The sequence below is a fragment of the Sturnus vulgaris genome, chromosome 17, assembly GCF_052056855.1.
Source record: "Sturnus vulgaris isolate bStuVul1 chromosome 17, bStuVul1.hap1, whole genome shotgun sequence".
Taxonomy (NCBI): Eukaryota; Metazoa; Chordata; class Aves; order Passeriformes; family Sturnidae; genus Sturnus; species Sturnus vulgaris.
The window spans coordinates 2,143,810-2,215,898 of record NC_142259.1 but is presented as its reverse complement, the minus strand read 5'-3'; the positions used below and the strand labels follow the sequence as shown (position 1 = coordinate 2,215,898).

The 72,089-nt window shown below is 48.9% G+C and overlaps 1 protein-coding gene across 1 annotated transcript; it reads left to right on the top strand.

Annotated features, from left to right (window-relative positions):
- The first annotated feature begins 43,221 nt into the window (after window positions 1–43,221).
- Window positions 43,222–45,866, top strand: LOC148221783 (uncharacterized). Its single transcript, XM_088174815.1, has 4 exons — window positions 43,222–43,368; window positions 43,856–44,056; window positions 44,387–44,476; window positions 44,760–45,866. The coding sequence occupies exons 1-4, from the start codon at window positions 43,222–43,224 to the stop codon at window positions 45,864–45,866; spliced, it is 1,545 nt and encodes a 514-aa protein (XP_088030941.1).
- Window positions 45,867–72,089: the final 26,223 nt, after the last annotated feature.

Below are 72,089 nucleotides of genomic sequence, written 5' to 3'. Positions count from 1 at the left end.
ATTTGGAGACAGCATGTGCGAAAAGCTGAGGCTGAGGACAGCTCCCAGGAAGTTGCTCTGCATTTTGTTGCCAGACCATCAAGGCAGAGCTGCAAGCTGAGCTGCAGGAAGCTCAGAGCGAAATCCAGGCAGCACAAAGGAGGCACCAGGAAGAGCTACAAGGCATCAAGGAGGAAATGAATCTCCTCCTTGAGCAGAGGGAGGCTCTACAAAAGCAGGTGAGCAAAACAGCAGTGGCACCACAGTCATCCAGGGAGGGATCTGTGGCCTTCTTGCTTTTCCATGGCAGAGCAGCAGCTGATGGGATGATCCCTGGGGCTGCCTGCTCCTGTGCTCTCCATGGCAGCTGCTCTGAAGGACACTCAGTGCTCTGCTGAATCTCAGCTGCTGCCCTGGACAGCTGGGCTAGTGCTCTGAGCTGTTGGCCAGCAACCATCAGCATGGATTCCTGCTGGCCTCTTCTTGCTAGCCTTGGTTTGGGAGGTGCATTTTCAGGTGCCCTTGGTGGGCCACATGGAAACTGAAACAAGTTGTCCATGTCCATTATGAATCTGGTGCTGTCAGGAAGGGGAGAAAAGGAAAGTTGTCCTTTACCTTTCCTCGCAGCCTCTGCTGGGGCTGACAGTGACAAGCTGTGGCTGTGGCCTCTGACTGCTTTGTTCTGTTTGACTGGAGGTGGGAGAGTTGACATCTCAGCTGGCAGCCTCCCGAGAGTCGCAGGAAGCGATTGTCCAGAGAGCACAGGATCAGTCAAAGCAGAGACTGTTGGAGGTTGAACACGTCCAGAAGAAGCTGGAGGAGGCAGAAAATAAGAATAAGTACCTGCAGAACCTGGGGATTGTATGGAGTCAATGGGAAGAAGTGGTACAGTAAAATTCAGAATTGCAGGCTTCTGTGAATGTCCTAGAGAGGGCAAAAGCCAGGTAAATGAAAGCCTGTGGGACTCGGCATTGTGGTGAATGGATTCCCTCTTTACCATCTTTGGTGCTGCATGTTCTAAGAGTTTATAAAATGTGATAGCATGTAGTAATGAGTTGCATGCTTTCCTTCCAGGCTGATTGTATCTCGGGACGAAAAGAACCTGTGCCTCAGAACACTGGAAGAAACGAATCTGGAAGTGAACAATCACGTGTCTCAGTTTCATTCTGCTCTTCAGCAGACTGAGCAGCTCCGTTGTGAGCATAGAAGAGAACTGCAGGAGCTCAACACCCAGGTAAGCTGTGCACTCGCATCCTCTTCTCCATGGACACACAACACCATCTTTAGCTTGGAGGTCCCAACCTCTTGTCCCTCCCAGTAGCATCCACTGCTGCCTTGTTCTGCCCAGGGCTGCTGCTGCACCCTGAGGTTAAGGCTGGATCTGGTGTGTGCTGCTTTTGTTTTCTCCCATTCTCTCCCGGGTCCCAGCAGGAAATCTGAGAGGAGAAGCTGCAGCAGACTCCTTTGGAGCTTCTCTGTCCCTGTGTTAGCAGAGTTGTCCCAGATGGAGCTGGTGCCTGTGCTGGGCACTGAGCAGTGTGGGGACACAGCCGTGGCTATGGCAGGCTGGGCAGGACACTTCCACTGCAGCCACTTCAGGCAGTGTTCAGAGCTGCAGCCTCAAGGGTGTCCATTGTCTCCCTTTCCCTGTTTTCTCCACGTTTGTCTCCACTGAAATCCTTGGTTCTGCACCTTCTATTTCCTGCATGTTTTTTGCCTGAAGTCCTTTCTCCTTCATTGCTCTCCCTCCTGCCCACTCTGCTGCCTCAGGAGCAGCCCTGGCCCTGAGGCTCTGTGCATCCATCTTCCAGACCTGGGCCCTGCTGGAGGCAGTGATGGAGAAGGCAGCTCGCCAGGACACTCAGGAGAAGCAGCTGGAAAGTGAGATGTCTGAACTGTGTGTGAAGGCTCCAGGGCTCTGAGGAAAGAGCAGAGGCCATGGTCACACAGTGTAAGGCCATGGAGCTGGAGCTGAGGAAGACACAGGCTCAGAGAGACCAACTAAATGCCCGCCATCAGGAGCTGCTGAAACTATTGGATGAAAAGGAGGAAGGTAAAGCTTCTCTTCCAACCATGCACTTCCCCACCCTGTCCCCCCGGTGCAGATTTCTGATCCCGTGCACATGAAAAGGGCAGTGCCCACACAGGGCAGAGGGGAAAAAACAGCCAGCGGGAGATTTATCCATTGTAGTGCCAGTGAAAGATTTTCTCCAGAAAGATGCCGTGGCTGGCAGTGCCATCTGGCTGTGCTATGGCTGATCCCGTGCACACCTGGTGCCTTTCAGGTTGTGTCTGTGCTAAGGAGCTGTAGCTGGATGTCTCAGCTGCATTCCCCCAAACTCCAGGCCCTGCCAGAGCCTCCAGGCTATGGATCCCTCTGGAGCAGGGCTGCACAGGCATCCCTGCTCCTTTGTCTCTCTTGGATTGCTCACTCTGCACAAGCCCAAGAGCAAACACACTTTCCTATTTCTCTGAACCTTGCCCCATTCGTCCCTGCTTTTTTTCTTTGCCTGGAGGTTTCCTTCATTTCTGACAGCTTTTTATCCTTGAAGGCTTAGGGCCTGGCCAACACAGGTAAACAGAGAAGACAGTGCTGTTGTCTCTGCAGGATGCACTTCAGTCTGCCTTTGCTTTGCTCTTCCCCTTCTCCTTTCCCTTCTGTGCTGCAGCAATATGGAGGGAAGAACAGCAGGAGACTTCTCTAGAAGTTGCCCTGAAGGAAGAGGCTGAGACTCTTCGTCAGGTGGTGGCATCTCTGCAGAGGAAATTGAAAAGACTGAAGGAAAGGAAGGATGTTCTGGTGAGTTTGGCAGACGCCACAAAGGGCCATTTCCTAGCTATGATTGGACCTTGTGTTAATAGTTCAAAGAGGCACCTTTTTCCAGTTTAACTTTTCGAATTCCAATCTTCCGAATAAGGAGGAAAATGTGTTGTAGTCATGTCAAAGCCACACAGTGCTGAGGCTGCTGATTGTCCTCCATCATGGAGTTCTGTGCTCTAGAAGCTTTAGTTCTCCATATCCACACTGTCTCCATTGACATTGCATGGGTTGGGCAAATCCTCGTGTGCTGAGCCATGTTCAGATTTCTAAATATCTGGAGCTGGAAGGAGGGCTGAGAAGACCAAGTTTGCTGTTAATAGCAAGGTGTTTGGCCTTGGCCATCTGAGACCAGCCAGTGGGGCGAGAAGAGAGGAAAGCCAAGTGCTGATGCAGAGAAGGACGTGTGCCTGCAAGGGGACAACTCGTCCTGAGTGTCAGCAGAGAATGACAGCCTGATCTGGCCATTGCTGCTCCAAGAGAGGGCAGTGGGGCTCTCGGGATGGTGCCACGGAAACTCTACACAGGAGAGGTGGAACACCAGTGCTGTTAGCCCAACCCCAGGGAATGAAATGCTGGGGGTGTTTGCTCTTCCCTTCCTCCCTGATGGAGAGCACACCCTCGTGGCACTGCCTAAATCCTGGTCTGTGTTGCATTGAAATCCTGGCTGCAGTTCTGGCAGCTCCTCCCCAAAGGAACACTGGAATGGAGCTGCAAGATGTCGGGGAAAGGCAGGAAGGAAGCTGGGACGGGCTGAGTGAGCTGGGAAAGATGCAGCATCAAGAGGTGCCCAGCAAAAGTCTGCAGCATCCTGAGAGGCAGAGAGAGAGGGGCAGCCTGTGCCTGCCCCTGTGGCAGGCGACCTGATCTGGTATGAGAAGCAAACGAAGAGAGGGAATGAGTGACCATTTTTCTCCCTGTTTGGGCAGCATGAACAGGAATTGTACCAGGAGTAGATGAGAGATCCGGAAAGAAAAATGAAGTGCATGCAGCTGAGATGAGAAATAATAAGGAAAAATATCAACAATTGGAGTTAGAGAACAAATGAATGCAGGAGGAGTTGGAGCATGGAGCTGCTGCTTTGAAGAAAAGGATGGAGAATGTTCAAGTCCTGAGGACTGCACTTATCAAGAGTGAAATTGCCAAAGGGACTCTGAAGAAACATTTTGACATCCTAAGGCTAAAGTCTTGTATCCAGGTACACAGTGGCATTGATCTTCAGCCCACTGCAACATCCCTGAATTATTCCAGTGATGTTTCCCATAAAGAATTGGGACTCTCTTTCCCTGTCAGTCCAGGCCTGCTTGGGCAAAGCAGCCCGGGCTGCAGCAGGCAGCCTTGTCTGTGTGCCTGGCTCCAGCCAGAGAGCATTGAGTGCCAGATTGTTTCCTGGCACTCCCAGAATGACTGAAACAGCTCTGGAGCTTGCTGTTCAAATCAGCTCCAGACCATAGGTTGGGTATGGGGAGCCACTTCTCCCATGGCCAGACAAGGGCAGGCAAGACGTGGGGATTTGGATTTGGTGTGGGAAGGAATGGAGCAGGAGAGCAGAGTGATGAACTAAACTGAGCAGAGTTTTGTACCAAGGGCTGAACAGCAGCTGCACTGCTGATGCTTTGAGGATGCTTCCCAATCCCGAGATTTGTGAAGGACAGCTTTTGTGGTGTTTGAAATAAGGGAATCATCTCCTCTCTGAATACCCAGCAGGCTGCTGGAGCAGAAGGGAAGCAGCTGTCAGAGGACTCCAGGAAGGACATGAAATGTGTGCAGGATGTGGCTGCAACATCAGCAGAAGACAAGCCTGAGAAGTGTGAAGCAACCACTGACCCCAGAAGGAGTTATGAGGTAAAATGGGCTTTCAGTGCCTGTGCAGAGCCTCAGGCTCCCCTGGAACAGGACACGTTTGCCCAGGCAGCACTTTGGAGTTCTCTGCTTGTTTGCTTGCCTGTCCCTGTCCCTGCTGTGGCCACAGTATTTTGTTTGTTCTCTCTCTTGTGGCAGCCCATGACTTTCACAAGGCACCTTCACTGCCTCCCTCCATGGCCCCGTGTCCCTGGACACACACTGGCCTCTCTTGCACAGCTGCCAGTGAGAGCTTTTTGCCCCCAGTGTTGTCTGGTGCAATTCAGGGTGTCTGAGCAGAGATCTCCTTGCCTTGATGTCCAGAGGTCCTTTTGCTCCATGTTTGCTGACAGGTTTCTCTGACCCTGTCTCCATTCAAATGTGCAGGTGGCACCTGAAGGGAGAAGAATCAGAACTTTGAGGAGAGTGTTCCCCCCAGACTCCTTTACGTTGCCTGTCTGCGAGTCTGCCCAGGAAAATATGTCAGCTTCTGGAGGAGAAGAGTCCTCCAGTAGCTCAGAGTAGCAGCAGCCCTCTGCTGATGCAGAGCCTGTGGAGAAAGTGGTCAGTGGCCCAAATGTGTGCTTTGGAGATCAGAGTTGGGTTCCTAAATGCTGTCAGAGCTCTCTCTAATAGAGCTGTGGTGGCTGAGGGATGTACGTGGGAAGGGTTTGCCTGCCATGAACTGGACTTGTTGATCATCTGAGCTGTGTTCAGGGCCAGTCTGGGAGCCTGTTCCTTTCCCCTTGCCCAAGGGCAGAGTGTTGGTGAGGGCTGGAGTTGGAGGCTGTGTCTGCCCCGACAGCCGGTACCGTGGGGCTGTGGATGCTCCTGCCAGCGTGGGCTTGTCTGAGCCGGGCCTTGTGCCTCTTCCAGGTGTCCCTGCTGCAGTCACAGCTGGCCAGACACTGACAGGACGACCTGGAGACCTGTGCAGGGAGCAGGCAGGAGACACTCCCACTGAGTCACAGAAAGTGACGTCTGAGTGCAGAAAGGACCTCCTGACTTCCTACAGTTCTCAGAGAAGCGCCGTGGATCATCTGGATGAAGTCTTAGGCTTAGTCAGTAGTTTATGTTTAATGGATAGTATAGGTGTAATTGAACCTTTATACAACTATGTTCCATAGGATGAAGGACATATTTACAGAAAAATAAAGAGTTTATTATGACCATGATTAAACTCAAAGATCTTGATCAGAATTACTACCATTACAGAGAACTATAAGTTCTGGGATGCTGCATTATATTTGAAGCAGCATTGAAGTCATTCTATCCAAGCCAGCAAAAAGAATTCTGAATGAAAGATTGATGCTACTCACCCAAACCAATGACCATGGGCAAACATTTCTCTCAGCTTCAAGGAGTGACCTTGAGGGGCATCATCACTCCAGGGAGGAACCTGCAGAAAGGAAACTCATGTCATGAACCACTTTGGTGAGGGCAGGAGAAGCCTACCATGTCTGGAGCTTTTTCATTTGTCCTTAGGAAACTGCAATCTGATTTTTCTCAGAGGCACAGAATCTCAGGCTGGGGGAGGCTGGAGGCACCTCTGGAGGTCACCTGGCCCACCCCCTGCTCCACCAGCGCCAGCCAGAGCCAGCTGCCCAGGATGTGTCTGTAGAGAGCCTGGTGCAGGAATGGCTGGAAGAAAAAGGCCATAGTCAGATCAACTTAGTGAAACTAGCAAAGTGGGCCTCAGTCTCACGGATACAGTGTCCTTGAGATAAGGAAGGCACGCAGAATTGAGAAAAACATGAATGCCGAAGTGCTTAGCTAAGCCACACAGCTAGACCAATGATGAGCTCAGATTTTGCACTATGCATGAGCTAATTAAGCACTGTACTTAAGCACCACTCTGCGTATCAATAAACGAGACTTTGCTGATGACCATATGGTGTCCGCGTCTCCCTTCTCCGACAAATGGTGAACCCCGACGTCCCTCCGTCGCTGAAAAGAAAACGGGGGAGAACGCGCCACGGTCGGTGAAGTAGAGTTGGGGCCTGCTGCAACCGGGTCGGTGTCAAACGACGTAGGGAAGACACCCCCAGGAGCTACAAAGGTGGTCCTGGGCCATACGTGCTGCCGAAGCCGGAGAGTTGCAACAGCGCTGACGACAAAAAATGGACAGGCAAGCAGCATATGATTTATTTATAGTACATATACATATACTACATATATACATATATATATACTATATAGTACATGTAGATAAGTTAGGGTTAAAAGAGATTAATCCCAGGAAGGACATACCGGGGTTGTTAGCCTGGGGTTATACTAAAGGTTTATTCTCTAATCCTCACACCGTGCATGATTTGAATGAGTGGCGTAAGTTAGGGGATGCACTGTGGGAGGCGGTATTAGAGGATGATAAAACAGCAAAAAAGCTGGGAAAGATCTGGCGGGTAGTTCATAACTCGCTACTGAAGCAGCCGGCGGAGAGAAGGGCGGCTTGGGAGGCAGTAGAGGCATATAAAAGAAATGCTCAGTATGGCGATAATGAGCCCCGAGCACCCAGCACGACCAGAGTAGAAATACCTATCTCTGGGGAGGCGGCAGGAATGACGGACATGGCCAGCTGCGCTTGGCCCTCGGCACCCCCCTTAGACGAGCTTGAGGAGGATTCCGCCGCGGCGGCGGAGACAATTGCAGAAGGCGGAGTAACCCCGTCTTCCGAGGGCGAAGGGCCCCAGACCAGCAGCGAAAAATCCCCTTGCCGGTCTGAGCCTAGCGTCCCTAAGCCCGCCGTGGAGCCAGCTCCGGTCCCTAGGGCGGAAAGCGACCTGTGGGAGGAGATGGCAAGACGGCGGGGGGAGGCGTGGAGTATACTAGCCAGACACGGCTTGGAGACTGGGGACGAGGGCGCTGTTGACGCAGCGAAAACCTGGGCTTTTCCCGTCACGTATACACAGGGAATAAATCAACAGGGACAAGCCGTCCAAGTGGGAGCGTATTCGCCTCCCGACTGGAAGCTGCTAGCCCAGCTGAGACAGACAGTGAGTCAGTTTGGTTTCCGGAGTGAGCCAGCTAAGCAAATGCTAGATTTCTTGTTTGATACATACCTGCTGTTGCCAAATGATATGAGAAGTATAGTGAAACTGATTTTCACGCAACATCAGCAGTTGCTATTTAACGCCCACTGGCAAGCTCTTGTTCAGGAGTCAGTTGCAGCACAGAGGGGCCCGGGAGATCCGTTAGCTGGAATTACCATAGACGAACTAATGGGATTGGGTCAATACCGCAGGACAGAGGCTCAAATGATTTCGGGACCCGACAAGGTTAGGGAAGCCATGCGTCTAGTAAGGAGTGCCATCAATCAGGTCAAGGATAGCTCAGGCATACCCATGTATATGGGGATAAAACAGGGAAGAAATGAATCCTTTGGGGACTTTGTAGATAAGGCTGCTGCTGCTATTGAAAAGGCAGGAGTCCCAAAGTATATGAGAGGGGCGATGCTAAAGCAATGTGCGTTGCAGAATAGCAATGAAGCAACAAAAAGGGTATTATCAACTTTAGGAGCCAATTGGTCGATAGAAGAGGCATTGGAAAGAATGGCTTTACAGCCGACAGGGGCGCAGGTTTTCTTAGTTAATGCACTAAAGGAAATAGGCTTAGGGCTGCAGAAACAAGCCGAGTCCACACAGTCACAGGTGCTAGCCGCTCTTGCTCCGCTCCGTGCTTCTACAGCAGCCCCGGCCACATCGAGTGACCACCGGCCTTCTTCGGCGCGATGCTATAGATGCGGAAGCGGAGGCCACTTCCGACGTGAGTGCCGTGCCCCAGGAGTATGGTGCCAAAACTGCCAGAACAACACGCACAACACGTCAGCTTGTCGCCGCAAGTCGGGAAACTCCCGGCGAAGCGCGCCCGGCAGCCGCGCCCGAACACAAGTAGCCGCCGTGACATCAGCGCCATCTCCTGTCTACAACCAGCCACAACAGGGAGCCTGGGACTCGACCTGGCAGCCGCAGTAAAAACATCTTTGATGACAGCTCGCCCCGTCAAAGTCCCAACTAGAGTTTATGGCCCGATAAATATCAAAGGACAAGCTCATGGAGGACTAATAGTGGGACGCTCGTCGAGCTCCATTGTAGGACTGTTTGTACTACCAGGTGTCATCGATGCAGACTACACGGGAGAAATACAAATAATGGTTTATACTCCTTTTCCTCCTCTGACAATTGAGGCAGGTCAGCGTGTTGCTCAGTTTATTCCACTTCCACAGTTGAGCCGGGGTGTTCAACCACAAAGACAAACCCCACGTGGAGACCAAGGATTCGGATCATCAGGTATTACTATGCTTACAATGGACCTCCATACTAGACCCAAAAAGAAGGTGAAACTAACCTATGCAGGACAGACAATAGAAATGATGGGACTCCTAGACACTGGGGCAGATACCAGCATTGTCTCTCCAGAAAAATGGCCCCACAACTGGCCATCAGTGCAAACTACGGATACCGTCACGGGCGTCGGAGGATTCACCCTTGCCAGAAAAACTCCTCCAGTAAAGGTCACTATAGATGGGCAAGATTTGGTGACTGTGTTGTCCGTAGTTGCGTTACCGCCATCAGTACATTGCCTAATTGGAAGGGACATTCTAGCTCAGCTTGGGGTCGTTTTATCCAACGAGCACCCTTTGGGGTAATTGCCATTGCTTGGACTTTCCCGATCCCAATCACCTGGACTACCAATGAACCGGTAATGGTTAAGCAATGGCCTCTAAAAAGGGAAAGTCTAATACAAGCACATCAACTCGTAAAGGAACAATTCCAACAAGGACATTTGAAACTCTCGACAAGCCCATGGAACACGCCAATTTTTGTGATCAAAAAGAAGTCAGGAAAATATCGTCTTCTGCACGATTTAAGAGCAGTAAATGATCAGATGGAGGCGATGGGGGCATTACAGCCAAGCCTCCCCAACCCAGCAATGCTCCCACAGCATTGGCCTCTTCTGATCATTGATCTAAAGGACTGCTTCTTCACTATAGCCTTACACCCTCAAGATACTAAAAGATTTGCGTTCACCCTACCAGCAATAAACAGAGAAGAACCTGATAAACGGTATGAATGGACTGTTCTTCCACAAGGAATGAAAAACTCACCTACCCTGTGCCAACTGTATGTTGATGCCGCATTACAACCATTGAGAATACAGTGGCCCAACACAATTATTTATCATTATATGGATGATATCCTCTTTGCTCAAGAATCAGCATTTACAGACACTCAGATGCAGGAGATCCAAAGCGCCCTAGCAAAGGCATCCCTCATAATAGCTCAAGAAAAAATACAGCGATCCACACCATGGAGGTACCTGGGGTGGTCTATCACAAGCCAGATCGTACGACCACAGAAGCTCCAGCTTGCAACAAAGATCACCACTCTAAATGAGGCACAGCGACTGCTAGGAGATCTACAATGGCTCAAGCCGATTGTTGGGATACCCAACTCCTTGCTAGACTCCCTCAGGCCACTACTTAAAGAAACTGACCCAACCGCACCCGTAACCGTGACCCCGCAACAACATGAAGCCCTCAAGGGTATTATACGCTACATCGATGAGGGGTTTGTCTCCCGCCGAAATATCTCCTCGCCCATCGATCTTACCATCTGGAGTACTGCCAACCACCTACTCGGTGCACTCACACAGCTACAAAAGAAAACGCGGGAGACACGGGTACTAGAATGGATAACCCCACCTTTTTGGGACGCTATAACAGCGCTGCCCATGAGGCGCTAAGGCAGCCACCACCGAATTGGGCTGATTGGATTGAGAGCCACGCCCACCAAAAGGAACAGCCTCTCAGCAACCGTCCTTGTTGTGCGTGTGGGGGGTCATGGTGTGAAGCCTGGGTAGCCCTAAAGTGCGGGGGCTGTGGGGACTGCTCGTGGGTGGAACAGAGAGCAGTGTTTAGTTTGTGGTGCTGGAGGTGTCAAAGTGACGACCTAAGAGATTCAAATTGGGGTCGGGCCCTAGAAAAAGAAGCAGGAGTGCCATATGCCCAGGTACGAAACCTATACGAGACACCAGAACAGCTCCTGTTAGCTTGGGCCCGGTGGGAACTTACCAACTGGATTAAGAGGCAGCACATCTATGCAAATTCGCACATTATCGCTGCAAGATGCAGACATAAAGTCCCACACCTACCTTGGCCTCGGGTAGGACCAATTAAGCCCGGTACAGACCCAGAGGAGGTATTAAATCAAAGTATAGAAGAGGTGAAACAACTGCAAATAACAGGGAGCAATACAGGGCGTAAAAAGAATAGGCCGCCAAAGAAATCAAAATGATGATCATTACACTACTTATGCTTGCTAACTTTGCTCGCACAAAATCTTTTCCAATGCAGCATGCGCCTCAGGAGAACGTATGGGTAACATTCGCTAACATAACAAAACAAGAATCAATCTACTTAAGTCTAGGGGGAGTACAAAATCCTTTTAGAACCTACCTAGTAGGGTTGCCAGTATGGTTGCAAGGAGTTCAAAGGAATGTGCTACATAAATTTATCTGACCACTCTGAGTCCATCCACAAAAAGATACAAAACATGCAGCAAAAATTACACAACCTAAAAGAAGAAGATGGTTGGGGCATTGACGAGTGGTTAAAAAGCCTAGGTCTTGGGGGATGGATTCGAACCGTTATTAAGTATGCTATTATGGTGTTAGGTATATTCTTCTGCTTAGCTTTATTGCTACCTTGCTTGATAACTTGCTTACAAAATTTTATTCAAAAGACTGTTAGCAAAACTTAGCATGCCACTCTTTTAGCTCAAAAAGAAAACGGGGGAAGTGTAGAGAGCCTGGTGCAGGAATGGCTGGAAGAAAAAGGCCATAGTCAGATCAACTTAGTGAAACTAGCAAAGTGGGCCTCAGTCTCACGGATACAGTGTCCTTGAGATAAGGAAGGCACGCAGAATTGAGAAAAACATGAATGCCGAAGTGCTTAGCTAAGCCGCACATCTAGACCAATAATGAGCTCAGATTTTGCACTATGCATGAGCTAATTAAGCACTGTACTTAAGCACCACTCTGCGTATCAATAAACGAGACTTTGCTGATGACCATATGGTGTCCGCGTCTCCCTTCTCCGACATGTGTCCATGTGGCATTTGAGTCTCTCCAGCCATGGAGACTCCACCACCTCCCTGGGCACCTGCCCCAGTGCTCAGCCACCCTCCCAGTGCAGAAGTGTCTCCTGAGCTTAGAGGGCCCCTCCTGTGTCACTTTGTGCCCGTGGCCCCTGGGGCTGTCCCTGGCCCCGTCCCCTCTGCAGCCTCCCCCTGGGTATTTATCCCCAGGGATGAGATGCCCTGAGCCTGCTCTGCTCCAGGCTGGGCAGTCCCAGCTCTCTCAGCCTCTCCTCATGGCAGAGATGCTCCAGTCCCTCCATCACCTTCCTGGCCCTGTGCTGCACTCTGTCCACTCTGTCCCTGTCTCCTGTACTGGGCAGCCCAGCTCTGGGCCCACCACTCCAGGGCTGGCCTCACTGGTGTGGGGCAGAGGGGAAGGATCCCCTCCCTCTCCCGGCTGTGACACAGCTCCCAGTGCAGCCCAGGACTGTTCTGCATTGCTGCAGGAGCACATTGCTGGCCCGTGGGCATCCTGGAGTCCAGCAGGACCCTGCCAAATTCTGGTTTCCCAGCTGGGCAGCCCCAGCAGATACTGGTGCCTGTAGTTGCTCCTTCCCAAAGGCAGGATTCAGCACTTGTCATTGAACTGTCGCCCTTGTTGAACTGGCAGCCCTGTGGATGGCAGCACTACTCCCTGGCAGATCAGCCACTCCTCCTGGTTTTGTGGGAGGGTGCACTCTGCCCCATCACCCAGTTTACTAACAAAGGTGTCAGAAAGGACTGGACTTAACATTGTCCTCCAGGGCACACTGCTGGACTTTGTGCCACTGAGCACCAGGGATCCAAGAAGGCAGATTTTGTGCAAGGTGTCTTTGCTTGTATGTACATATTCAGAAAGAACTGGCAGGATTTACAATAGGAATTACTCTTCCATATCTTATGGGGGGAAAATGTAATGATCCATGCTCCCTCTCACTAGCAGTGGGGAAAGGAAAAGTGGTCCTGTTGTTGGTGACAATGGATGTCAGCTGCATAGGAACCGTGCCAGTCTGGTGTGACCTACTGTGGGAAGGAGCACTCTGAGGGAGGTAAAAGCTGGGGTGTAGAGATCCCTCAAAGACTATTCTTCAAACCATATGTCTTGGTTTGAAAGACAGGTATGGTCTAAGGAAAGGCAGGAGCCCCTTTTCTGCGATGCAGAGTGCAACCCCCCTCCCTTTTAATTATTTTAGGTCCAATTCAGACACCTTCAGGCAGGAGATATGGGGATAAGAATAACAGTTCTTTACTGGTATCTAACAAAGCAGAAAAACAACAACAGCTATAAAAATTGGCAACAGAAACAGTCTAGCTCCGCTCCAGTCCCTTCTGGCCGCAGGCCGTCTCCCTGTGCTGTTACCGGTGCTGGGGGGTCAGGGCAGGTCCCGCGCAGTTGAAGAGGGCTGGGTGATGGCGGCCGCGGCCCAGGGGTGAGAGGGGATGGGGAAAGTGACTCCCCCCTCACAGTGTCAGTCGTGGTGCTCAGCAGAGTGTCCGGAGGTAGTAGGGTGAGCTAGGAGAGCAGCAGAGCGATGTCCAAAGGCAGGGAGCGTGGATCTCAGTGCTGGGATGGCAGGGGAAGATGCCAGAGCAGAGCCCAGGTTGTCTTCCCACTCCACGAGCCAAGCAAGAGCGAGAGCCCAGCTCCAGACCCCCCCGTCCCACCTTTCCTTTTCCAGTTCCCCCCCCCTCCCCCTCCAGAGAGGCTGTTGAAGGGTGAGTGGGTTTTGCTGACCACCCCTTGGCTCCCCAGCTCACGGATCATCTTGTGGATGGGGATCACGACATCTCGATTCGTCCGGTACTGCCGGCGGTGCACTGTTGAGGTAGCAATTGGCACCTGTTGCTCTTTCACTCTGAGGAGTCCCACTGCAGATGGGTTTTCTGATAGCCCAGGCAGGGTGTTCAACTGCTTAATGCCCTCTGCTGCCACAGCAGCTATTCCAAAAGCCCACCTGAGTCCCTTTGGGTCTTTGTAATAGCCGTTCCTGAGGAAGTCTATGCCTAGGATACATGGTGCCTCTGGGCCAGTCACAATTGGATGTTTCTGCCACTCTTTCCCAGTCAGGCTCACCTCAGCCTCCAGCAGAGTCAATTCCTGAGATCCCCCTGTAACCCCAGCAATTGAAACAGGTTCCTTTCCGACATGTCCTGATGGTATTAATGTACATTGTGAACCAGTGTCAACCAATGCTCTGTGTTCCTGTGGCTCTGATGTGCCAGGCCATCGGATCCACACCGTCCAAAAGATCCGGTTTTCCCGTGCCTCTCCCTGGCTAGAGGCAGGGCCCCTCTAGCCCTGGTTATTATTTCTCTCCTGGGCATACATACTGGAGGTTCCTTCAAGGGGATCTGACAGATCATCCTCCCTTCTGTAATACCCTGCACCTCCATGGGAGGCTGAGGCTACCCTCACTTTAGTGGAGTTCCCTCTGTTGGTGTTCCCCTCCCTGATTTGGCGCACCCGTGCTGCCAGGACAGAAGTGGGTTTCCCATCCCACCTTCTCATGTCTTCCCCGTGGTCACGTAGAAAAAACCACAGGTCAGCACGAGGGGTGTACCCTCTCTCCCTAGCTGGGGGGCGTTGGGCTCTACTTTTGGGGTCCATGACTCTCACTGGTGCTGCACTGATCTTCCTCACCTCTTCCCTTATCTCCTTCATCTCCTCCTTAAACTCCTCTCTGAGGTCCTTAGCCACAGCAGAGACATGAGCCTGCACTGGGCCAGCCATCATACTCTGATAATTCCTGAGCCTGTTGGCAACAGAACCCACTGTCACTTGGTTGGTATCAGCATCAATCATTGCAATAAAGGGGGTATATTGAGATGGGCCCAGGTTTGCCAGATTCCACAACATCTGCCCTGTGCACCTGACCTTGTCAGGGTCATTGTCATGCTGTCCATCCCTCCCAAAGAGCACCTCCAGTACTGCCACTTCTCTCAGCTTTTGGATCCCTTCCTCAAGGGTATTCCAACATGTTCTCTGGTGGTACTCCTGCATTCTTTCCCTGTGGACAAATCTCTCTCTCACACTCATTAAAAGTCGCTCCCAGAGGGAAAGGAGACCTGTCTCCCTTACAAATACCTGGTCCACACCTGAGTCCTGGGTCAAGGCTCCCAAATTCCTTGCCTCAGTACCATCCAGTTGCACACCTGTACCCATAAGGTCCCAGACCCGCAGTAACCAGGTTGTAAAAGGCTCACGGCCCCGTCGTACAATGTCTTTTTGCAGGTTACGGAGACTCTCATATGACAGGGACTCGGTGATGATCTCAACTTCTGGCTCCCCTGCTGGTTGTGAGGGGCCCCCTTCCTGACCCTTCTTATCTAGGTGCCTTGTTTTCATCTTAGACTTCCTAGTTTCCACAGGGGCAACTGCTACTGGCTGTGAGTGCCCTTGCAGTTCAGCTGGAACCTGGACAGATGTAACATCTGTGGGTCCCACTGCTGCACCATCAGAGTCTCCCTCTTTAAGGCAGGGGGAGGGTTTCTCACCAGCTGGGGAGAGGTACTCCTTCAGCATCTGGCCCATCTCACGTATCTCCTTTGCTAGCACCCCCACCCATTTTGGGTGGTTCCTTTCCAAGGTGGGCTGTGGGGCAGGGTCAAACTCTGGGGTAATATCCCTAGTCTCTGGGATAGGATCAGGCTCTGGGGTAACCTCCCTAGTCTCTGGGACAGGATCAGGCTCTGGGGTAACCTTCCAAGTCTCTGGGACAGGATCAGGCTCTGGGGTAACATCACTAATCCCTGGGGTAGGTATCAGTGCTGTTATCCAAGTCAATCTCCCCTTATCTCTGAATGTTAGATAGAACAGGTTTAACAGGGATATAAGCAACACTAGCCACAATATAATGTCATTAGCATTTAAAGCGGATTGGAACCCCTTGAAGACTGGTGGGGTGAACTTCAAAAACCCTGTGATGGGTTGAGAAAAAATTTCACCTGCTGCCACTTCCTCACAGTAAGTACCATTATTGAAGTAGCCCCAGAAACACACACTTAGAGTGCGATAGCTCTGAATCCATGTGGCCATCTTCCAGAGAAAATTAAAAATCCATGAATTCCTCAACTGATCAACCCACATAATAAACTGGATAATAGCCACAGTAACCTTGGTTATGAAAACTCATGTTTAAAAAAGGGCTTGCAAATGGGAGAGATATAGCAGTGACCACATGGAGGCCAATCCAGGGTAAGCTGGACAGCATGGTGTCATCTACCACAAGCTTGGGTAATTTAAGAACTGTTATCCCCTTTTCTACCCCTCTCTCAATGCCCTCAGGCAATGCCCCACGTTGGGCGCCAAAATATGTCTTGGTTTGAAAGACAGGTATGGTCTAAGGAAAGGCAGGAGCCCCTTTTCTGCGATGCAGAGTGCAACCCCCCTCCCTTTTAATTATTTTAGGTCCAATTCAGACACCTTCAGGCAGGAGATATGGGGATAAGAATAACAGTTCTTTACTGGTATCTAACAAGGCAGAAAACAACAACAGCTATAAAAATTGGCGACAGAAACAGTCTAGCTCCGCTCCAGTCCCTTCTGGCCGCAGGCCGTCTCCCTGTGCTGTTACCGGTGCTGTGGGGGCAGGGCAGGTCCCGCGCAGTTGAAGAGGGCTGGGTGATGGCGGCCGTGGCCCAGGGGAGAGAGGGGATGGGGAAAGTTACTCCCCCCTCACGGTGTCGGTCGTGGTGCTCAGCAGAGTGTCCGGAGGTAGTAGGGTGAGCTAGGAGAGCAGCAGAGCGATGTCCAAAGGCAGGGAGCGTGGATCTCAGTGCTGGGATGGCAGGGGAAGATGCCAGAGCAGAGCCCAGGTTGTCTTCCCACTCCACGAGCCAAGCGAGAGAGAGAGCCCAGCTCCAGACCCCCCGTCCCACCTTTCCTTTTCCGGTTCCCCCCCCTCCCCCTCCAGCCAACCCCCTACGAGAGAACATTATCTGTCGTTTTAAGGTGTAGCCACAATTACTTAGCATAACAATGGGAGAAAATTCCACTGAAAGAAAAGGGAATAATTCAACCTCCAACACCATAGAAGCCCCTGCTTTGTGAGGATCAGGAACAATTCCTAGGCAAGGGCTGAAACTGTGCTTCTGGGAGTTCCTTTACCTCCCAGATCAATTTTTCCATTCATGATGATAGATGAAAGTGGAAACTTGCCCAGCTGATAATTCGTTCATCTTCCTATGACCTTTGAAAGGAGGGAAGAATTCCTGATCCTGAAAATATTCAGAAAGTGCCTGAGAAGGTAAGGGGTGGAGGGCATAATTACAAATAAGGTAACTTAGGAAGGTGAAAAGCAAAATCACAATCCTGGGTGACAGGAGACAAATTCAATCAAGAACTTCTGATCAATCTCATCTCAGAAAGGAGCAATGTGGAAGGAAATATTGTGGAAGAGGAATCAAGCTATCCCAGAGGAGTGTAGAGGCATTCTGGTGGAAGCAGTATGGAAGGGGGAGAATTATTAGGGAGCTCTTGAGCCAGGCTTACACCAGGTCTGAGGACCAGAGGAAGCTACAGCAGCTGTCTATTGTCTTCAAAAAAGCCTGGCCACTGAAGGTGGCTCCTGAGAACTTGAAAGAGCATTACACCAGTCTTAAAGATGGGCACAAAGGAGGGTCTGCAGAAGAGCTACAGGCTACTCAGCTCAGTTGAAATCCCTGGGAAGGTGATGGAGAAAATCCTCCTGTGTGGGACACATATTGAGAAAGGAAGAAAATTACAGCCTGGAAAATATTCCAGGCTGGAGCTTTTCAGCTCTGTTCCCAGCTGAAAAGCTGGTCCAGCTCAAGGCTAGGGAGAATTTCTCCCAGGGTGATAATTTGGTCAAAATAAGAAGGAATTAATAACAAAGATAGAACACCTGTTGTGGTGAGTGACCAGGCCCTGGGAATGGGGTGTCTTCTCTCTGAACCAGTCACCTTTTCTCTGCTCTTGGAATTGCGAGTCATGCTATAAAACCAAGTGTATTTCTGAATAAACTTGTCTCTTTCTTCCTGTCATGAAAGATGACCATGTAGCTGTGCATCTTATTTCCGCCGCACTTAAAGGGTTAAAAGTCCTTTCCGGGGCTACACTCCTGGACACCCTTTCAAGCAACTGAGGGGGAAGGGCACTGGCAACAGCCAGCACAGATTTCCCTCGGGGAAATGGTGTCTGGCCAACCTGATTGAATAAGGGGAATAAGGGGAGGTCAGGGATGGTGTTGCCTGACATTGCAAAACATTCAACAGCCACGCAGTCTCCTCACAGCCTGACTGCTGAGATATGGACCGAGTGAATGGTGAAGTGAATGGAGAACTGCCCAAACCAGCGGGCTCAGTGCTGCTGCATCAGGTGTATGAAGTGGCCACGTTGTGGTGACACCACTCACAGATCATCCCTGGAGCCACTATTGCTGTTGATTAATGACTAATATTTCTATGCAGAGCATATAAAAGCTCTGCATATAATTTGCTCTAAGCAAATTTGTGCCATGAAACTTTACAAGGGGGTGTTCATTCCACCATGCTCATACATACTCATCACAAGGCACTTCCTAGCTCCTAAATGAACATTCCTTTTCCTAGAACTACTTTACCCACCTCTGCCTGTTACTGCAAGTCCTTTTATGGTCTTAGAGAGTCATCTGAAGGGGTCTCTGGTGGTCATATTCACTGAGAGCCCCCAAAATTGTAAGTGCCCTTGCCTTGAACTTCTCTTAGGGCATGCACTCCTGTTTCTTGTTACATAACTTTGCCACCAAACCCGCCTTGTTTCCTTGTTATCTGTTTATCCACTATTTCCAGCTCTGGTTAGCATCCATCCTGTGTGACTACTTCGACATTCTTTTATTTAATTTGGTACATAGTCTTTAAAATCTATTTTACAAATCAAAATTTCTATTTTCCGTGGGTCATGATCCGGTATTAATGCAGAGCGGGGGTCGTGATGGTTCTTGTGATCTTAAAGGTGCAAACAGGCAAAATGCAGGGGACAAAATCAGTTTATTCAATAGCAGAAAATCAGTTTATTCAACAACAGCAATGCATTTCATCAAATGCCAACAATTCAGTTACAGTAAAGGGGAGAGGTATAGGAAACAAAGTATAGGGAAAGGGGAAGGAAAGGAAGGGATGGGAAAATAGCTACCAACAGACGAGACGGGCGTCCTCACGGGTCATCCTATAGACGAGTCTTCGTCCGTGGGGAGATCTCAGGGGTCTTCTCCAGGGGGTAGACGGGTCTTCATCAGTGGAGAGATCACAAAGGGTCTTTTCCAGAGGGTTGCTCTTTTATAGTTCTTCTCCAAAGCGAGTGGCCTCTGGCCAAGAGGTGGGAAGATTTATGGACCATTGTGTGGTGCTGCAGGAGACAGGTACGGACAAGCAGTCCTCAGTTGGTACAACACAACCTCTGGTTGGTGCCATGACAGCACAGTCCAGTGAACACAATACACCAACACACAGTCACAAGCATCCACCTTGGCCAGGCCAGTAAACCATTGCTCAGAGTCAGCCTGGGTGGGGTCCTCGAGGTCTCCTTGCGACGGTTGGGAGGCAAAATCGAGGGAAACGTCCGACCCACCCTTACACCACCCCATGACTCACCATCGTCGTCAAGAGCACCCCTTTGTAGAGTTGTGGTGAAGTCTTCAGTTGCGGTGTCTTCACGACTCGTCCAAGTTGGTGGCATATCCCGGCAAGCAGAGACAGGAAATTAGGAAAAAGATAAGGGAAAGGATAAGGAAAAGGAGAAAAAAGGAAAACAAAGCAAATCAATTATATTCAATTTTTGATTGCTAACAATTTTAAACAATTTGTTTCATTATTTAATTTTTCAATTATTGATTAGAAATAAATTAATTTTCCATTACAAAGAAAGCAAATTTTTGATTAAACAATTTTAATTATCATTAAAAGATAAACAATTTTAGTTAAAAATCATATTTTATCCTATTTAAAACCTTGTGTCAATAGCCCTAGGGATGTCAACAGTAACCGATCTGGATACATCTATCACAGATGCCAATTGTGCTAACCGTTTCATTGTTCTCCAACTCATAATGTATAGGAATGCCGAAAAAACAAAACCAATTAAAACCAAAATCAAGAGAACTATGATGGGATGACACAATTTGTTCAGGACACCTGTAGCAGTAGGTGACCACCCAAATAGAGTATCCCACCACCTGTGTTCAGCATCTGTCTTTACCCTTTCCAAAACATGATGTATTTTTTCCACATTGTGATGAACAGCTATTAGAGTTTTCTGTCCGTTTTTCTTGATTCTCTCCAAAATTTCAATCAGATCTTGGTGGAGCAACAATTGCTTCACCAGAGAGAGGTTCATTCCAATTGGCGTGGGCAATAGATGATGGATCAGTGTGTAATTTGACTGCAAAAGATGGTGAGAACTATCTGGGGCTACATAGGAAAAAATCACATCCTGAAATCCTAGTAAAGTTACAGACAAAAAAGTTTGAATGATTTTTAGTATTCACTACCAAATTTTCTATGAAAACACTATCTCAAGCTCTTCTAAAGCATGCACATCCATTGTTTACATATACCAGTACTGTTTCAGGAATCTCTTTTGGATGAATTTCAAAATTGCAAACATTCTGTTCTGTATCCAAGCAAATATCTTGAGCTCTGATTGCATTACTTTCACAGATAAACCCTTGTTGTTCCCGGACAATGCAAGTTTCCAAATTGACAGTTTGCCACTTCCCACCAATTTGATGGGCCCATTCCCTGTGCTCGAAAGGATAGAGAATAGCTCTGTCATGATTCAACCCTAATGCAATGATGGGGAATATTGAATGCACTGAAGCAGTGGGAAAAGTGCCTTAAAGCAGCAACCGACTGCATCCACAACTGGGCCTGGATACAGCTGAGAGCCAGAGAGATGTTATTTTGTCTTTACCTTTTCCCAATTTGGCAATATGTTTGATATTGCAGGGGCTGTTGTAATTTGGTTACATCTCCAGCTGTGGTAGCCAATTTATTCATTAGTACTTCTGAATCGATGCTATTCAAAATTCCCAATCCTGTTCCCACAGCACCGGTTATGTCTCTTGCCATTCGTTTTTTAGAAGGATTCCGTTTTCGCAACCAGCTTGTCCGTCCCTCAAAAGAAGTCTGCAGAAAGGGTGAACAAGCTGGCTGAACTTCTGAGACATTATTTTGCATATGAAATAATATTTGTTGTTGGCCAGGTTTTCTAATTACATATGGTCCAAATTGAAAAATCGTAGGACTCAACATAACTGGTGGTTGGGTGGTAGGTGTTACAACATTAACATCAAGTTCCCCCCAGTATTTTGAATTGTTTTTACCACACATGATTTTAAAGGAAAATTGTACAGCAGTTAAGTTTAGCCAACAGTCCTGATTTTGGATTCTACAATGTAAGGTCTGGCCATGGGGTCCTATGCCATAACTGTATGCAGGTTCGGTGAGGGATCCAGCCACTAATTTACAAGTTATTGTGACATCATCACCTTGTGTCACCATGAAAGGAGGAAAAACCTTGTTTTTGTCATCCAATACTAAGGGGGTGCTTCTTCACGTCCCTCGGTGTTCTTCTGTGAAAAGTAAACACAACAGAGTCTGCCTCCAGGAGGCAGGAGATTAAAATGATGGAACTAACCAATATGTAGCGTGGACTGGAATTCTGTTCACTTCCCAGTCATTTTGCTGCTGAAAAGGAAGCCAGTCTGTACCTCCTTTAAACACAGCATAGGAGTCAGTGTAGATGTAAACAAGAGAGATATTCTGTACCTCAAGTTGGAAAACACTCCAAACAACTGTCAGCTCACCGGTCTGAGAGCTGCCTTCTCCCTCAGTAATAAATCGTTCAGCAGCAGAAGTGGGGAGGGCTACTGCCCTGTATTTCCCCACCTTTCCCTCTCGTTTGGCAGAAGCATCAGTGAACCAAGCATTTGCTGATTGTTCAGGGGAGAAAGGAGTGGCTACTTTAATTACCAAGGCAGGTTTGTCATGGCTATTTGCCAAGCTCTCAGTTTCTTGTATTGCCAGATTTTTTACAGCTCTTTCTGTCACTGAGAAAATGTTACAGTAATGTTCTATCTGAGCATACCACTTCCCAACTGAGGATCTCTGGGCCACCCCATGAGGTGGAGGGGTCTCAATAGTGACTGTGATGTATTTTCTCCAGAACACTAATAATTCTAGAGCCCGTTGGAGCTCTTTCCTGGATTCAGGCAATTTAATTTGATTCAGGGAGGTTAGAGTATCAGGTGGAATACATGTCATACTTCCTTTCCACCAAATTCCCAAAAACTTCACCTCCTGAGAAGGTTTTTGAATTTTCTCTGAGGAAATTTGTAAGTCAAGGCTTTCCAGATGAGAGATTATTTCTTGCTGGGTATCCCCCACTACTTTTATTTCATCTCCCCCCACCAGAATATCATCAATGTATTGATAGACAGCTGTATCGTCAGGTTTGGGTATCTTTTCTAATTCCTGGGCTAAAGTGTGGTGGGCCAAAGTGGGGGAATGTTCAGACCCTTGGGAAAGCCCAGTGCAGGTGTACTGCTTTGGCTCAACTCCCAGAGCCTGTGGAGGAGATTGATTTGGTACATTGTTCAGAACTTGTGGAGAAGTTTGCTCTGGTACACTGCCCAGAACCTGTGGAGAAGCTTGCTCGGGGGGGTACATCATTGATATAATCATATTCTATTTTAATCACGGGTTTCAAGTTGGGTCAGCAGTGTTGCCCACAATTTTTCATCAAAATTAGGTCTTTTTGAGAGTATATTGGATTAATGTGAACAGCTTCCTTCTCCTGTGTTTCTTTTGGTGTTATACCCTGCAATGAATTTTTGTCCCATTCTTCTCTTAAGGCAGCTTTTAACAAATTATTTTCATCTCGCAACAAATGGTTCTCATTCCTTTCTTGATCTAATTGTTTTTGCAGAATTTGAACAAGATTTTGTAGAGAGTCTATAATTGTTCTTTCCTCACTTCTTTGCTCAGAGCGAGGTTCTATAGCTGCCGTAAGACAAGCTCCCAAAACTGAGCAGAGCATGGTTTTATTTTTGCCCAGTTTGAACTTTGATTCATGTTGCAAAGAACATATTCTATCAATCACATTCTCCAGATTAAACCAGTTATTGTTTGCCCATTCCTCCACACCTTGGGGCAGTCTGGTGCTATACTTAGCTAATAGAGCATAAAATGCAGCTTTTCTGTTATAGTGGAATTCTCAGTCATTTTGTGAAGGGATAAGTAAAAACCACAACAGGGAGGTCTATTGCTTAAGTTACCACACACAACGAAACAGTTTTGCTGTGTGCCCCCCTTCGCTTCCCTGTGTGGGTGAAGAGACCAAACGACTTGGGAGGCACTCCTCAGTTACAAAACACCAGGTTGTCTCTTCACTACACCAAGTAGTCAAACATCATAAAAAACAACAACAACAACAACAACAACAACAACAACAACAACAACAACAACAACAACAACAACAACAACAACAACAACAACAACAGTGTCCCGCCTTTTGCATCAGTAGATCTTTTGTGAAATTCTGATGACAGAGCCCTCAAGCGAGTCTGGGGATGCTCCACACCAAAGTGTCTGCAGTCTGCGGGAAATCAGAAAAACCCTCCTTGCTTTCTACACAGGCTCACCCTTTCAAGGTGGCCAGCTAGGTGCGGCTGGAGTAAGACTTCCTTCCCCTGATACAGACTACACACAACCTTGCATCCCTTCTGTCTGCCAGAAAATCCTGTCCGTGACGCCAATTTAATGTAACGATCCGCTATTAATGCAGAGTGGGGGTTGTGATGGTTCTTGTGATCTTAAAGGTGCAAACAGGCAAAATGCAGGGGACAAAATCAGTTTATTCAATAGCAGAAAATCAGCTTATTCAACAACAGCAATGCATTTCATCAAATGCCAACAATTCAGTTACGGTAAAGGGGAGAGGTATAGGAAACAAAGTATAGGGAAAGGGGAAGGAAAGGAAGGGATGGGAAAATAGCTACCAACAGACGAGACGGGCGTCCTCACGGGTCATCCGATAGACGAGTCTTCATCTGTGGGGAGATCTCAGGGGTCTTCTCCAGGGGGTAGACGGGTCTTCATCAGTGGAGAGATCTCGAAGGGTCTTTTCCAGAGGGTTGCTCTTTTATAGTCCTTCTCCAAAGCGAGTGGCTTCTGGCCATCATAGACAGTATAGACATTAAAATGTCATCATAGACATCATAGACACTAAATCCACATCATAGACTTCATAAATATTATATCCACATCATAGACAATATAGACATTAAATCCACATCATAAACATCATAGACAGTATAGACATTAAATAAACGTCATAGTCATCATAGACATTAAATCCATTTCATAGACATCATAGACATTATAGACATTAAATCCACATCATAGGCATCATAGACATCGTAGACATTTGTGATAGGTTGACTTAGGAAGAAGAAACTCAGAAGAGATTCTTCCTAAGGGAATTTCCTCTGTGGGGGTTGGGATACATGCAACAGCCAATTAGAGAAAGTTAGTTCGCTCCGTGAACACACATTTTGAAGGAGGTAATCCGGAACTGACTCTTTTTGTCTTTCCGGCGGCTGAGCAGGTAACATCAGCCCGAGCTTCCCTCTCCCCCATGCGGGGGGGGGGGGGGGGGGAGGCTCGGGAGGCGGCTTGGGCCCCGTTTGCCAACGAGGGGGACTCAATGGCCAGGGGGAGAAAAAGTTGTGTCATAAGACCTTCACGGCTTCCTCCTCCACGGGCCTGCGGCTCTGGCGTGGGGGGAGGCCGACTCTTGCTGCTGCCAGCCGGGCCGGGCCTGCCCGGGTGCCCATGAGCAGTGTGGGGCTGCAGCCCAGCCCCAGAAAGGCTGATTAACACCTCGGCTGCCCCCCCCAGCACGGCCTGAGCCTGGCCCAACTCTTGTAGTTGTGTTAAACTTTAACTCTTTAGTGCTCAGATAAGATTTGCAAAGCCTCCAGCCTTTCCTTTGAATATGAAAGGGAATAAGAAGATTTCTGAAGTCAGTGATGTAAGAGCTAAGTTTTTAAGAAGGAAGGAGAATGAGAAGACGCTGAAATGGCTGAAAATCTTTTTGTAAAATTGTAGGGATGAACTGATGTACTGAATATTCCTATAAACCATGGAAAGAGACATGGGGGGATGGAAATGTTCCATTTAATGGGTGATTTGACTAAAAAGCACCTGTGTTGAAAATTTCTGTCCTGAGAAGAGAAGGGGATATTAGTTTTCTGAAGATGAAGCCTGAGCAGAGAAAAAGGAGACAGAGAGAATCTTTACAGTTGAACATTTCATTCTTAAAAGTAATACCCCATGAGACAGACATGGCCCACATCAACAACTTTGGAACGGTTGTAGAGTTGGGAGGAGCGTCACGGTTGCAGGTTCCCGGGCGGATGCAAATCGTGAAAGATAAAACCACAAGAGAACTGTTTTTTTCCTTCTTGTGAGAAAAATCCCTACAACTTCAACAAGAAGAGGCTTCTCTCTCCAGAAGTGAACTGAGAAAGACTAAATTGGGCACTGACCGAAGTATTTGTTATATGTTTGTTTTATTGTTATGAAGATTGGGAGAGGGAGGGAAGGAGTGATCTAAAAAATCTTATTCTGAAATTTTTTTTCTCTCTCTTTTTGTTTGTGTAGTTAATAAATTTTCTTTTATACTCTCTCAAGTTTTAGGCCTTGCTCTTTTGCTCCTGGTTCTGTCTCACAACAAGAAAAATAAGTTTATTCAAATTGGCAACTCAAACTCAAGACAACATTAAATACACATCCTAGACAGTATAGACATTATATGCACATCATAGACATCATAGAAATTTGACGCGTCTTCCACCCAATGCCCACTTCACCTGGGCTACCGGCTGGCTCCAAGAAGCCCGCGTTGGTGAGTGGCCTCTCCCCGGCACCACTCTGGGAGCCGCAGAAGAGGTATAGCGATAGCTATGCCTGGGCGATCTGTCTAGGAGGGACCAAGAGGCGCAGGAGAGACCTTTCCCGGTTCTGGGGGAAGGAATTTATTGGAGGAGCAGGTAGCAGGTCTGGAGGTTGGGAGAGGGAACCACAAAAAGGCGGTTTGAGAGGTTCTGCACAGGCTTAAATACGGGGGAGGCGCAAGGGGAGGGTACACACTTCGACCAATTGCGGTTAACAGCGGGAGGTACAGAAGGCGGGGGAAGGGATACATTGAACCAGTAGGGAAACATGTGGGTGTCAACCGGGGTTCAACAACCAATCATTTAACGAAGTAGGGAGAACTTTCTCGAACTTGGGGTAGGGTTCAGGGAGGATTGACAAGGCTAGTTGCAGGGATTAGGGTGAGGGACAGGGAAGGATCTAGAAACTGGGAGTGGTTTAGGGTTGAAGGACAGATGGGGAGGCGGGAAAGGACTAAACCAGTACATATATAACTCAGGGGGATGAAACTGAGACAAACCAAAAACATATGAGAAAAATGAACATTAAACAACACAACACAACATCTCCCCCTTTCTTTTTAAACAGAGGTGTCATTTTCAAACTCCTCGCCAGAGGTGGGCCCGTCCTCCTCTTCTTCAATTGCTTCCATTTCTTCACCAGCTGGGGGATCTTCAAGATCCCACTCTGGGACAGGCCAACCTCTGCGCAGTTAACTTGGGATGTTGGCGAGATGCTGCGAATAACTGAGGTCTTAATAACGGGGATGGCAATACCAACAAGAATAATAACAAGGACAACAGAAATAATGGTTTTAACAACTGAAGCCAGCCATCCCGAAAGTTCCCAGCCTTTAAAGATGTTTCTCAGCCAGTCCTCGGATTCCTCCTTGATGTTCGTGACGAGGCCATGTATTTGCTGGATCTTGGGAGTGGACACTGCTGCTCCGAGATGACAAGTTGAGACAGCAGAGGCCCTCAAAGTCCTCGCAGCCGTGGCCATGCGCGAGCAACAGGAAATCTATTGCGGCCCGATTTTGTAGTGTCGCCTGCCTGGTAATTTCCTCATCTGCTAGGAGGTCGCTCAGGGCCGCAGACGTAAGATTTGCCTGTTTTGCTACCCAGCACTCTAGGAGGCCCAATTCACCTAGGGCTTTAGCTGCTGCCAGCCATGGTAAAAAGATGGAGACAGCAACTCTTTTGGACTTTGACCAATGAAAAACATCTGCGTTGCAATTTTCGTCCAAATTGTGTGCCTCTCTCTTTTGGATAGCCAATTTTGTGTTTTTAGATTTCCAATTCAAAATTTGGGTTTGGTTAGGCGAAAACAGGGTCAGTGGCCCAATGGTGCACAGCCCTCCTATCAGGCGAGAGGGGATGCCTGCCCACGCCCGGTCGCCACAGATCAAGAAGACCCCCTTACCGAGCTGACGAGGTTGGTCCACAGGGGCCCCCTCAGTCTGGGAGGTGGTGTTGCACCACGCGGCAGCTCTGTACTCAAGGTTAGGCTGGATAACGTTTAGGTAAGATTCGGGTTTGGACCGTCTATAATGATTCTGAACACAAAAAGGGGATAGGGCTGAACCAAGCAACTCTAATTCTTGAGGCTCCTCGGGTGCTTTGGGAAAGTCTTTCGACCACTCACGCCACACCCAGAGGGGGTTGGTCATAGGATAGGAGGCATAGGAGGGGTGCCACCGCCAGGCGTTCAAGTTGTTCCTCATACTGATGATCGTTTTGGGATGTTCGTCAGGCTGAAATGGGATCCCCACCAGGCAGGTTGAAAGTGGATTCCCTGTTGCCGCAGTTGACAGGCAGAGATGGTCCTGCTGCGTGGCCTGGGCCAGGGTGACCCACACGTTTTTCCTCGGCTGCTGGACTATCCACTCCACCAAAGACTGGCAAAGGTACGCCCAGATGACAAGGGCATACCACATCCTGGGGCTCCGGGTGGCTGACTAAAACAGAACAAGAAAAGGAAACGGGTTACTCAAATAAATCGTGAACTTCAAGGGGGGGAAACAAATTGGAGAAGGGGCTGCCCTGCCCACTGGGGGACCCTTGATATTCCAGGGAGGGGCGCCAGCGACAACGAAGCGCTGCGTATCTTATATCTCTGGAGGTTGGCCCTGACAGATGCCCCTGACTGGCAGTATAGGGCTGGACCCACCTTTGAGGGACCCACCTGTCCTGGTTTAGGCCAAATTTGGGGGAAAACCTCCAGAAGGAGCCCCCAGACAGCAAACCCCATGACTCCTCCCCCCCACCACTGGGTTCGGGAAGAATTTCCTCAGAGAAGAGTGGGAAAAAAACCCTGTTTATTTAACAAGCAAGACACTCCCCAGCACAGGGAAAAAAACAACACCAGCTGACAAAAGAAACTCTTTCACCGTTCTGAAGGGATGACAAACTCAGTCTCTCCGGCGAGTGGTGGCCCAGTTATCAGTCTCTGGCGCTGGGGAATGACAGCTGCAGGTGACAGAGTGTAGACTCCCAGTGTTTCTTGGGGTTTCCCAGGTCCCTGTACAGAACGGGTTCAGATGGTATCCAGGAGAGGGAGGGGACGGGGTGGAAAAGAAAACAGTCCAGGGAAAAAGTTGGACTGCCTAGCTGAACTAACTAATAAGGAAAAAGGAAGGGCAAAGTGAAGGAAAGAAAAAGAGGCAGAAGCGAGCAAGCAGGCCAGCAAGCAGGCAAGCAAGCAAGCAAACCGAGCTAAAACCTCTCCTAAACATAGATCATGGGGGAGGTGAGCCGGCTGATAACAAGACCAAACAAAGCTCCACTTTCAGAGTCAGTCCTGGAAGCACAGGACATAATACCAAACATAATCAGAACACACGATTGGAGATACAAACACCATAACATCACCCTAGGACACCACCTCAAACCAAAGGGCGTGGATACGCAAGCGTACCCGCGACCCCAGGTGACCAACTCATGTGGGCCCTCCGTTTTACCGGTCTCCGGGTTCTTCACCATAACAGGAGGGTGTTTTCTCAAGCATAATGGTGAAGAGTTCACAAAATGCCTCACAATGGGAGGACTCAGCTCTTCGAAGGAGCACTTAAGAAAGTTGATGGTAAAAAGGGGTTTATGTAATTTAGTATGAGACGTATTGAAATTAGCATCACCCTGTTGCTGCTCCAGGACTCGTTTGAGCGTTTGGTGGGCACGCTCAACCACACCCTGACCTGCAGGGGAATACGGGATGCCAGTCTTATGTTTAATTCCCCACCTCTGCAGGAACTCCCGGAAGGTCGTGGAAGCATACGCCGGGCCATTGTCCGATTTTAATTCCCTTGGGATCCCCAACACAGAGAAAGCCTGCACAAGGTGTTTCTGTACATCCTTGGCCTTCTCCCCCGTGTGGGCAGAAGCAAAGACCGCCCCAGAAAAGGTATCCACACTCACATGTACATACTTCAACCTGCTGAATTGTGGAACGTGGGTGACATCAATCTGCCATAACTCACAGCTCTCCAGGCCTCTAGGATTTACGCCAGAGCTCAGGGATGGCACCCCAAGCTTCTGGCCCTGGGGACATGTGGCCACGATGTCCCTGGCCTGGTCACGGCTTAGTTGGAATTGCCGTACCAAGCCAGGCACATTCTGATGGAATTTCTGATGGCTCAGCTTTGCCTGTTGGTAAATATCAGGGAGCCTAGCCATATCGGCTGGCACTGCCAGGGTGTCCGCTCATTCATTACCCTCGGCAATGAAGCCTGACAGGTCTGTGTGCAATCTTACATGCATCACGAAGTACGGATGCTCTCGGTGGGAGACAGCACATATCAGTTTCGAGAGCAGACTGTGGAGGTTCGGATTGGAGATTTCTTTCAAAACAGCGTTCTCTGCTCTTGACACCACACCCGCCACGTAGGCCGAATCTGTAACCAAATTGAGTGGCTCGGAGAACCTCTCAAAAGCTCTAACAACTGCATCTAACTCAGCAATCTGAGGGGAACCGTCAACAACCTTAACATCTGCCTCCCACTGCTGAGTCTGAGGGTTCTTCCAAGTCATGACTGACTTGTGCCAAGCCCCGGATGCATCTGTAAAAACTGTTAGAGCTTTGAGGGGCACTCGGCTCAATTTTTCTTTAGGAACCAGATTAAAATTTGAATTAAATAATTTATGACTTTGGTGGTGGACAGATGTTTGTCCTGTGTAGCTATCAAGGGCAAAGAGAAGAGTCTCATTCTCCTGGAGCAAATGCTCCAGAACCTCCTTAGGCAGCTTGCCTGATGATAAGGCAAGTGGTACTCAAATGCACGCAAAATCGCAACCCACCAGCTCTCGCAAACGGGCCCTGGCCTTCCTGATCAGCTGCGCCATCAGCTCCTGTGGCCTGGTGATACTTTTGGACCTCTGATGACTGAGGAACACCCACTCTATGATCAAGAGGGGGTCCCTCTGGTCCTGGTCCCATTGGTAAATGAGGCCGTGGAGGTGCAGCAGCCGTCCCAAGATAATAAACTCAAATTGCAGGTTCGGCAGGTAGCGATGGGCCTGTCTCGACCCCATCGCCTTCTCTAGCTTTTCCAGTGCTGTCCTCGCCTCTGGGGTCAGCACCCTAGGAGAAAGTAACTCATCTCCCCCTTTCAATAAATTGAAAAGGGGGGCTAGGTCCTCGGTGGTCAATCCTAGCCAGGGTCTGACCCAATTCAATGACCCACATAGCTGGTGGAAATCCGCAAGGGTTTTTGGCTTGGTGTTAATTGCCAATTTCTGTAGGACAACAGTCCTGTTGGTAATTTGGAGCCCGAGATACTTCCACGGGGGCATCCTCTGAGCTTTCTCCTTCTGGAGCTCAAACCCTGCAGAGATCAAAACCTCGATGACAAGGTCAAGGACATGCTGCAGCATGTCATCCGTGGGGGCACAAATTAGCACGTCATCCATATAGTGCAGGATGACGGCCTCCCCTGCTTTGGCACGGACAGGAGACAACAATGAGGCCACGTACCATTGACAGATACTGGGGGCTGTTCTTCATGCCCTGAGGCAGTACCCGCCAATGGAAGTGCCTCACTGGGGCTTCCGGGTTGATGGAGGGAACCGAGAAGGCAAACCGTGGCGCGTCTTCGGGGTTGAGGTGAATTTGGAAAAAAACAATCCTTGATATCTAAGACTGCCAAATTCCAATTTTGCGGCAGCATTGAAGGAGAGGGCATACCTGGTTGCAGAGACCCCATGTCTTCTATTTTTTTATTTATTTCACGAATGTCGTGAAGGAGCCGCCACTTGTCCTTCCCCGGCTTTTTAATGACGAAGACCAGAGAGTTCCAGGGGCTCCGGGTTGGTTCGATGTTGCCTTTGGCCAACTGCTCCTCCACGAGTTCATTGAGCGCCTGCAATTTCTGTTTGTTAAGCGGCCACTGATCTATCCATCAGATAGCCAATTCAGTTTCTGGACAGGGTGCTCCACAGTGGCAGCTAGGAAAAATCCCGCAGGGTTTTGGGGATCTCAATACCGACACCCCATTGCGATATGGCGTCTCTGCCCCACAAGGGAGCTTTATACTCCATAACAAAAGGGCGGACATTAGCCACCTGCCCTTCAGGTCCCTCAATTTTGATTACACTTTTTGACTGCCGAGCCAATTGGACCCCCCCGACTCCTTGTCTTCTTCCAGCCACAGGTTGCAACTCCCAATGTGACAACCAATTTTCGGTTGGTATAATTGTCACATCTGCTCCTGTATCAAAGAGTCCGTCGAGGTAGAAGTAGTCCTCACCCCGACGGAGTCCGCATCCAATGATTGGTTTATCCGCACCAATGACTTCCGCCCAATAGACGCAGGGATTAGCCAGCTTCGCCACAATGGTGTTGGACACCAGAATCGCCTGCGCTATTAGTTGTTCCTTTGGCAGGAAGTACGGTGGCTGGATGCACCGTGCCAGAAGAGAGAAACCGTCCGGACACAAAAGCTGCGTCTGCGGCACGATTTCAATCTCCGGAGGGGTACACTTTGTATCCCCAAGCACGACATATGTGTAGTCGAGTCCGGCAAACAAACCCGGTGACGTGGGTCTTACCGACACCAACTGCCAGTCGTGCGTCTCAAAAAGGGTGTTATGTGTCAAGGCCAAGCTCAGGGGAGGACAAGGAGTCCACCCTGGCGCTATTCGTTGTGTCTGATAAATATCAGATCCGGTGGGAGTGTCACATCTGGTATTAGTTTCGGCCCCCCCAAGGTCCCCCTCACAGCCCGCCTCATTTTTATTTTCATGCAAGGCAGGCTCGCGCTCCCCAGTTAGTTTTTTTTGCTTGTGTGTTTCCTCCCGCCTCCCCCTGCCCCTGCCCATTATTGATCTGTGTTCAATTGATAGGAGGAGACATCTGAACAATCATTTCAGATTGCTAGGGATCAAAATATTGGAGGAGAAAGTGGCTTCCAATAGGCCTTTAAAATATTCACTCTTTCTCCCAAACTCCTTCTGTGCCTTACAGATCTCCCTTTTATGGGAATATTCAAATGGCCACCAATTAGGAATACCCCTTTGCCAAGAATAAAAAACCGGTGCGGCAATGAGTGTGGTCTCTGGTTCCGGATTCCAATCCCCTGGCCTGTCACTTCTGGCTTCCAGAGCGTGGGAACCGGAAGGAGGGGCGTGGGAATCGGAAGTCGGAAGCAGAGGGGCAGGACCGCTCACCGAGGAGGAGCCAGAACACTGGCAACATTCATGATGATGGGCGGGACCTGCTGAGGTCGGGGGCCGCCTCTTTGGGGGTGGAGTAGGAGGAGGAGTTTTAGTCGGAGGAGGAGGAGGAGGAGACTGGGGAGGAGGAACATCCCTCCAGTGGGAGGAGATAGGGGCAGGACTCAAGGAAGGAGGTGGGAACAGAAAGGGGTTGGGACATGGGGTGGGGGGGGAGCCACAGGCAGAGGGGGAGGGTATGAATCAATGAGGAAGGGATTCTGGGAAGAAGGAGCCGGAGCACAAGGGACCGGCCATGACACGTGGCCGGCGCCATCTTGTGCACTGGAGTCCAGGAGGCCATTTTGTGGCTCCGGGGGGAATGACTGGAACCTGACTGATTTTGGGGTTTTTGGGGTAGAGCCTGGGGTAGGAGCGGGAGAGGCTTTCGGGGTACATTTACAAACTTTGCAACTCTTCAAAACAGGTTTTGGGGTAGAACTTGGGGTACAACTGGGAGAGACTGAACTATGGAAAGAGGGATTAGGGGAAGGCTCCCTGACAGCTGGCGCCTTGCCGCCTGGGCTAGGGCATCGGGAGGACCGAGAGGGGCCAGGCGAGCAACGGCTGGTCTCCCTGGCTGGGCTTGCCTGCGATCGTTGCTGAGCTGCCCATCTCGGGTCCCCCGAGGCAAGGGAAGAGGGACAGGAACGAGGGTTAGGAGAGGGGGGAACAACTGGGGGAACCCAGGATGGCTTGCTTCCCTTCCCCGCCTTTTCTTTTACAACTGTACGAATTTGGATGTATAAACTGAAAAACCGATCTACGGAGGTGTCGCCCTGATTGCTCAACGCCATGAGCCTTTGTCCCACGTGTCCCTAAAATGAGACTGACTCCATTTGCTGGGGTGACACCCCGGGGAATTGGGAAGCAAGCCATTTTACGAACTTTTTAAACGAACCCCGTGAAAACTTTCTTTTCCCTCCCTCCAGGGTACCCACAACTTGGAGAAACATCTCCCGCTGCTGTGTTGACAGTCTTACACCCATTGTGTACCCTCGTACCCACACAGCAAACTCACTCTACTGCTGCAGCAAAGGAGAACACAATAAACTAAAAATAAGGGTCCCAGGGCCAGTGAGTCCCTACCCTCAGGGACTAAAGGCAAGGGTGTTTTTCCACAGCAGACAAGCAGCCTTTTGGCTTAAGGGCCCCCACACCTAGGGCAGTGTACCCCACCCTGCCTATCGGTTAGCCCCCCTTCACCCCTTTGGGGGATACTTACCGGCTCCGTCGGCCTCTGGAACTGGAGCTGCAACGGGAGGTCCCTCCCTCAAAAGTGGTCCTCTGGGCACAGAGGTTTGCCACCTTCTCCCCGGGAGCACGGCTGACCTGGCCTGCTCCAACTGGGGTAGTCAACACCCAACACCTCTGATCCTCAGATCTTAGAGGCTCCTAGTGGGGTCACCAGAAAAGTGGCCCCACGTTGGGTGCCAAACTGACTCGTCTTCCACCCAGTGCCCACTTCACCTGGGCTACCGGCTGGCTCCAAGAAGCCCGCGTTGGTGAGTGGCCTCTCCCCGGCACCACTCTGGGAGCCGCAGAAGAGGTATAGCGATAGCTATGCCTGGGCGATCTGTCTAGGAGGGACCAAGAGGCGCAGGAGAGACCTTTCCCGGTTCTGGGGGAAGGAATTTATTGGAGGAGCAGGTAGCAGGTCTGGAGGTTGGGAGAGGGAACTACAAAAAGGAGGTTTGAGAGGTTCTGCACAGGCTTAAATACGGGGGAGGCACAAGGGGAGGGTACACACTTCGACCAATTGCGGTTAACAGCGGGAGGTACAGAAGGCGGGGGAAGGGATACATTGAACCAGTAGGGAAACATGTGGGTGTCAACCGGGGTTCAACAACCAATCATTTAACGAAGTAGGGAGAACTTTCTTGAACTTGGGGCAGGGTTCAGGGAGGATTGACAAGGCTAGTTGCAGGGATTAGGGTGAGGGACAGGGAAGGATCTAGAAACTGGGAGTGGTTTAGGGTTGAAGGACAGTTGGGGAGGCGGGAAAAGATTAACCATTACATATATGACTCAGGGGGATGAAACTGAGACAAACCAAAAACATATGAGAAAAATTAGAATTAAACGACACAACACAACAAAAATTAAATCCAAATCATAGACAGTATATACATTAAATCCACGTCATAGACATCATAGACATTAAATCCACATCATAGACAATATAGAAATTAAATACACATCATAGACATCATAGACATTATAGATATTAAATCCACTTCATACACAGCATAAACATTAAATCCAAATCATAGACATCATAGACATCGCAGTCATTAATTCCACCTCATAGACATCACAGACAGTATAGACATTAAAACCACATCATAGATATCATAAACACTATAGATATTAAATCCACATCAGAGACATCATAGACCGTGTAGACATTAAATCCACTTCTTAGACAGTAGAGACATGATATAAACATCATAGACATCATAGACATTAAATCCACATCACAGACACCGAAACACTAAATCCACATCATAGACCGTCTATACATTAAATGCACATCATGGACAGTATAGATATTAAATTCACATCATAGACATCATAGACATCATAGATATTAAATCCACATCACAGACAGTATAGATATTAAATCCACATCATGGACAGTATATATATTAAGTACACATCATAGACATCATAGACATTAAACCCACATCATAGACATCATAGACATTAAATCTACATCAGGAACAGTACAGACATTAAATCCCTATCATAGACATAGTAGACAATAGTCATTAAATCCACTTTATAAACATCATAGATATTAAATAGACATCATACACAGTGTATATATTAAATCCACATCATAGACATTAAATCCACATGATAGACTTCATAAATATTAAATCCACATGATAGACGTCATAAATATTAAATCCAAATTATAGAGACTATAGACATTAAATCCACATCATATACAATATAGACATTAAAACCACATCATAGACAGTATAGTCATTAAATAAACACCATAGACAACATAGACATAAAATCCACATTATAGACATCATAGACATTAAATCTACATCAGAAACAGTATAGACATTAAATCCACATCATAGAAATAATAGATAATATAGTCATTAAATCCACTTTATAAACATCATAGACATTAAATCCACATCATACACAGTGTATACATTAAATCCACATCATAGAATTCATAAATATTAAATCCACATCATAGGCATCATAGACATTAAATCCACATCTGAAACAGTATAGACATTAAATTCACATCATAGACATAATAGACAGTATAGACATTAAATCCACTTCATAAATATCATAGACATCATAGATATTGAATCCACATCATAGACAGTATAGAGGTTAAATCCTCACCATAGGCAGCATAGATATCATAGACATTAAATCCACATCATAGACAGTATAGACATTAAATCCACCTCATAGACATCATAGACATCATAGATATTGAATCCACATCATAGACAATATAGACATAAAAACCACATCTTATACAGTATAGGCATTAAATCCACATCATAGACATCATAGACAGTATAGAGGTTAAATCCTCATCATAGACATCATAGAAATTAAATCCACATTATAGACATCATAGACATTAAATCCACATTATAGACATTACATCCACATAAAAGACGTTATAGACATCAAATCCACATCATAAACGTTATAGACATCATGGACATTAAATCCACATCTTAGACATCATAGACATTAAATCCACATCATAGACCTCATAAACATCACATCCACATCATACACACTATAGACTGTGAGGTTTCTGGGCCTCTGGGAGGGTAATAATTCCTCACACGGGGCACCAAATGTGAGGTTTCAGAAGGACCTCCGGGTGCCTCCTGTGCACCCACACTGTCGGGCTACTTCTTCTTTTATGTAAAAAGCAAAGAGGCTAATAGTTGCTATAAAGTTATTTATTGCAGAAGCACATCAGTCTCAAAAGCAAATACAATGCAAGGCAGAGCAATGGCTAAAAGCAATGGCTAAAAGCAATGGCTAAAAGCAATGGCAAAGCTGCAGTGGCAAAATGCAATGGCAAAATGCACATGGCATAAAGCCATGGCATAAAGCCATGGCATAAAGCCATGGCATAGAGCCCCGGCATAGAGCCCCAGCTCTCCCTGATGCATGTTCTTTTACAGAAACTTTCCAGCTGGCTAAGACACAAACTCGGACCACTACTCCTTAACCTATTAGAATTCTGGTTTCTTAGCACGCCAGGCTATGTATAGACTACGTTCATGGCCTATCTTGTTCTAACTGAAAAATGTAAGCAATATTCTTAACTCGAACTCTATTATGTCTGAAGCTAGGTTCTTGGAGCCACTAAGGAAACACTAGTATGTTTTTCAACCTCCACTAGAACATGTACTACTACTCAGGCATCTAAGACCTTTTACTCACTAAAAGCACTTCAAACTTATTCCATTTACTCACTTATTTTCTCTCTCTTATGTTACAACCTAAGTCTTCACCTCTGCCTTATAAGTGAGAGGCCTAATATACTTCAATCCATCTAAAAGTTTCAACTCAATCCCTGCATTCTGACCTCTCCCTCAAGGATTCAGAGAAACTCCTGACTTACTGACTCCAACAATAGACATTAAATCCACATCATAGACAGTATAGACATTAAATCCACATCATAGACATCATAGACAGTATAGATATTAAATCCACACAATAGGCAGTATAGACATTATATGCACCTCATAGATATCATAGCCTTTAAATTCACATCATAGACAGTATAGACATAAATCCACATCATAGACATTAAATGCACATCATAGACATTATAGACATTAAGTCCACATCAAAGACATCATAGACATTAAATCCACATCATAGATAATATAGACAGTATAGACATTAAATCCACATGAAACACAGTATAGACATTAGAACATATCATAGACATCATAGACTTCATAAATACTAAATCCAAATCATAGAGAGTATAGATATTAAATCCACATCCAAACAACATAGACATTAAATCCACATCATAGAGATTAAATCCAGATCAAAGACATCATCGACATTAAATCCTCATTACTGACATTACCGACATTAAATACACATCATAGTCATCATAGACATCATAGATATAAAATCCACATCATACACAGTATGGCTGATTAACACCTCAGCTGCCCCCCCAGCACGGCCTGAGCCTGGCCCATCTTTTGTAGTTGTCTTAAACTTTAACTCTTTAGTAGAATGAGAAGACGCTGAAATGGCTGAAAATCTTTTTGTAAAATTGTAGGGATGAACTGATGTACTGAATATTCCTATAAACCTTGGAAAGAGACATGGGGGGATGGAAATGTTCCATTTAATAGATGATTTGACCAAAGAGCACCTGTGCTGAGAATTTCTGCCCTGAGAAAAGAAGAGGATATTAGTTTTCTGAAGATGAAGCCTGAGCAGAGAGAAAGGAGACAGAGAAAATCTTTGCTGTCGAACATTTTATTCTTAAAAGTAATACCCCATGAGACAGACATGGCCCACATCTACAGTTTTGGGACGGCTGTGGAATTAGAAGGAGCATCACGGTTGCAGGTTCCCAGGCGGATGCAAATCGTGAAAGATAAAACCACAAGAGAACTGTCTCCTTCCTTCTTGTGGGAAAAATCCCTACAGCTTCAACAAGAAGAGGCTTCTCTCTCCAGAAGTGAACTGAGAAAGACTAAATTAGGCACTGACCGAAGTATTTGTTATATGTTTGTTTTATTGTTATGAAGATTGGGAGAGGGAGGGAAGGAGTCATCGGAAAAATCTTATTCTGAATTTTTTTTCCTTTCTCTTGGTTTGTGTAGTTAATAAATTTTCTTTTATACTCTCTCAAGTTTTAGGCCTGCCTTGCTCTTTTGCTCCTGAATCTCTCACACAACAGGAAAAATAAGTTTATTTAAATTGGCAACACAAAACGTAAACAAGATCTCAAATACACATCATAGTCATCATAGATATTAAATCTACATCATAGACATCATACACATCATAGACATTAAATCCACATCATAGACATCATAGACATCATAGACATTAAATCCACATCATAGACATAAAATCAACATCATAGACAGTAGAGATATTAAATCCATATCATAGACATCATAGACGGTAGAGACACTAAATCTACATCATGTGCAGTACAAGCATTAAAATCACATCATACACATCATAGACAGTATAGACATTAAATCCACATCAGATACATTGAATCCACATCAAAGACATCATAGATATTAAATCCACATCATAGACATTAAATGCACATCATAGACATCATAGAAATTAAATGCACATCATAGACATCATAGACATCATATGCATTAAATCCACATCATGGACATCAAAGACATTAAATACACATCATAGACTTCATAGTTATTAATACACATCATAGAGACTTTAGAAATTAAATCAACATCATAGATGTCTTAGACATGAAATCCACATCATAAAAGCTATACACATTAAATCATCATCATAGACATCATAGACATCATAGACATCATAGACATTAAATCCAGATAATAGACAGTATTCATAATGAATCTACATCATAGATATCATAGATATTAAATCCATATCATAGACATTATATGCACATCATACACATCATACACATTAAATCCACATCATTGATATCAAAGACATCATAGACATAAAATCCACATCATATACATCATAGAAATTTAATGCACATCATGGACAGTATAAACATTATATCCACATCACAGACATCAAATATATCATAGACATTAAATCCACATCATAGACAGTATAGAGCAGAAATCCACATTGTGGACAACATAATTTTCATAGATATTAAATCCACATCATAGACATCATAGATATTAAATCCACATCATAGACAGCATAGACATCACATCCACATAATAGACATCATAGACATAAAAATCCATTTCATAGACAATCTAGAAATTAAAACCACATCATAGACATCCTAGAGACTATAGACATTAAATCCATATCCTACACAGTATGGACATTAAAACCAAATCATAGACATCATAGACATTAAATCCACATCATAGACATCAAATCCACATCATAGACATCAGAGAGAGTATAGAAATAATATCCACATCATTCACAGTGTAGACATTAAATCCACATCATAGACAAAATAGACATCATAGACATTAAATCCACATCATAGACATAGTAGACATTAAATCCATTTCATAGACAGTATAGACATTAAATCCACATCCTAGACATCACAGAGAGTATAGATATTAAATCCACATCATACACAGTGAAGACATTAAATCCACATCATAGACATTTTATCTACATTATCAACATTCATTCCACATCAAAGACATCATAGAAATTAAATGCACATCACAGATATCATAGACATTAAATCCACATCATAGACAGTATAGACATTAAATCCACATCATAGACTTTAAATCCACATCATAGACATCATAGACATTAAACCCACATCATAGACATCATAGACATCACAGATATTAAATCCACATCATAGGTATCTTAGAAATTTAATCCACAGCATGGATAGTTGTCCTGGGGTACTATGCAAAAATGTGTATTCTATCACCATCTGTTGAAATGTGGGAGGGGTGGTGATCCTTATCTCTGTGGGAGATATCCTCTGCTAATGTGCCATCTGACAAATGAGGGGGATGATCATCGTTATCTTTTCACAACCCATCCTTCCTCCAGAAGATATATTCTGTTAATGGGCCATTAAGTCCTATTGTGTGACTGATAAGATTACACCATCCCATTGGGAGATGCCCCAGCCAGGGGCAGGAGACACACCTTTCCTACCCAGATAAAAAACTGGGGTTTGGGACACGAAGGCAGTCCTTTCCACTGGATCCCAGAGGGAAGTTGGACCTTTTTTTTCCACATCATCATCGCTGGATCTTCGGAGGAAAACTGCACCTTCTACAGGAGCACTGCTTCAACTGAATCACATCTTTCATCCAGGAGGACTGCAACAACCATTTATACGGACTGCTACCAACACCCTGACTGACAGGGTGTCAGGTTGTATTTCTGACTTTGTCGGTGGTTTTTTCTTTTCTATTATTGCATGTATTTTATTTTTTCTCTTTTCTCCTATTAAATTGTATTACTGACTTGGAGTCTCGCACTGGTTTTGCTTTCAAACCAGCACAGGATGGCAGAGGGCCAAGGTTTGTACGTGGAGGGACTGGCTGTGCCCTGCCCCTGCCCCAGCAGCCTGGCCTCGGGAATTTGCTCAGCACATCTTTCCTCTGCCTTCCATGGCCAGGGCTATGGCTGCCCGTGCTCGGGGACAGAAGGGTGGGTGGCCCTGCTGGCTCGTCACCCGGTGCTGCTCCAAGCTGGGCCCAACTCCTGTGTCCCCTCTGTTCTCTAGGAAATGCCCCACGCCGGGCTGCGATGGGTCAGGCCATGTGACGGGGAGGTTCACAGCCCATTACTGCCTCTCAGGGTGCCCGCTGGCAGAGAAGAACCAGGGCAGGCTGAAGGCCGACTTGTCTGACACCGAGGCCTCGACTCGCAAGAGGAGCCCAATGGGTTTCCCTCAGCGAAAGAAATCTCGGCACCACGGGAGGTAGGGGCACGGCCGGCGAGCCCCGTGCGGGGAGGGCCCCTGTGCTGCCACTGCCCGCCCTGGCAGGGGTCACCAGGGGTGCTGGTTTTGCACGGCCTGGTTTTGGTAGCAGGGCGGCCACAGAGGTGGCTTCTGTGAGAAGCTGCTGGAAGCTTTCCACCATGTCTGGCAGAGCCAAACCCTGATGGCTCTGAAGATGGACATGCCACGGGCCAAGGCTGGGCCAATTAGGGATCATGTAACACCTCTGTTATAAAAGGTTTAAGAAGAAAATGAAACAAAGGAGAGCATGCACAGTTTTAATTCCAGCTAGAGAAGAGGAGAAGGAGGTGAAAACATGTGAAGGAAAAAATATGGGGACACCAAGGTCAGTGAAGAAGGAGGGGGAGGAGGTGCTCCAGGTGCCAGAGCTGAGATTCCTCTGCAGGCCATGGTGAGGACCATGGTGAAAGAGTTGTACCCCTGCAGCCCCTGGAGATCCACAGGGGATGCAGAGATCCACCCACAGCCCATGGGGATCCAGAGGGGATTCAGAGATCCAGAGGGGATGCAGAGATCCACAGGGGATACAAAGATCCCCCCACAGCCCATGGGGATCCACAGGGATGCAGAGATCCACCCACAGCCTGTGGGGGAGATGTCCATGCCGGAGTGGGTGGATACCTGGAGGAGGCTGTGACCCAGTGGGAGCCCCGGTGGAGAGAGAAGGTCCCTGGTTTCAGGCTGGAGCAGCCTGTCCTTTGAGGACTCCACCCCATGGATGAGTGACCCACGCTGCAGCAGTTTTGGGAGGACTGTGTGCCCGTGGGAGGGACTCACATTGCAGCAGTTTTGGGCAGACTGCTGCTTGTGAGATTGGAGCAACGCCGGAGAAGTTCACGGAGAACTGTCTCTCCCATGGGACAGACCCCATGATCTCACAGGGCAAGGACTCCTCTCCCTGAGCAGTGGAAGAAAACCTTGGGTGACAAACTGACCAAACCCCCACACCCTGTCTCCCTGTGCTGTCAGTGGAAAGGAGGGAGGGGCTGGGGGGAAGAAAAGGTGTTTTGAAGGGCTCATTTTATTTCTCAATATCCTCCTCTGATTTTGTTGGTGATAAACTAACTTTGTACTTCTAAGTTGAGCCTGTTTTGCCCTTGCAGTGTTTTCTCCTAGTCTTTAACTCCTGAACCCTCCATTGAATTGTTTTCTTTCTTCTACATTTGCCCAGTGTCACACCATGCCACCAGGCCACAGAGGCTCCTTGGCCTTGGTCCTGCCAGCTCTGCTGGGCACCTCTCTTGCTTGCAGGGGAGACTGTCTGGGCTGAAGGGGAGCTGGAGCAGAGGGGAGGAGAGGGGAGGAGAGGGCTTTCCCTCAGCCCGGGCTTCTCTTCTGTTTCTCAAAACAGAGGAATCTCATGTTGCAGAGATAGGCCAAATATCCAGTTTGCTGCAATTTCCCCAGTTGTGGCTGCTTGGCCATGACAGGGAAGAAGGTCTAAAAAGGGAAAGGGGGAAAAGCAGCGCCCAAACTGCGCATCTTTGGAGTGGCAATTCCTCCCGTTCCTTCCTGCTGGTGAGGACGCTTTGCCTCACAGAATGACAGGACAGGGCAGGGGGAAGGGGTCTGTGGACAGGAGTTCTCACTGCCGGGTCACACAGAAAGGGTGGCCCACAGGGCTGTCCAAAGGGGACTCCAGGTGGGACACCCTCCCCCCCAGGTGTGGTGGGCAGTTTCCGTGTGACACAATGTCAGTGCGGTGATGTGACAATGCGGTGATGTGACATCACCGTGATGTAACAATGCTCCATCCCTGGGAGACCTCTGGAGCACGAGGAGTCAGCGTGGGAAGCTCCTTGGAAGGAGCTGTGGAGCACTGCTCAGCATCACAGCACCATGAGAGTTCTTGGAAGGAGCCAGGGACCTCCAGCTCACTGCTGGTGTCCTGCCAAAAGGCAGAGGCACTGCTGAGTGCACTGGGAATTAGGGGAAGGAGAGCAGAGGGCTGATAGAGAGAGATTAGCTGGGGAGCCTGGGGCTCGGGGGTTCTACTCTAGGGCCTAAGGACCTGTGCTCTCCTGCACCTGCTGTGCAGGAGGCTTATGAAGCTACTGCTGAGTGTCTGTGTCTTCCCAGCTCAGCCCCAGAACTTCACCCCTGGAAGACTGAGCCACCAGGCTGATGGATTCTGACCTGCTGGACCTCCCACTCGGAGTCAAGATACATGTGAAGCCCAAGTCCAAGACTGTCTTCTGCAGGGGAAAGCTGGGGGAAACGGTAAAGGAAGCAAAAGAGGGTAGAAAAGCTCTCCTCTTTCATGGGGTCCCCATCAAGCACAGTTCTTGTGGCCACCTCCTCTACAGCAGGAGCTGCAGCCCTACAGTCAGGCAGGGCTGGGCAGCAGAGGGAAACTCCAGGCTCCCTGGAACACAGAGAAGAAGCACTTGTCAGTCTCTTCACTGGTTTCTGGCACTGTGCATGCGTGTGGCCAGGTCCTGCCTGCAGCAGGCAGCTCTGTTTGTCCAGGTGCCAGGGCAATGAGCCCCTCCAGCTCATCCTGCCATCTCGAGCACACTCTGGTGCACCTTTGAGGAAAACTCCAACCTTCTCCTGCTTATTCTGTTGGCATATTTGGAAGAGTTTGGGGTTCTCTGCTTGGGGAATGCATGCACTGTCCTCCTCCTGCTCCTCCAGCTTGCACTGCAAGGCAGAGTCTTGCTGGAGACAAAGGCAGAGGCAGCTGACACAGCCCTTGGGCCTGCCTAAACTGAGGAGACTTGTTTTGTCCATTCTCCACTGGCTGTATTTCAAGCACTGGGCTTCATACTCTGGGAAATGTCTCTTACAGCTTAACGGGCCATGTCCTTCTTTCAACCTGGATGATCCCTACATCCACAACCCTGCACCACCAGTGCAATACAACCGCCTTCATGACCCTCACCTTCGGGACTACCACAAGCGCAAGGACATCCTGCGGATGCTGAAGAGACGGGGCGTCATCACCCTTGACAAAAAGGTAGGTTTGGGTGTTGGGCTGATCTAGAACAGCCCTCTTCAAGCACGGCTCCCACAGCCCTTGCTGCAGCCGCCTGCAGGGCCATGCGCTTGTGTCCCTGGGAGCAGAAGCAGAGCCAACATTCCCCTGGCAAGTCCCGGTGCTGCCCTTCTCAGCCTGCCCCACGCTGCCTGTTCAGCCCTGGCTAAGGGGACATCAGTGGCCCCAACACTGGGATATGGGGAGAGGGCTTGGGGGCAGCTCCCTTCCTGCTGGGGTCAGGCTGTTTTGGGGAAGGCCGTCCGTGTGGCTTGACAGGCTTTGGGGGATTCTGCCCTCATCCCTCCATAGGTGGTTTGCACTCTGAAGGAGTTCAATGACTACAGGCACTACTTGACCAGGATCAAGCTGCAGTTACAGAAGATCTTGAGGCAGCAAGAGGTAGGCAAAGCGTTGTGTCCAGGGCCACAGGACTGTGCAGGGCTGTGCTGCTGGGCCGGGTGCTGTGGTGGGGAAAGGACTCTGCAGCTGGGAGCTGAGCCAGCGCAGGGCACTGAGCTGGGCACGGGCAGCAGGGCCATGTGCAGGCACACGCGGTGCTGAGGGAAGCCCTTCTCTCCTGCCCTCGTGGCCTGGCTGAAGCTGAGTGCTGGCCTTGGCCTGCGGGAATCCTCAGCACGCAGGGGCCGAGCAACATGACCCACAGCCTGGTGTCACCTTTCAGGAAGGGCTTCTGCCACTTCAGGCCAAATTAAAGGATGGTCCCAAACTGCCAGGAACCACTGACGCTGACACTTCCTGCCGGCGGAAGCAGCGGCCACAGCCTCAGAAACCTTCTTGCTCACATGCACAGAAGAGCAAAAAGACCCCCCTGAAATCAGAGAGATTAAGAAGAGGGAAAATAGCTTCAGACAAGGGCCAAACCTACTCCAGAGCTGAGCTGGGCACTGCTGCTGGTTCCCAGAGGAAGCCTGACAGCACTGCTGACGGCCTCTTTAAACCTGTCCTTGAGCAGCTGACCGCAGCAGAAGCCCAGAAGCTCCAAGAGCTGGTTGAGACCATTGTGTACAAAGTGTTTGTGAGGCTGAAGGTTCCCCGGAACCAGCGTGTCAACTTTTTAAGGAATGCTGCCCAGGGGATCAGAGGAAGTGTTTTCAGCAGCTGCGAGAGAACAGAGCCTGCAAAGACACTTCTAGACCACCGTCAGGAAATAGAAATGGTGGCCAGAGAGCTTCTAGCAATGGTGTTGGAGAGCCTGGGGGACTGTCTGGAGCCCAAAGCTTCTAAGCCAAGGAGGGCAGCCAGGCAGAAGGAGCAGCCTGTTGATGGAGAAGCCACCCAAGCAGACGTATCCAAGGAAGCTGAAGCAGCCTCCTCAGACAGAGCACATTTACACGCTTGCCTTGACAATCTCACCATCCAGGTTGTTAAGAATGTTTGCTGCCTCTTGAAATCCATGGTAGCTTCTCAGTTTGAAGGAGACTCCAGCTGTGAGTACACCCAAATCCCAGAGTTTTCCAAGGGTAAGGTCTCCAACAGACAGATGCAGCCAGGAACCTCTGGAGCATTGGAAGGACAGAGCCATGAAGCAAGCTCAGGTGTAAAGCTGCCTGCCTTAGGACCACAGCTCCAAGAAGGGACTGGCTATGCCAAAATCATGGAGTCCGAGTACCCTGCAATGGTGAAGGAGAACTTGGTGAGAGAAAGGAACCCAGCAACCTCAGGCAACACTTTGGACATAAGGACCATGGCAGATCGGATTGTTCACTCTGTATTAGTATGGGTTGTTTGGCGTAGGCCTGCACTGACCCCCAGACAGAATTTTCAGTGACCTGTCCCAAACCCAGCCACATCCCAAGGTGGAGAGGAGAGCTGTCCTGATAAGGACACTCTCCCCTCCGTGGAACCACAGTTTTCCCAACAGCCAGTCCCTCCAGAGGGTCCCCAGCCCCCTGCCCAGGCCAGAGCACAGCACAGATCAGTGAACCCAAAGCTGGTCTGAGGCGAGCGAGGTGTGTGGCAGGAGAGCTGGAGAGCCTCTAAATGGCAACGCCCAACCCTTGTTCCATCAATAAAGAGTTTACTCCTAGGGCCTTGCTTGTGCTTCCTCCAAACCAGGCCAAACTGCATCCATGCATTTTCCCTGTTGCCCCATATCTTGCCCCCAGATCTCCTCCCACAGCCTGCCCATGACCCCCCCAGGAACGTCTACCCTCCTATATCTCCCACCCAGGACTATGTACCATCCATATGCCTCTCATATATCCCCTCCCAGCCCCTCCAGGACTCCCTGAAACCCCTCAGCTCCCTGTGCCCCTTCATATCTCCCCTCCAAGACACTCCCAGGACCCTGTACTCCCTGTATTCTCCCCATTTCTTCTCTCATATCCCCACTCAGGACTCAGCTTCATTGATCACTTCATATTCCCCCCATATCTCCCCCTATATCCCCTACCAGACCTCTCCAGGACCCCCTCAGTCCCCTCCAGATACTGCCAGATTCCCCTAGCCCTGGCCCAGGACCACCCCAGGACCACTTGTACCTGATGGTGGAGGGCCACTGCCCCCATATCCCCCCACAGAGCCCCCAGCATCCTCCCCAGCTCCCCCCCAGCAGTGGAGTGCCACCCATAGAGGACAAGGGTGTGGGAGGGTGATGGAAGACCATGGAATAGCTGGTGCTGGGCAGGGGGATTTCTCCTCCCCCAAGCTCCAAGCACTCCCAAGGGCCTCCCCTCACAGCAGGAACTGGAACAGCTCTGAGGAGAAAATGTCCTCGGATGTGTGGCCTGGGGAGGGGACCCCACAATCAGGAGGTCCCCAAAATCAGGAAGGGAGCCTGCACCCTAGGAAGATGGGATTCCCTAAAGCCCCCACTCAGATGGCAGGAGAAAATGGCTTCAGCTGTGTGGCCTGGGGGGGACCCAGGAGGGGCCCCAAACTCAGCTCACCCAGGCCCCTCCCCACTTTCAGAGATATAGAACAAGTCACCCACAAGCTGCCCAAGCCCTCCTATATCTCCCCTGTTCCAAATTTCCTCCAGCCTCCCCAGATTTCCTGAAGATCTCCCAGCCCATTTAGCCCCCACAAAGCTCCCCAGACCTCCCCCCAGATGCCCTGAAGCTCCTCCCCATTTCCAAACATAGTCAGTTGTCTCCCAGCCCCTCAAAACCTCCCAACCATCCGTCCCCAAATTCCTCCAGCACCTCCAACCCCCCAGCCACCCTCGGTCCTGTAAGAACCCCAAAACCTTCGCTAAACCCCCCCAGAGCCCCCCTCAGGGTTCCTCCTGACCTCCAATCATGTAGAGCTGCCAATCCCAGACCCCCAAATGCCACCATATCCCCCGTCCTGGTTTAGGCCAAATTTGGGGGAAAACCTCCAGAAGGAGCCCCCAGACAGAAAACCCCACGACTCCTCCCCCCCACCCCACCGGGTTTGGGAAGAATTTCCTCAGAGAAGAGTGGGGAAAAAAACCTGTTTATTTAACAAGCAAAACACTCCCCAGCACAGGAAAAAGACAACACCAGCTGACAAAAAAACCTCTTTCACCGTTCTGAAGGGATGACAAACTCAGTCTCTCTGGCGAGTGGTCGCCCAGTTATCAGTCTCTGGCGCTGGGGAATGACAGCTGCAGGTGACAGAGTGTAGACTCCCAGTGTTTCTTGGGGTTTCCCAGGTCCCCGTCCAGAACAGGTTCAGATGGTATCCAGGAGAGGGAGAGGAAAGGGTGGAAAAAAGCAAACAGTCCAGGGAAAAAGTTGGACTGCCTAGCTGAACTAACTAATAAGGAAAAAGCAAGGGCAAAGTGAAGGAAAGAAAAAGAGACAGAAGCGAGCAAGCAGGCAAGCAAGCAAGCACGCAAGCAAGCAAACCGAGCTAAAACCTCTCCTAAACACAGACCATGGGGGAGTTGAGCCGGCTGATAACAAGACAAAACAAAGCTTCACTCTCAGAGTCAGTCCTGGAAGCACAGGACATAATACCAAACATAATCAGAACACACGATTGGAGATACAAACACCATAACATCACCCTAGGACATTCCACCCCTTATCTCCATATCGTGAACATACTAAACAGCATGTAAAAACTTCAGCAAGTAGAAATTTCCCTCTTTCACTTACTCAAATACATTTCCTTCCATCTCACTTGCTCAGACCTTTGACACTTACACATTTCCTTCTATCTCATGCTGCCTCACCCCACAATCCGATCTCCCTGAGGCACACATCGTGTTGTTCCATCTCTCTGCATTATCCACCATGTACAACCTGGTCCTTGAGCAAAGACAATCCCACGAATGGGTTTGTCTGTTCTCGGGGCAGAATTGATCCAAACTGCCTTCCCTAACAAACCTCTGATATGTGCCACTGGGACTTTGTCTCCATCTACTATATTCAGGGACTCAGACTGGGCAGGGCCCGCTCGGTTGGTGGAACCCCGGGTGTTAACTAACCAAGTGGCCTTTGCTAAATGCTGCTCCCAGTTTTTGAAAGATCCCCCACCCAATGCTCCCAAGGTGGTTTTTAACAGTCCATTGTACCTTTCCACTTTCCCTGCAGCTGGTGCATGGTAGGGGATATGGTACACCCACTCAATGCCATGTTCCCTAGCCCAAGTGTTGATAAGGCTATTCTTGAAATGAGTCCCATTGTCTGACTCAATCCTCTCAGGGGTGCCATGCCTCCAAAGGACCTTCTTTTCAAGGCCCAGGATGGTGTTACGGGCTGTAGCGTGAGACACAGGGTAGGTCTCCAACCATCCAGTGGTGGCTTCCACCATGGTCAGTACATAGCGCTTGCCTTGGCGTGTCTGGGGCAGTGTGATGTAATCAATCTGCCAGGCCTCTCCATACTTGTACTTGGACCACCGCCCCCCATACCTGAGGGGCTTCACCCGCTTGGCCTGCTTGATGGCAGCGCACGTCTCACAGTCATGGATAACTTGAGAAATACTGTCCGTGGTTAGATCTACCCCTGGGTCTTGTGCCCACTTATAGGTGGCATCTCTACCCTGGTGGCCTGAGGCATCATGGGCCCATCGTGCTAGGAACAACTCTCCCTTGTGTTCCCAATCAAGGTCTATCTTTGACACCCCTATCTTTGCAGCCTGATCTACCTGCTGATTGTTTTGCTGCTCTTCATTAGCCCTACTTCTGGGAACATGGGCATCTACATGGCGAACCTTCACAGGTAATTTCTCTAACCGGGTAGCGATGTCTTTCCACTCTTCGGCAGCCCAAATTGGTTTTCCTCTACGCTGCCAGTTAGCCTCTTTCCATCTCTCTAACCATCCCCACAGAGCATTGGCTACCATCCATGAATCGGTATAAAGGTAAAGCTTTGGCCACTTTTCTCTTTCTGCAATGTCTAGGCCAGTTGAACTGCTTTGAGTTCAGCAAGTTGACTGGATCCACCCTCTCCTTCAGTGGCCTCTGCTACCCGTCGTGTGGGGCTCCATACGGCTGCTTTCCACCTCCGATTCATCCCCACAATGCGACAGGAACCGTCGGTGAATAGAGCATAGCGTGTTTCCTCTGCTGGCAGTTGGTTATATGGTGGAGCTTCTTCAGCCCGTGTCACTGGTTCTTGTTCCTCATCTGTGACACCAAAACTTTCACCTTCAGGCCAATTTGCAATGACTTCCAAAATCCCAGGGCATTTCAGTTTTCCAATCCGGGCGCGCTGTGTAATGAGGGCAATCCACTTGCTCCATGTAGCACTGGTGGCATGGTGGGTGGAGGGAACCTTTCCTCTGAACATCTGTTGGGGGTTGAATGCTTTGCTTTTCTTTCTGTGGAATTTCTCCCATTGTTATGCTAAGTAATTGTGGCTACACCTTAAAACGACAGATAATGTTCTCTCGTAGGGGGGTGGCTGGAGGGAGAGGGGGGGGGGGGGGAACCGGAAAAGGAAAGGTGGGATAGGGGGGTCTGGAGCGGGGGACTGGCTCTCGCTTGGCTCCTGGAGTGGGAAGAGAACCTGGGCTCTGCTCTGGCATTTTCCCCTGTCATCCCAGCGCTGAGATCCACGCTCCCTGCCTTTGGACATCGCTCCGCTGCTCTCCCAGCTCACCCTACTACCTCCGGACACTCTGCTGAGCACCACGACCAACACCGTGAGGGGGGAGTAACTTTCCCCATCCCCGCTCACCCCTGGGCCGCGGCCGCCATCACCCAGCCCTCTTCAACTGCGCGGGACCTGCCCTGCCCCCACAGCACCGGTAACAGCACAGGGAGACGGCCTGCGGCCAGAAGGGACTGGAGTGGAGCTAGACTGTTTCTGTTGCCAATTTTTATAGCTGTTGTTGTTTTTTTCTGCTTTGTTAAATACCAGTAAAGAACTGTTATTCTCATCCCCATATCTCCTGCCTGAAGGTGTCTGAATTGGACCTAAAATAATTAAAAGGGAGGGGGATTGCACTCTGCATCGCAGAAAAGGGGCTCCTGCCTTTCCTTAGACCATACCTGTCTTTCAAACCGAGACAACATCCACCCCAGCACCGGTAGTCGGGGTGCCAGGAGGAGTTGTGCTTCTGTGCCAACCACCTCTGAGGCTGCTTGGACTCCTTCGTAGGCGGCCAAGATCTCCTTCTGTGTTGGGGTGTAGTTAGCTTCAGACCCTCTGTAGCTCTGACTCCAAAATCTTAATGGTCGGCCTCGAGTCTCACCAGGCACCTTCTGCCACAGGCTCCAGGACAGACCATGGCTCCCGGCTGCAGAGTAGAGCACGTTCTTCACATCTGGTCCCGTCCTGACTGGGCCAAGGGCTACTGCATGAGCAATTTCCTGCTTTATCTGGGCAAAAGCTTGTTGCTGCTCAGGGCCCCAATGGAAATCGTTCTTCTTGCGGGTGACCAGGTAAAGAGGGCTCACGATCTGACTGTACTCAGGAATGTGCATCCTCCAAAAACCTATGGCGCCTAAGAAAGCTTGTGTCTCCTTCTTGTTGGTTGGTGGGGACATAGCTGTGATTTTGTTGATGACATCAGTAGGAATCTGACGCCGTCCATCTTGCCACTTCACTCCCAGGAACTGGATCTCTTGAGCAGGTCCCTTAACTTTACTCTTCTTGATGGCTGTCCTAGGGTGATGTTATGGTGTTTGTATCTCCAATCGTGTGTTCTGTTTATGTTTGGTATTATGTCCTGTGCTTCCAGGACTGACTCTGAGAGTGAAGCTTTGTTTTGTCTTGTTATCAGCCGGCTCACCTCCCCCATGGTCTATGTTTAGGAGAGGTTTTAGCTCGGTTTGCTTGCTTGCTTGCCTGCTTGCTTGCCTGCTTGCTTGCCTGCTTGCTCGCTTCTGCCTCTTTTTCTTTCCTTCGCTTTGCCCTTGCTTTTGCTTATTAGTTAGTTCAGCTAGGCACTCCAACTTTTTCCCTGGACTGTTTTTTTTTTTCACCCTTTCCCCTCCCTCTCCTGGATACCATCTGAACCTGTTCCGGCCGGGGACCTGGGAAACCCCAAGAAACACCGGGAGTCTGCATTCTGTCACCTGCAGCAGCCATTCCCAGCGCCAGAGACTGATAACTGAGCGACCACTTGCCAGAGAGACTGAACTTGTCATCCCTTCAGGACGGTGAAAGAGTTTTTTTGTCAGCTGGTGTTGTCTTTTTTCCCTGTGCTGGGGAGTGTCTTGCTTGTTAAATAAACAGTTTTTTTCTCCCACTCTTCTCTGAGGAATTTCTTCCCAAACCCGGTGGGGTGGGGGGGAGGAGTCGTGGGGTTTGCTGTCTGGGGGCTCCTTCTGGAGGTTTTCCCCCAAATTTGCCCAAAACCAGGACAAATATATTGGCGCCCAACGTGGGGCTTGAGAAAGTGGGAAAAAACCCGGTTCTAATAATAATATTTTGGTTCAAATTCTTTTGTGTTGGTATAGAGCAGTTATTGGCTATGTTGTTGGAATTCATGTCTTTTGGGGTGGAAGCACAGTCCTACTATCTGCCATGGACTGATCCAGACTACACTAGAAAAAGGTGAGGCTCCAGAACATTTACAATATATTGATGATATCATTGTGTGGGGGAACACAGCAGCAGAAGAGTTCAAGAAAGGAGAGAGAATCATCCAAATCCTCCTGGAAGCCGGCTTCGCCATCAAGAAGAGTAAAGTTAAGGGACCTGCTCAAGAGATCCAGTTCCTGGGAGTGAAGTGGCAAGATGGACGGCGTCAGATTCCTACTGATGTCATCAACAAAATCACAGCTATGTCCCCACCAACCAACAAGAAGGAGACACAAGCTTTCTTAGGCGCCATAGGTTTTTGGAGGATGCACATTCCTGAGTACAGTCAGATCGTGAGCCCTCTTTACCTGGTCACCCGCAAGAAGAACGATTTCCATTGGGGCCCTGAGCAGCAACAAGCTTTTGCCCAGATAAAGCAGGAAATTGCTCATGCAGTAGCCCTTGGCCCAGTCAGGACGGGACCAGATGTGAAGAACGTGCTCTACTCTGCAGCCGGGAGCCATGGTCTGTCCTGGAGCCTGTGGCAGAAGGTGCCTGGTGAGACTCGAGGCCGACCATTAAGATTTTGGAGTCAGAGCTACAGAGGGTCTGAAGCTAACTACACCCCAACACAGAAGGAGATCTTGGCCGCCTACGAAGGAGTCCAAGCAGCCTCAGAGGTGGTTGGCACAGAAGCACAACTCCTCCTGGCACCCCGACTACCGGTGCTGGGGTGGATGTTCAGAGGAAAGGTTCCCTCCACCCACCATGCCACCAGTGCTACATGGAGCAAGTGGATTGCCCTCATTACACAGCGCGCCCGGATTGGAAAACTGAAATGCCCTGGGATTTTGGAAGTCATTGCAAATTGGCCTGAAGGTGAAAGTTTTGGTGTCACAGATGAGGAACAAGAACCAGTGACACGGGCTGAAGAAGCTCCACCATATAACCAACTGCCAGCAGAGGAAACACGCTATGCTCTATTCACCGACAGTTCCTGTCGCATTGTGGGGATGAATCGGAGGTGGAAAGCAGCCGTATGGAGCCCCACACGACGGGTAGCAGAGGCCACTGAAGGAGAGGGTGGATCCAGTCAACTTGCTGAACTCAAAGCAGTTCAACTGGCCTAGACATTGCAGAAAGAGAAAAGTGGCCAAAGCTTTACCTTTATACCGATTCATGGATGGTAGCCAATGCTCTGTGGGGATGGTTAGAGAGATGGAAAGAGGCTAACTGGCAGCGTAGAGGAAAACCAATTTGGGCTGCCGAAGAGTGGAAAGACATCGCTACCCGGTTAGAGAAATTACCTGTGAAGGTTCGCCATGTAGATGCCCATGTTCCCAGAAGTAGGGCTAATGAAGAGCAGCAAAACAATCAGCAGGTAGATCAGGCTGCAAAGATAGGGGTGTCAAAGATAGACCTTGATTGGGAACACAAGGGAGAGTTGTTCCTAGCACGATGGGCCCATGATGCCTCAGGCCACCAGGGTAGAGATGCCACCTATAAGTGGGCACAAGACCCAGGGGTAGATCTAACCACGGACAGTATTTCTCAAGTTATCCATGACTGTGAGACGTGCGCTGCCATCAAGCAGGCCAAGCGGGTGAAGCCCCTCAGGTATGGGGGGCGGTGGTCCAAGTACAAGTATGGAGAGGCCTGGCAGATTGATTACATCACACTGCCCCAGACACGCCAAGGCAAGCGCTATGTACTGACCATGGTGGAAGCCACCACTGGATGGTTGGAGACCTACCCTGTGTCTCACGCTACAGCCCGTAACACCATCCTGGGCCTTGAAAAGAAGGTCCTTTGGAGGCATGGCACCCCTGAGAGGATTGAGTCAGACAATGGGACTCATTTCAAGAATAGCCTTATCAACACTTGGGCTAGGGAACATGGCATTGAGTGGGTGTACCATATCCCCTACCATGCACCAGCTGCAGGGAAAGTGGAAAGGTACAATGGACTGTTAAAAACCACCTTGGGAGCATTGGGTGGGGGATCTTTCAAAAACTGGGAGCAGCATTTAGCAAAGGCCACTTGGTTAGTTAACACCCGGGGTTCCACCAACCGAGCGGGCCCTGCCCAGTCTGAGTCCCTGAATATAGTAGATGGAGACAAAGTCCCAGTGGCACATATCAGAGGTTTGTTAGGGAAGGCAGTTTGGATCAATTCTGCCCCGAGAACAGACAAACCCATTCGTGGGATTGTCTTTGCTCAAGGACCAGGTTGTACATGGTGGATAATGCAGAGAGATGGAACAACACGATGTGTGCCTCAGGGAGATCTGATTGTGGGGTGAGGCAGCATGAGATAGAAGGAAATGTGTAAGTGTCAAAGGTCTGAGCAAGTGAGATGGAAGGAAATGTATTTGAGTAAGTGAAAGAGGGAAATTTCTACTTGCTGACGTTTTTACATGCTGTTTAGTATGTTCACGATATGGAGATAAGGGGTGGAATGTCCTAGGGTGATGTTATGGTGTTTGTATCTCCAATCGTGTGTTCTGATTATGTTTGGTATTATGTCCTGTGCTTCCAGGACTGACTCTGAGAGTGAAGCTTTGTTTTGTCTTGTTATCAGCCGGCTCACCTCCCCCATGGTCTGTGTTTAGGAGAGGTTTTAGCTCGGTTTGCTTGCTTGCGTGCTTGCTTGCTTGCCTGCTTGCTTGCTTGCCTGCTTGCTTGCCTGCTTGCTCGCTTCTGCCTCTTTTTCTTTTCTTCGCTTTGCCCTTGCTTTTTCCTTATTAGTTAGTTCAGCTAGGCAGTCCAACTTTTTCCCTGGACTGTTTGTTTTTTTCCACCCTTTCCTCTCCCTCTCCTGGATACCATCTGAACCTGTTCTGGACGGGGACCTGGGAAACCCCAAGAAACACCGGGAGTCTACACTCTGTCACCTGCAGCAGTCATCCCCAGCGCCAGAGACTGATAACTGAGCGACCACTCGCCAGAGAGACTGAACTTGTCATCCCTTCAGAATGGTGAAAGAGGTTTTTTTGTCAGCTGGTGTTGTCTTTTTTCCCTGTGCTGGGGAGTGTCTTGCTTGTTAAATAAACAGGTTTTTTCTCCCACTCTTCTCTGAGGAAATTCTTCCCAAACCCGGTGGGGTGGGGGGGAGGAGTCGTGGGGTTTTCTGTCTGGGGGCTCCTTCTGGAGGTTTTCCCCCAAATTTGCCCAAAACCAGGACAATGGCAAAGTCGGCTTCTAGGAGGATTTGGATGATTCTCTCTCCTTTCTCGAACACTTCTGCTGCTGTTTTCCCCCACACTATGATATCATCAATATATTGTAAATGTTCTGGAGCCTCACCCTTTTCTAGTGTAGTCTGGATCAGTCCATGACAGATGGTGGGACTGTGCTTCCACCCCTGGGGCAGTCGATTCCAGGTGTACTGCACTCCCCTGCATGTGAAAGCGAACTGAGGCCTGCATTCTGCTGCCAGAGGAATGGAGAAGAATGCATTGGCGATGTCAATGGTGGCGTACCACTTTGCTGCCTTGGACTCCAGCTCGTACTGCAGTTCCAGCATGTCCGGCACAGCAGCACTCAGTGGTGGAGTCACTTCATTCAATGCATGATAGTCCACGGTTAATCTCCATTCTCCTTCAGATTTATGCACAGGCCAGATGGGGCTGTTGAAGGGTGAGTGGGTTTTGCTGACCACCCCTTGGCTCTCCAGCTCTCGAATCCTCTTATGGAACCACAGCATCTCGAGGTGTTCTATATTGTTGGCAATGCACTGTGGAAGTGGCAATTGGTACCTTTTGCTCTTCTCCCTTCAGAAGTCCTACTGTACTTGGATTCTCAGACAGTCCAGGCAAGGTGTTCAATTGCTGGATGCCCTCTGTCACCACAGCTGCTATCCCAAATGCCCACCTGAATCCTTTGGGTCTTTAAAATACCCCCTTCGGAGGTAATCTATGCCCAAAATGCATGGGGCCTCTGGGCCAGTCACAATAGGATGTTTTTTCCATTCATGTCCAGTCAAGCTCACATCAGCTTCCACCAAGGTGAAGTCCTGTGGTCCACCTGTCACACCAGCAATAGAGACAGATTCTGCCCCCACATATCTTGATGGGACTAATGTGCATTGTGCACCAGTAGCAACCAAAGCTTTATACTTTTGTGGTTCCGATGTACCAGGCCAACGAATCCACACAGTCCAGAAAACACAGTTTTCCCTCGCCTCTCCCTGGCTAGAGGCAGGGCCCCTCTAAGCCTGTTTATCCTTCTTTCCTTGGGCATATGTCTTAGAGGTTCCTTCAAGGGGATCTGACATATCATCATCATCATCATCATCATACTTGGCAGCTTGGCTACGGGCAACTGGAGCTGCTCTCCTTTTGGTGGAACTTCCTCTTTGGGTCTTGCCTTCCTTCAATTCACGCACCCGTTGTGCCAGAGCAGCAGTAGATTTTCCATCCCATCTCCTCATGTTTTCTCCGCAATCACGTAGGAAGAACCACAGCTCAGCTCGTGGGGTGTACCTCCTCTCCCCATCAGGGGAATGTCTGCGTTGGATACCAGGGCCTCTAATTTGTACTGCTGAGATTTGGAGAAGGTCCTCTTTAATCTCCTCCCTGAGTCTTTTATGATTCTCCTCTATCTTGTCTTCTAATTTCTGCAGACGTGTTTCCACAGCTGCAATTCTGGCATGTGTTGGGCCATGCACGGCATCTGCATATGCTCGGAGCTTCTTTGCCATATCAAGCACGGTCTCATCCCTCTCGTCCCGCTTCATTATTGCTAAAGCAGAAGCGTATTCATGGGGCCCAAGCCGTACAACTTATCACGACATCACAGATGTACACGGTACCAAGTCCGGATTCCTAGTTGTTATGTCACCTGAGAAGAAAATCTCTGCCACTGCCATTTCTCTCAGGCATTGGATCCCTTGTTCTATCGTCTTCCACTGGGTCTGCTGCATATAAAGATCATCTGCACACAGGTATCTTTGTGCTACACTGTCCAGGACCCGTGCCCAGAAGCTGTGAGGGTTAGGCCCCCTCATCATTCCTTGGTCGATGACAGGATCATGTGACAGGGATCCCAAATGCCTGGCTTCAGTGCCGTCCAGAATTGTAGCCTCGCCTGCAGCATCCCAAAGACGGACCAACCAACTAATTATAGACTCATCAGGTCGTCGGGTGTAATCCTTTCTTAGGCCACGGAGGTCCTTTAGGGAAAAGGACTCAGTATTGGCCTCTGATCTTGTACCAGTTGCTTTGACTCCTGGTTTTATGTCAGGAGGCGTTGAGGGTCCTTCTCCTGCATCATCATCATCATCGTCATCCACTGGTCGATCCGTCTTGTCTGTGCACTTTCCACTTCTCGTGCTGGTAGCAACAGCCATTGGTTGAGGCTTACTGACAGGTTTAGCTGCTGGCTTAGGCTCACTGTCTGGTGTAGTGGTTGGCCTCGAGCCTGGGGTGTTGGCTGCAGCCTGAGTGACTGGGATAGTGGCTGATTTATCTGCCTGTCCCCCTTCCTCTGTCTGCTGCCCTACAGTATCTAGCAGGGTACGATAAGCATATGCCAGGGCCCAGCTCACTGCAATGATCTTCTTCTCCTTAGAATTATCATGGCACTTCTCTTTCAGGTACTTTGCCACCTCAGCTGAATTTGTTCACATGGAAAATCTCAGGATGTAGGGTCAGAACATTCCTTTAAGATTTGGCCCATATCCTCCCATTTCCCACACCACTCAGGATTTCTCACGCCTGGCTCTACTCTGGGGTCAGGGGGTCTCAGCCCCTCTAGAAATCTCAGCTCTCATTCTAGAGAAACTGCAAACTGTATAGAGAAACCTTACCATATTAAACACCAGAAAGATGGTCTCTTTAACACTCAGGGGGAACTGAACATTCTCTAATAAGGATGTAACAAATTCAGAGGAGAAGAAGGAAAACAAAGGCTGAAAAGCCTCATCCCCTGGTTCTCCTCTAACAAACTGAGTGCACAACCATAACCAAGAACCATACATTCCTGGAACAGACTCCAGCACCTTTATAAATCTCCTGCAGGCCATTAAAACCAAGCCCAGCCCAATGGATATTCTGGTCAATGCTCCTCTGCTACAGAAACTAAGTATTAGGGACAATACCGGAGCTATTTCTGGATAAGAAAATAAACCTAAGGACCACAGAGTTATTAAGACCTCAAAAAAACCCTAGGGTCCAAGAACACATGCAGGCCTGCACCCCAAAAGACATGAATTTCAACAACATAGCCAATAACTGCTCTATACCAACACAAAGTAATTTGAAGCAAATTATTATTAGACCAGGGTTTTTTTCCCACTTTTTCAAGCCCCACTTTGGGCGCCAAAATATTTGTCCTGGTTTAGGGCAAATTTGGGGGAAAACCTCCAGAAGGAGCCCCCAGACAGCAAACCCCACGACTCATCCCCCCCACCACCGGGTTCGGGAAGAATTTCCTCAGAGAAGAGTGGGGGAAAAAAACTGTTTATTTAACAAGCAAAACACTCCCCAGCACAGGGAAAAAGACAACACCAGCTGACAAAAAAAACTCTTTCACCGTTCTGAAGGAATGACAAACTCAGTCTCTCTGGCGAGTGGTCGCCCAGTTATCAGTCTCTGGCGCTGGGGAATGACAGCTGCAGGTGACAGAGTGTAGACTCCCGGTGTTTCTTGGGGTTTCCCAGGTCCCCGGCCGGAACAGGTTCAGATGGTATCCAGGAGAGGGAGGGGAAAGGGTGAAAAAAAAAAACAGTCCAGGGAAAAAGTTGGAGTGCCTAGCTGAACTAACTAATAAGCAAAAGCAAGGGCAAAGCGAAGGAAAGAAAAAGAGGCAGAAGCGAGCAAGCAGGCAAGTAAGCAAGCAAGCAAGCAAGCAAGCCAAAACCTCTCCTAAACATAGACCATGGGGGAGGTGAGCCGGCTGATAACAAGACCAAACAAAGCTTCACTTTCAGAGTCAGTCCTGAAAGCACAGGACATAATACCAAACATAATCAGAACACACGATTGGAGATACAAACACCATAACATCACCCTAGGACACCCCCACATTCTGAATTTCCCCCAACTCCCCCAAACTCCCCAGGCCCCCAGGTCCTGTAGCGGCCCCAAATCCCCCTAGGATTCACCCAAGATCTCCGAGCCACCTCCCCACCTCCAAACGCATAGAGCCACTCATCCACCAGCACAACAAGGGTTAGGAGGTCTCTGGGGAGGTTTTGGTGGTCTGGGGGAGTGTCATAATCCGCTATTAATGCAGAGCGGGGGTCGTGATGGTTCTTTTGATCTTAAAAGTGCAAACAGGCAAAATGCAGGGGACAAAATCAGTTTATTCAACAGCAGAAAATCAGTTTATTCAACAACAGCAATGCATTTCATCAAATGCCAACAATTCACTTACGGTAAAGGGGAGAGGTATAGGAAACAAAGTATAGGGAGACAGGAAGTGTTGGAGGTTGAATTGTTTCCTTTTCTTTCTGTGGAATTTTCTCCCATTGTTATGCTAAGTAATTGTGGCTACACCTTAAAACGACAGATAATGTTCTGTCGTAGGGGGGTGGGTGGAGGGGGAGTCGGGGGGGAACTGGAAAAGGAAAGGTGGACGGGGGTCTGGAGCGGGGAACTCTCTCTCTCTCTCTCTCGCTTGGTTCGTGGAGTGGGAGGACAGCCCGGGCTCCGGTCTGGCATCTCCCCTGCTATCCCAGCACTGAGATCCACGCTCCCTGCCACTGGACATAGCTCTGCTGCTCTCCCATCTCACCCTACTATCTCCGGACACTCTGCTGAGCACCACGACCGACACCATGAGGGGGGAGTAACTTTCCCCATCTCTCTCACCCCTGGGCTGCTGCCGCCATCACCCAGCCCTCTTCAACTGCGCGGGACCTGCCCTGCCCACAGCACCAGTAACTGAGCACAGGGAAACAGCCTGCGGACAAAAGGGACTGAAGAAGAGCTAGACTGTTCTGTTCTGTTGCCAATTTTTATACCTGCTGTTGTTTTTTTCAGCCTTGTTGGATATCAGTAAAGAACTGTTACCCTTATCCCCACACCTCCTGCCTCAAGGTTTCTGATTTGGACCTAAAATAATTAACAGGGAGGGGGTTGCATTCTGCATCTCAGGAAAGGGGCCCTTGCCTTTCCTTAGCAGATACCTGTCTTTCAAACCAAGACAGGAAGGAAAGGAAGGGCTGGGAAAATAGCTACCAACAGACGAGACGGGCGTCCTCACGGGTCATCCTATAGACGAGTCTTCGTCCATGGGGAGATCTCAGGGGTCTTCTCCAGGGGGTAGACGGGTCTTCATCAGTGGAGAGATCTCAAAGGGTCTTTTCCAGAGGGTCGCTCTTTTATAGTTCTTCTCCAAAGCGAGTGGCATCTGGCTATTATAGACAGTATAGACATTAAAATGACATCATAGACATCATAGACATCATAGACATCATAGACATCATAGACATTAAATCCACATCATAGAAAGTATAGAGGTTAAATCCACATCATAGTCATCATGGACATTAAATCCATTTCATAGACATCATAGACATTATAGACATTAAATCCACATCATAGGCATCATAGACATCGTAGACATTAAATACACATCCTAGACAGTATAGACATTATATGCACATCATAGACATCATAGAAATTTGACGCGTCTTCCACCCAATGCCCACTTCACCTGGGCTACCAGCTGGCTCCAAGAAGCCCGCGTTGGTGAGTGGCCTCTCCCTGGCACCACTCTGGGAGCCGCAGAAGAGGTATAGCGATAGCTATGCCTGGGCGATCTGTCTAGGAGGGACAAAGAGGCGCAGGAGACACCTTTCCCGGTTCTGGGGGAAGGAATTTATTGGAGGAGCAGGTAGCAGGTCTGGAGGTTGGGAGAGGGAACCACAAAAAGGCGGTTTGAGAGGTTCTGCACAGGCTTAAATACGGGGGAGGCGCAAGGGGAGGGTACACACTTCGACCAATTGCGGTTAACAGCGGGAGGTACAGAAGGCGGGGGAAGGGATACATTGAACCAGTAGGGAAACATGTGGGTGTCAACCGGGGTTCAACAACCAATCATTTAACGAAGTAGGGAGAACTTTCTTGAACTTGGGGCAGGGTTCAGGGAGGATTGACAAGGCTAGTTGCAGGGATTAGGGTGAGGGACAGGGAAGGATCTAGAAACTGGGAGTGGTTTAGGGTTGAAGGACAGATGGGGAGGCGGGAAAGGACTAAACCAGTACATATATAACTCAGGGGGATGAAACTGAGACAAACCAAAAACATATGAGAAAAATGAACATTAAACAACACAACACAACATCTCCCCCTTTCTTTTTAAACAGAGGTGTCATTTTCAAACTCCTCACCAGAGGTGGGCCCGTCCTCCTCTTCTTCAATTGCTTCCATTTCTTCACCAGCTGGGGGATCTTCAAGATCCCACTCTGGGACAGGCCAACCTCTGCGCAGTTAACTTGGGATGTTGGCGAGATGCTGCGAATAACTAAGGTCTTAATAACGGGGATGGCAATACCAACAAGAATAATAACAAGGACAACAGAAATAATGGTTTTAACAACTGAAGCCAGCCATCCCAAAAGTTCCCAGCCTTTAAAGATGTTTCTCAGCCAGTCCTCGGATTCCTCCTTGATGTTCGTGACGAGGCCATGTATTTGCTGGATCTTGGGAGTGGACACTGCTGCTCCGAGATGACAAGTTGAGACAGCAGAGGCCCTCAAAGTCCTCGCAGCCATGGCCATGCGCGAGCAACAGGAAATCTATTGCGGCCCGATTTTGTAGTGTCGCCTGCCTGGTAATTTCCTCATCTGCTAGGAGGTCGCTCAGGGCCGCAGACGTAAGATTTGCCTGTTTTGCTACCCAGCACTCTAGGAGGCCCAATTCACCTAGGGCTTTAGCTGCTGCCAGCCATGGTAAAAAGATGGAGACAGCAACTCTTTTGGACTTTGACCAATGAAAAACATCTGCGTTGCAATTTTCGTCCAAATTGTGTGCCTCTCTCTTTTGGATAGCCAATTTTGTGTTTTTAGATTTCCAATTCAAAATTTGGGTTTGGTTAGGCGAAAACAGGGTCAGTGGCCCAATGGTGCACAGCCCTCCTATCAGGCGAGAGGGGATGCCTGCCCACGCCCGGTCGCCACAGATCAAGAAGACCCCCTTACCGAGCTGACGAGGTTGGTCCACAGGGGCCCCCTCAGTCTGGGAGGTGGTGTTGCACCACGCGGCAGCTCTGTACTCAAGGTTAGGCTGGATAACGTTTAGGTAAGATTCGGGTTTGGACCGTCTATAATGATTCTGAACACAAAAAGGGGATGGGGCTGAACCAAGCAACTCTAATTCTTGAGGCTCCTCGGGTGCTTTGGGAAGGTCTTTCGACCACTCACGCCACACCCAGAGGGGGTTGGTCATAGGATAGGAGGCATAGGAGGGGTGCCACCGCCAGGCGTTCAAGTTGTTCCTCATACTGATGATCGTTTTGGGATGTTCGTCAGGCTGAAATGGGATCCCCACCAGGCAGGTTGAAAGTGGATTCCCTGTTGCCACAGTTGACAGGCAGAGATGGTCCTGCTGCGTGGCCTGGGCCAGGGTGACCCACACGTTTTTCCTCGGCTGCTGGACTATCCACTCCACCAAAGACTGGCAAAGGTACGCCCAGATGACAAGGGCATACCACATCCTGGGGCTCCGGGTGGCTGACTAAAACAGAACAAGAAAAGGAAACAGGTTACTCAAATAAATCGTGAACTTCAGGGGGAGGAAACAAATTGGAGAAGGGGCTGCCCTGCCCACTGGGGGACCCTTGATATTCCAGGGAGGGGCGCCAGCGACAACGAAGCGCTGCGTATCTTATATCTCTGGAGGTTGGCCCTGACAGATGCCCCTGACTGGCAGTATAGGGCTGGACCCACCTTTGAGGGACCCACCTGTCCTGGTTTAGGCCAAATTTGGGGGAAAACCTCCAGAAGGAGCCCCCAGACAGCAAACCCCACGACTCCTCCCCACCACCGGGTTCGGGAAGAATTTCCTCAGAGAAGAGTGGGAAAAAAGCCTGTTTATTTAACAAGCAAGACACTCCCCAGCACAGGGAAAAAAAGAACACCAGCTGACAAAAAAAACTCTTTCACCGTTCTGAAGGGATGACAAACTCAGTCTCTCTGGCGAGTGGTCGCTCAGTTATCAGTCTCTGGCGCTGGGGATGACTGCTGCAGGTGACAGAATGTAGACTCCCGGTGTTTCTTGGGGTTTCCCAGGTCCCTGTACAGAACGGGTTCAGATGGTATCCAGGAGAGGGAGGGGACGGGGTGGAAGAGAAAACAGTCCAGGGAAAAAGTTGGAGTGCCTAGCTGAACTAACTAATAAGCAAAAGCAAGGGCAAAGCGAAGGAAAGAAAAAGAGGCAGAAGCGAGCAAGCAGGCAAGCAAGCAGGCAAGCCGAGCTAAAACCTCTCCTAAACATAGACCATGGGGGAGGTGAGCCGGCTGATAACAAGACAAAACAAAGCTCCACGTTCAGAGTCAGTCCTGGAAGCACAGGACATAATACCAAACATAATCAGAACACACGATTGGAGATACAAACACCATAACATCACCCTAGGACACCACCTCAAACCAAAGGGCGTGGATACGCAAGCGTACCCGCGACCCCAGGTGACCAACTCATGTGGGCCCTCTGTTTCACCGGTCTCCGGGTTCTTCACCATTACGGGAGGGTGTTTTCTCAAGCATAATGGTGAAGAGTTCACAAAATGCCTCACAATGGGAGGACTCAGCTCTTCGAAGGAGCACTTAAGAAAGTTGATGGTAAAAAGGGGTTTATGTAATTTAGTATGAGGCGTATTGAATTTAGTATGGCCCTGTTGCTGCTCCAGGACTCGTTTGAGGGTTTGGTGGGCACGCTCAACCATACCCTGACCTGCAGGGGAATACGGGATGCCAGTCTTATGTTTAATTCCCCACCTCTGCAGGAACGCCCGGAAGGTCGTGGAAGCATACGCCGGGCCATTGTCCGATTTTAATTCCCTTGGGATCCCCAACACAGAGGAAGCCTGCACAAGGTGTTTCTGTACATCCTTGGCCTTCTCCCCCTTGTGGGCAGAAGCAAAGACCGCCCCAAAAAAGGTATCCACACTCACATGTACATACTTCAACCTGCTGAATTGTGGAACGTGGGTGACATCAATCTGCCATAACTCACAGCTCTCCAGGCCTCTAGGATTTACGCCAGAGCTCAGGGATGGCACCCCAAGCTTCTGGCCCTGGGGACATGTGGCCACGATGTCCCTGGCCTGGTCACGGCTTAGTTGGAATTGCCGTACCAAGCCAGGCACATTCTGATGGAATTTCTGATGGCTCAGCTTTGCCTGTTGGTAAATATCAGGGAGCCTAGCCATATCGGCTGGCACTGCCAGGGTGTCCGCTCATTCATTACCCTCGGCAATGAAGCCTGACAGGTCTGTGTGCAATCTTACATGCATCACGAAGTACGGATGCTCTCGGTGGGAGACAGCACATATCAGTTTCGAGAGCAGACTGTGGAGGTTCGGATTGGAGATTTCTTTCAAAACAGCGTTCTCTGCTCTTGACACCACACCCGCCACGTAGGCCGAATCTGTAACCAAATTGAGTGGCTCGGAGAACCTCTCAAAAGCTCTAACAACTGCATCTAACTCAGCAATCTGAGGGGAACCGTCAACAACCTTAACATCTGCCTCCCACTGCTGAGTCTGAGGGTTCTTCCAAGTCATGACTGACTTGTGCCAAGCCCCGGATGCATCTGTAAAAACTGTTAGAGCTTTGAGGGGCACTCGGCTCAATTTTTCTTTAGGAACCAGATTAAAATTTGAATTAAATAATTTATGACTTTGGTGGTGGACAGATGTTTGTCCTGTGTAGCTATCAAGGGCAAAGAGAAGAGTCTCATTCTCCTGGAGCAAATGCTCCAGAACCTCCTTAGGCAGCTTGCCTGATGATAAGGCAAGTGGTACTCAAATGCACGCAAAATCGCAACCCACCAGCTCTCGCAAACGGGCCCTGGCCTTCCTGATCAGCTGCGCCATCAGCTCCTGTGGCCTGGTGATACTTTTGGACCTCTGATGACTGAGGAACACCCACTCTATGATCAAGAGGGGATCCCTCTGGTCCTGGTCCCATTGGTAAATGAGGCCGTGGAGGTGCAGCAGCCGTTCCAAGATAATAAACTCAAATTGCAGGTTCGGCAGGTAGCGATGGGCCTGTCTCGACCCCATCGCCTTCTCTAGCTTTTCCAGTGCTGTCCTCGCCTCTGGGGTCAGCACCCTAGGAGAAAGTAACTCATCTCCCCCTTTCAATAAATTGAAAAGGGGGGCTAGGTCCTCGGTGGTCAATCCTAGCCAGGGTCTGACCCAATTCAATGACCCACATAGCTGGTGGAAATCCGCAAGGGTTTTTGGCTTGGTGTTAATTGCCAATTTCTGTAGGACAACAGTCCTGTTGGTAATTTGGAGCCCGAGATACTTCCACGGGGGCATCCTCTGAGCTTTCTCCTTCTGGAGCTCAAACCCTGCAGAGATCAAAACCTCGATGACAAGGTCAAGGACATGCTGCAGCATGTCATCCGTGGGGGCACAAATTAGCACGTCATCCATATAGTGCAGGATGACGGCCTCCCCTGCTTTGGCACGGACAGGAGACAACAATGAGGCCACGTACCATTGACAGATACTGGGGGCTGTTCTTCATGCCCTGAGGCAGTACCCGCCAATGGAAGTGCCTCACTGGGGCTTCCGGGTTGATGGAGGGAACCGAGAAGGCAAACCGTGGCGCGTCTTCGGGGTTGAGGTGAATTTGGAAAAAAACAATCCTTGATATCTAAGACTGCCAAATTCCAATTTTGCGGCAGCATTGAAGGAGAGGGCATACCTGGTTGCAGAGACCCCATGTCTTCTATTTTTTTATTTATTTCACGAATGTCGTGAAGGAGCCGCCACTTGTCCTTCCCCGGCTTTTTAATGACGAAGACCAGAGAGTTCCAGGGGCTCCGGGTTGGTTCGATGTTGCCTTTGGCCAACTGCTCCTCCACGAGTTCATTGAGCGCCTGCAATTTCTGTTTGTTAAGCGGCCACTGATCTATCCATCAGATAGCCAATTCAGTTTCTGGACAGGGTGCTCCACAGTGGCAGCTAGGAAAAATCCCGCAGGGTTTTGGGGATCTCAATACCGACACCCCATTGCGATATGGCGTCTCTGCCCCACAAGGGAGCTTTATACTCCATAACAAAAGGGCGGACATTAGCCACCTGCCCTTCAGGTCCCTCAATTTTGATTACACTTTTTGACTGCCGAGCCAATTGGACCCCCCCGACTCCTTGTCTTCTTCCAGCCACAGGTTGCAACTCCCAATGTGACAACCAATTTTCGGTTGGTATAATTGTCACATCTGCTCCTGTATCGAAGAGTCCGTCGAGGTAGAAGTAGTCCTCACCCCGACGGAGTCCGCATCCAATGATTGGTTTATCCGCACCAATGACTTCCGCCCAATAGACGCAGGGATTAGCCAGCTTCGCCACAATGGTGTTGGACACCAGAATCGCCTGCGCTATTAGTTGTTCCTTTGGCAGGAAGTACGGTGGCTGGATGCACCGTGCCAGAAGAGAGAAACCGTCCGGACACAAAAGCTGCGTCTGCGGCACGATTTCAATCTCCGGAGGGGTACACTTTGTATCCCCAAGCACGACATATGTGTAGTCGAGTCCGGCAAACAAACCCGGTGACGTGGGTCTTACCGACACCAACTGCCAGTCGTGCGTCTCAAAAAGGGTGTTATGTGTCAAGGCCAAGCTCAGGGGAGGACAAGGAGTCCACCCTGGCGCTATTCGTTGTGTCTGATAAATATCAGATCCGGTGGGAGTGTCACATCTGGTATTAGTTTCGGCCCCCCCAAGGTCCCCCTCACAGCCCGCCTCATTTTTATTTTCATGCAAGGCAGGCTCGCGCTCCCCAGTTAGTTTTTTTTGCTTGTGTGTTTCCTCCCGCCTCCCCCTGCCCCTGCCCATTATTGATCTGTGTTCAATTGATAGGAGGAGACATCTGAACAATCATTTCAGATTGCTAGGGATCAAAATATTGGAGGAGAAAGTGGCTTCCAATAGGCCTTTAAAATATTCACTCTTTCTCCCAAACTCCTTCTGTGCCTTACAGATCTCCCTTTTATGGGAATATTCAAATGGCCACCAATTAGGAATACCCCTTTGCCAAGAATAAAAAACCGGTGCGGCAATGAGTGTGGTCTCTGGTTCCGGATTCCAATCCCCTGGCCTGTCACTTCTGGCTTCCAGAGCGTGGGAACCGGAAGGAGGGGCGTGGGAATCGGAAGTCGGAAGCAGAGGGGCAGGACCGCTCACCGAGGAGGAGCCAGAACACTGGCAACATTCATGATGATGGGCGGGACCTGCTGAGCTCGGGGGCCGCCTCTCTGGGGGTGGAGTAGGAGGAGGAGTTTTAGTCGGAGGAGGAGGAGGAGGAGACTGGGGAGGAGGAACATCCCTCCAGTGGGAGGAGATAGGGGCAGGACTCAAGGAAGGAGGTGGGAACAGAAAGGGGTTGGGACATGGGGTGGGGGGGGAGCCACAGGCAGAGGGGGAGGGTATGAATCAATGAGGAAGGGATTCTGGGAAGAAGGAGCCGGAGCACAAGGGACCGGCCATGACACGTGGCCGGCGCCATCTTGTGCACTGGAGTCCAGGAGGCCATTTTGTGGCTCCGGGGGGAATGACTGGAACCTGACTGATTTTGGGGTTTTTGGGGTAGAGCCTGGGGTAGGAGCGGGAGAGGCTTTCGGGGTACATTTACAAACTTTGCAACTCTTCAAAACAGGTTTTGGGGTAGAACTTGGGGTACAACTGGGAGAGACTGAACTATGGAAAGAGGGATTAGGGGAAGGCTCCCTGACAGCTGGCGCCTTGCCGCCTGGGCTAGGGCATCGGGAGGACCGAGAGGGGCCAGGCGAGCAACGGCTGGTCTCCCTGGCTGGGCTTGCCTGCGATCGTTGCTGAGCTGCCCATCTCGGGTCCCCCGAGGCAAGGGAAGAGGGACAGGAACGAGGGTTAGGAGAGGGGGGAACAACTGGGGGAACCCAGGATGGCTTGCTTCCCTTCCCCGCCTTTTCTTTTACAACTGTACGAATTTGGATGTATAAACTGAAAAACCGATCTACGGAGGTGTCGCCCTGATTGCTCAACGCCATGAGCCTTTGTCCCACGTGTCCCTAAAATGAGACTGACTCCATTTGCTGGGGTGACACCCCGGGGAATTGGGAAGCAAGCCATTTTACGAACTTTTTAAACGAACCCCGTGAAAACTTTCTTTTCCCTCCCTCCAGGGTACCCACAACTTGGAGAAACATCTCCCGCTGCTGTGTTGACAGTCTTACACCCATTGTGTACCCTCGTACCCACACAGCAAACTCACTCTACTGCTGCAGCAAAGGAGAACACAATAAACTAAAAATAAGGGTCCCAGGGCCAGTGAGTCCCTACCCTCAGGGACTAAAGGCAAGGGTGTTTTTCCACAGCAGACAAGCAGCCTTTTGGCTTAAGGGCCCCCACACCTAGGGCAGTGTACCCCACCCTGCCTATCGGTTAGCCCCCCTTCACCCCTTTGGGGGATACTTACCGGCTCCGTCGGCCTCTGGAACTGGAGCTGCAACGGGAGGTCCCTCCCTCAAAAGTGGTCCTCTGGGCACAGAGGTTTGCCACCTTCTCCCCGGGAGCACGGCTGACCTGGCCTGCTCCAACTGGGGTAGTCGACACCCAACACCTCTGATCCTCAGATCTTAGAGGCTCCTAGTGGGGTCACCAGAAAAGTGGCCCCACGTTGGGTGCCAAACTGACTCGTCTTCCACCCAATGCCCACTTCACCTGGGCTACCAGCTGGCTCCAAGAAGCCCGCGTTGGTGAGTGGCCTCTCCCCGGCACCACTCTGGGAGCCGCAGAAGAGGTATAGCGATAGCTATGCCTGGGCGATCTGTCTAGGAGGGACAAAGAGGCGCAGGAGACACCTTTCCTGGTTCTGGGGGAAGGAATTTATTGGAGGAGCAGGTAGCAGGTCTGGAGGTTGGGAGAGGGAACTACAAAAAGGAGGTTTGAGAGGTTCTGCACAGGCTTAAATACGGGGGAGGCGCAAGGGGAGGGTACACACTTCGACCAATTGCGGTTAACAGCGGGAGGTACAGAAGGCGGGGGAAGGGATACATTGAACCAGTAGGGAAACATGTGGGTGTCAACCGGGGTTCAACAACCAATCATTTAACGAAGTAGGGAGAACTTTCTTGAACTTGGGGCAGGGTTTGGGGAGGATTGACAAGGCTAGTTGCAGGGATTAGGGTGAGGGACAGGGAAGGATCTAGAAACTGGGAGTGGTTTAGGGTTGAAGACAGTTGGGGAGGTAGGAAGACATCATAGAAATCATAGATATTAAATCCATGTCTTAGACAGTAGAGACATTAATCCACATCATAGACATCATAGAAATTAAATCCACATTATAGACATCATAGACATTAAATCCACATCATAGACATTACATCCACATAAAAGACGTTATAGACATCAAATCCACATCATAAACGTTATAGACATCATGGACATTAAATCCACATCTTAGACATCATAGACATTAAATCCACATCATAGACCTCATAAACATCACATCCACATCATACACACTATAGACTGTGAGGTTTCTGGGCCTCTGGGAGGGTAATAATTCCTCACACGGGGCACCAAATGTGAGGTTTCAGAAGGACCTCCGGGTGCCTCCTGTGCACCCACACTGTCGGGCTACTTCTTCTTTTATGTAAAAAGCAAAGAGGCTAATAGTTGCTATAAAGTTATTTATTGCAGAAGCACATCAGTCTCAAAAGCAAATACAATGCAAGGCAGAGCAATGGCTAAAAGCAATGGCTAAAAGCAATGGCTAAAAGCAATGGCAAAGCTGCAGTGGCAAAATGCAATGGCAAAATGCACATGGCATAAAGCCATGGCATAAAGCCATGGCATAAAGCCATGGCATAGAGCCCCGGCATAGAGCCCCAGCTCTCCCTGATGCATGTTCTTTTACAGAAACTTTCCAGCTGGCTAAGACACAAACTCGGACCACTACTCCTTAACCTATTAGAATTCTGGTTTCTTAGCACGCCAGGCTATGTATAGACTACGTTCATGGCCTATCTTGTTCTAACTGAAAAATGTAAGCAATATTCTTAACTCGAACTCTATTATGTCTGAAGCTAGGTTCTTGGAGCCACTAAGGAAACACTAGTATGTTTTTCAACCTCCACTAGAACATGTACTACTACTCAGGCATCTAAGACCTTTTACTCACTAAAAGCACTTCAAACTTATTCCATTTACTCACTTATTTTCTCTCTCTTATGTTACAACCTAAGTCTTCACCTCTGCCTTATAAGTGAGAGGCCTAATATACTTCAATCCATCTAAAAGTTTCAACTCAATCCCTGCATTCTGACCTCTCCCTCAAGGATTCAGAGAAACTCCTGACTTACTGACTCCAACAATAGACATTAAATCCACATCATAGACAGTATAGACATTAAATCCACATCATAGACATCATAGACAGTATAGATATTAAATCCACACAATAGGCAGTATAGACATTATATGCACCTCATAGATATCATAGCCTTTAAATTCACATCATAGACAGTATAGACATAAATCCACATCATAGACATTAAATGCACATCATAGACATTATAGACATTAAGTCCACATCAAAGACATCATAGACATTAAATCCACATCATAGATAATATAGACAGTATAGACATTAAATCCACATGAAACACAGTATAGACATTAAAACATATCATAGACATCATAGACTTCATAAATACTAAATCCAAATCATAGAGAGTATAGATATTAAATCCACATCCAAACAACATAGACATTAAATCCACATCATAGAGATTAAATCCAGATCAAAGACATCATCGACATTAAATCCTCATTACTGACATTACCGACATTAAATACACATCATAGTCATCATAAACATCATAGATATAAAATCCACATCATACACAGTATGGCTGATTAACACCTCAGCTGCCCCCCCAGCACGGCCTGAGCCTGGCCCATCTTTTGTAGTTGTCTTAAACTTTAACTCTTTAGTAGAATGAGAAGACGCTGAAATGGCTGAAAATCTTTTTGTAAAATTGTAGGGATGAACTGATGTACTGAATATTCCTATAAACCTTGGAAAGAGACATGGGGGGATGGAAATGTTCCATTTAATAGATGATTTGACCAAAGAGCACCTGTGCTGAGAATTTCTGCCCTGAGAAAAGAAGAGGATATTAGTTTTCTGAAGATGAAGCCTGAGCAGAGAGAAAGGAGACAGAGAAAATCTTTGCTGTCGAACATTTTATTCTTAAAAGTAATACCCCATGAGACAGACATGGCCCACATCTACAGTTTTGGGACGGCTGTGGAATTAGAAGGAGCATCACGGTTGCAGGTTCCCGGGCGGATGCAAATCGTGAAAGATAAAACCACAAGAGAACTGTCTCCTTCCTTCTTGTGGGAAAAATCCCTACAGCTTCAACAAGAAGAGGCTTCTCTCTCCAGAAGTGAACTGAGAAAGACTAAATTAGGCACTGACCGAAGTATTTGTTATATGTTTGTTTTATTGTTATGAAGATTGGGAGAGGGAGGGAAGGAGTCATCGGAAAAATCTTATTCTGAATTTTTTTTCCTTTCTCTTGGTTTGTGTAGTTAATAAATTTTCTTTTATACTCTCTCAAGTTTTAGGCCTGCCTTGCTCTTTTGCTCCTGAATCTCTCACACAACAGGAAAAATAAGTTTATTTAAATTGGCAACACAAAACGTAAACAAGATCTCAAATACACATCATAGTCATCATAGATATTAAATCTACATCATAGACATCATACACATCATAGACATTAAATCCACATCATAGACATCATAGACATCATAGACATTAAATCCACATCATAGACATAAAATCAACATCATAGACAGTAGAGATATTAAATCCACATCATAGACATCATAGACGGTAGAGACACTAAATCCACATCATGTGCAGTACAAGCA

Bases quoted from the DNA above. Each gene is read 5' to 3' on its own strand.
- LOC148221783 (XM_088174815.1), top strand. From the start codon at position 43,222: ATGGATTCTGACCTGCTGGACCTCCCACTCGGAGTCAAGATACATGTG. The intron at 44,057-44,386 runs GTAGGTTTGGGT...ATCCCTCCATAG, and splicing joins TCATCACCCTTGACAAAAAG to GTGGTTTGCACTCTGAAGGA. The intron at 44,477-44,759 runs GTAGGCAAAGCG...GTCACCTTTCAG, and splicing joins AGATCTTGAGGCAGCAAGAG to GAAGGGCTTCTGCCACTTCA.